Genomic DNA, 72,089 nt, shown 5'->3' on the forward strand with positions numbered 1-72,089 from the left:
GTCCTGGGCAGAGAGACGTTCCCTTTCCTTGGAACAGATATGTGCCGCTGCTTCCTGGAGTTCACAGCTGACCTTCGCCAGGCACTACAGGCTGGATTGGCGTGCGGCGGATTCCACAGCATTTGGACAGTCTGTCTTGTCATCAGCCTGCCAGGATCACCCACCCTAGGGTAATAGCGATACTTGCTAAATCCCCAGTTGTGCTGCTGGTTGGGCGTAGGGGGAATGGAAGATTATGAATGATAATCTGTTTTCCCTTAGCCCAAACAGCAGCACAAGGCTCCCTCCCAGATCCTTGTCATAGTATATTTTGTATTTGTATACTTTGATACTAACACGGGGGGGAGGAGGTCTTGCAGCCTCTTTATAGGGGGTAAAGCTGTTAGTTAATTAAAAGTTCCACCTGTCCTAACAGCTTACAGGGGCAGAAATACCCCAGTTGTGCTGCTGTTTGGGCTAAGGGAAAACAGATTATCATTCATAATCTTCCATTCTTCTTCACTTTCCCCCTCTTTCTCTCCCTTGTTCCTTCCCTTTCTCCTTCCGTTCGTCTTCCCTTCCTCTCCTACCTTTACGTCCATATTTTGGAATTTGATTTTCCCTGCTATGTATTGTCTCGTCCGTCCGGACGTGTCATACGTGTCTGTTTATGCCTGTTTGTTCGGGCCCTGCCATGTTATGGTTGTGTTCGTTGTTTGCTTTTTTGTAACCTTGTGTTTATAAATAAAGAATTTATTTTTTAAAAAAAAAGTTACAGGTGTCAGAATATGGTGACTTTAAGAAAAATGTTTTTTTGCAAAGTTTTGGATTTTGGATTTTTGTTAAGTGGTTAAACTGTTAACAAAACTATTTTGATATCCCTGGAATCTTAGCAAAACATAGAATGCAGGTAACATATCATTTTGACTGCACAGTGAATGCTGTAAAAACGATGCCCGTAAGAAAGTCGTACAAATTTACTTTCTTTCCAATTCCACCTCATTCTGATTTGTTTTCCAGTTTTCCAGTACATTATAAAGAATAATAAATGGTACCATTATGAAGAACAATTTGTCTTGCAAATATTAAGCCCTGTTATGTCTCTGTGAATGGAAAATTTAAAAGTTATAGAGTTTGGAAGGTGGGGAATCAAAAACGAAAAATGTCCCCAGCGGGAAGGGCTTTAAATTATTATTACCTGATAGGACGTGACATGCTTTAGGCCATGTCTTGTCATGCACAGTTTTTAGGGAACAAGATCTAAACATCACCTACCCTTTCCCTTGTTTGTTAGGTCCCTGTGCAGAGAAACTTACCTTAAGGTCTGCTACTGGTACCTGTCCCAATATTACTGACCTTATTCACTTTTTAACCCATTCCTCTCCTTCTTCCTTATAATCAAATAAGTTACCCTTTCCATCCATCAGGTTCACCGGCCACCAGGGATATTCTATCCATTCAGCTCTGGGCATAGAGGCCAGAGTCTCATTCCATGATTCTAGCTGTAGCTATTGATTAGGAAACTTAACCTTAGTCATATTCCAGCACTTTGGCTGGAACATTTCTTGTTCTGTAAGGCCCAGTTCACATCTGCATTCAGCAAATCCATTCAAAATCAGTATTTGAAATCACTATTTTGAACTGTCCGTATTAAAACCCATTGTTTTCAATGGGCTTTAAAAGTAATCTGCATGTATCAGTAGAAAAGTAGAACTTGAAGGACTTTATCTCTGTACTAAAAATAAGGATTCCAGATGGACAACAACCAATCTGTGTTTTGTTTTGTTTTGTTTTTTAACATTGAGGTCTATGGAAAATGGATGAAAAACGGATAGCAATCAGTTTGTGTCCATTTTGCAATCTGTTTTTCACTTTGTGCATTGCTCAGAATGAAGAAGGGGGAAGAAAAAAATGGATTGGTCAAAAATGGACACAAATGGATTATAAACAGACACAAACGGTCAGTTTCGCGGCGGAGAGCATAAAACGCTCACCGCCGCTCACGGCCGGACCCGGTCTGTGCTTTCCGTCTTCTGGCATGCAGAAGACGGAAAGCACAAAACGGAGAGTAGAACGCAGGTGTGAACCTAGCGTAATCCGTCTGAAAAAAATGGATTTTGGTATCCGCTGTGTATCCGTTTGGAATAGTCCTTGCAGCCACAAGGCTAAGAGTACATATTGACTAGTTCCTCAAATTAGAATGGAAGTTCTTAATGGGTTTTCCAGCAAAAAGTAATTTTTCAAAAATGGTCTATTAGTGATATTAATAGGTTAAAAAGTACACCTAAATACCGTTAGCAGTGTTTTGAGTGATTTCTGGGGTTCTATGTGAGCTCATGGCTTCTTCTGCATTTATTTACATGCTCAACCTCCTGTTTTTCTACCATGATGCATTGGGCTTCACTCAGAGTCTCACACCAATATATATATATATATATATATATATATATATATATATATATATTGTAAGCCGATGGCCAGCAGAATAATGGAGGGGGTGTACATCTCGCCCAGACTACTCAGGTGGGCAAGATTAGAGAAAGTCCAGGAATGACTTGTTCTCAGCAGGCAGCTTTTGTCTGCTGAGAATTTTGTTACACGCTCAGTATTGGGCTGGATTTTTTAGGAATGGCAGGTAGGATTGGCAGTGGGATTGTCATTCCAAACCCCTTCCAGTCCACACATTGTGGATGTTTCTGCAGCATGTCAGCTGCTGTGGATTGTCCTCATCAGTGAGGTTTAAAAGCTCAGCTCCAGCAGCAAGACTTTGGACAGAGCTGGGCTGCATGGCCAGCTGGAAGGTCAGACTGTGTGAGCTGTGTCTTGTACCATTCAATTTTGCTATTGAATCTGCTATTATAGGTGAGGTAACCTATTTATGTGTTTAGTTAGAGCCTAGCTAGGCAGGTATTTATTTTGTACTGGGTTTTTTTTTCTTTTTGGTTGCTGCACTGTTTCTTGTGGAATAAAAATAAAACTCTACCTTTTTGGACTAAAAATCTGGACTTATGTGTCTATGCCACCCCACCTAGCAACCTCAGACCCTGACAATTGGTGGAGGATGCGGGCATACAACGGTTGCTAGGGGCAACGACATGTCCACTCCTTGCTGCCGCTATACAAACCCGGACTATGGAGGAGATACTGAAGCATCTCGTGCAGTCCAGTGTGCAGCAACAGGAGACCAACCGTTTGCTGTTGGAGCAGATTACGCTCCTTAAAGAGACTGGTGTCACTAGCCCGCAGAGACCTGTGGAGCACAGAGATGAGAAGAGGGCTGTGCAAAGAGCTTTGCAAAAGATGACCCCAGATGACGACATAGAGGCCTTCTTGACTGTGTTCGAGAGGGTGGCCGAATGGGAGAAACTGCCAGCTGCGAACTGGGCAGACGTCATTGCTCCCTATCTGACCGGTGAACCCCAGAAGGTCTATTATGACCTCTGCCAGCAGGATGTTCAAGACTATGACAAGTTAAAAGTGGAAATCGTTGCTCGGCTGGGGGTAACCACTGCTGTCCGTTTCCGGTGGGTGCATACCTGGAGCTACCATATGGACAAGCCTGCCAGATCCCAGATGTACGACCTGATTCACCTGGTGAAAAAGTGGCTGGAACCAGACACCTGTACCCCTGCGCAGATGGTGGAGAAGGTGGTCCTAGACCGGTTCACCAGAGCTCTCCATCCTGCGTTGCAGCGCTGGGTTGGACATGGAGACCCCAAAGATGCCAACCAACTCGCCAGACTTCTAGAGAGGTACCTGATGATTGAGGCTGAACTCCATGATGAGCCTACATGCTCCAGGAACACCCGGTGGAGGGCACCTCCCGGTAAGACCATTCCGGTATTTCCGGTATTTGAGAGGTGTCTCCCAGGCCATCCAACAGCCCTAAAAGGGACTCTCTACTAGAGAAACCAGGGCTGGTACAATGTTGGAGATGCCATGAGTGGGGACATGTTGCTGCTCAGTGTCCATTGACCTCTGAGCCAATTGACTGTGACATTGGTAAGCATCAATCCTTGTTTGCAGTTCCTGCCTGTGCTGCGGCGCCAGGACTAGAGACTGAGCCTCAGGTCTGCCAAGTTGTAGTGAGTGGCCATTCTGTCCAGGCATTGTTGGACTCTGGTAGCCTGGTCACTCTGGTGCATGCCAGCTTGATAGCTGGGGACTTTATCCTGGACAAACGTATGAGTGTTTGTTGCATCCATGGGGATATCAAGGACTACCCCATTTCCTATGTCAGACTAGAGACTGTATTAGGATCTGTTTATTATGAAATGGGTGTTATAAAAAACCTTATGCATAATGTGATTTTGGGACGTGATTTCCCATTTGTTCTGGGATTTGTGGTGAAAGGTAAAACCACAAAGCCAAATGTGGAAACCCCGCCCACACCCACAGTGCATGAGGAGGGCACCGCTAATGGTATTTTAAACCTCCCCCTCCGTTTTAAAATAAAACTATAAAAGCATATATGTAAATTATACTTATCGTGCACGGTTGGCGGTGATGCACGGTCCGACATTAACTTCCGGCACGCCTTCCTCTTCTCTTTCTTCTTCTTTCAGCAACGCCCTCCAGTCCTGGCTCTTCTCCGGCTTCATCTTCTTTTCTTCCAGAGTGAAGAAGTTCGCGAGCATACTGCGCATGCGCAGTATGCTCGCATAGTTCTAAGGGTTACTTAAAACTACAACAAAAATGGCGCCGGCGTGTGCGCAGTAGCGCTCCGGAGGGAGTGCTACTGTGCACACGCGGGATTTGAACACAACCCGCCAGAAGAACAGAAGATCAAGGCGAGGAAGAGCCAGGACAGGAGGACGTCGCTGGAAGAAGAAAGAAGAGGAAGGCGTGACAGCAAGATGACGTCGGACAGTGCAGGGTCGCCCAGCGTGCACGGGTAAGTATCATTTGAATATTCGCTTTTAGGGTTTTATTTTTAAACGGGAGGGGGGGTTAAAATTACATTAGCGGTGCCTGAGTAGCCTTTTTAAAGGCTATTCAGGCATATGTGGGGCTCAATCAGCATAATTTTGCTGATAGAGGCCCTTTAATGATTTAGAGATGATCTGCAAAGAGGAGAAAACTTCCTCCTAATATGTGCACAAACCTCATCACCAACTACAAACAACTGACTGCTGTGCGCGCCAACAAGGGTTTTGCCACCAAGTATGAAGTCTTGTTTGCCAGAGGGATTTAAATACTTATTTCTCTATGCAAAATGCAAATAGATTTATAAAATTTATACAATGTTATTTTCTGGATTTTATTTTTGATATTCTATCTCTCACTGTTAAAATTAACCTACCCTTAAAACTACAGACTGTTTATGTCTTTGTCAGTGGGAAAACTTACAAAATCAGCAAGGGATCAAATACTTATTTCCTTCACTGTATATATCTATTACATGAAAAATTGTCCTAGAAAAACAAGAAACCATATTGATGAACTTGAAATAAAAATAGAAACATTTTTTAACTTAGTTCAAACATTTTTGGAGAACAATATATTTTATGGTGTTTCTTCACTGAACTCTCACAATAGGTTAACACTTTCTATTCTGTGCAGATCACTCCTCAGATTTTTGCTTCTCACTTTGTATATTTAAATTTTGCTGCAACATTGTTATATTATCAAATAATGACTTGTAAAAAGTGCAAAATGAAGTCAGACAATGTATTGGGCATAATCTTTCTAAATTCCTCTAGACTGGTAGACTTACACTACATAATGCTGTATGTGAGTGTTATTTGCTCAGACTTTCTGTGCCTCTGTAATGCTGCGCTCTGCAGAACACTTAAGCTTCTGCTGTTCATGTAACTGTTGCTTGAGTGTATTTTGATCCAGACACCTGTTTTTGTCAATAAGAATGAACAAAAAAAGAAGACGCTTCTGAGGTGCAAGACGAGGGGGTCACTTCAACTCCACGGCTGGAGGTTACAGTCCTATCTTTCTTGTGTCTTTCTTAACAGAAAATAATTATATTATGGTTTATATTGTTGTTCTTGTATGTATCTTACAAGTGGCTTTTACCCACATGATAGCATATCTGTCATTGAAAGTGTAGGAAGATACTGTACTGTAATGTTATCACTTTAAAAATCAAAGGCCATTCCTGAAGAATCGATCAGGTTATGAAAGTCATACTAGGTACATTCAAAAAGCAGGCACAGAGTTTGACCCGACATCCACCATAATAGTACAGCGGATTATTTATTTATTATTCTTAATTATATAGCACCAGTATATTCCACAGCGCTTTACAGACATTGACTGTCCCATATAGGGCTCACAATCTCCATTCCTTATCAGTATGTCTTTGGATGGGTATTAAATATGGAGGCGGCTCAGGAGTTCAGTGTCCACCATAGCCGCTGGGTCTCTGCTGTATTATACTGCAGTGACCTGCCACCAGCATGGGGGGAGGGGGGACTGGGCAATTGCTCCAGGATCTAGAGCATCAGGCTTTTAACCTGATGTGGCACATCACAGGAGCTCCATAACTGTATCGGCGTGCTGTGCTGTGCACACCGATACTGTTTAATTCTATGAAAGAGTAGAGAGCTGAAATTTCCCTGCTCTGCCATTGAGGATGCCATTAACACACAGGACGTCTCAGTGCAGGTTGCGTGTTGATGTCTCTGCATCACGCCACCTGTGCCACTACTACAGGGAGAGTCTTCCACTGCTCCGCTCATTGTGGTTAGTTGAGTAAAAGATTTATTGCTTTCTCGTATGGGGGCAAAGTATTATTTATTGGGGGTTATATTTATAATTGGGGTTTATATTTATAATGCGGTAATTATACATAAGGGGCACTATTATAGGAGAGAAATCCTATTAATATTATAAATGTGAAAGTTTGTGAGTTTGGATGTTTGTGGGTTTGTGTGTTCAGATGTTTGTTAGTCAATCACGAAAAACCCGCTCGACCGATTTGGCTGAAATTTTCCACAAACATAGTTAATACACCCCATTGCGCAATAGGCTACTTTTCGTCACAATAGCGCACATACGTTTTTCCCAGGACCCCCACAAACCCCAAACTCACATCACCATCTCTGCAATCTCACACACTTTGGACCATAGCAAGCCACATAATTCATATTACCCTCTGAAGCCTCGCCCCTAACCCACACAATCTCATATACATATACTTTACCACTTTGCCCCTCACCTTACCGATACTCCAGGAGGCTCTCTTTAACGCTCCGGAGCAGCCATGTTTGCCAACCCCCACCGCTCTGACAATCCGCGACACCGCCCACCCATGTCAATACCCCTAGGCGGTCTAATAAATGCAAAAAAAAAAGTTTTAAAAAAGTAAAAAAAATATTAAAAACAAAAAAAAAAGGATTAAAAATTCAAATCACCCCCCTTTCCCTAGAACACATATAAAAGTAGTTAAAAACTGTGAAACACATACATGTTAGGTCTCCCCGCGTCCGAAATCGCCCGCTCTATAAAGCTATACAAATATTTTTCCTGTTCGGTAAACGCCATAGCGGGAAAAATGGTCAAAAGTGCCAAACCGCCGTTTTTTCACTGTTTTGATTCTGATAAAAATTTGAATAAAAAGTGATCAAAGCAATAACATTTCCTGAAGATGGTAGAACTACAAAGTACACCTGACCCCGCAAAAAAAGACACCATATACATACCCGTACACGCACGTATAAAAAAGTTACGGCTGTCGGAATATAGCGACTTTTCAAAAAAAAATTTTTTAACAGTTTTGGATTTGTTTTTAAGGGGTCAAAATGTAAATAAAACCATATAAATTTGGTATCCCCGGAATCGTAACGAAACACAGAATACAGGGGACATGTCATTTTGGTTGCACAGTGAACGCTGTAAAACCAAAGCCCGTAAGAAAGTCGCAGAACTGCATTTTTTCTTGAAATCCACCCCATTTTGAATTTTTTCCCTGCTTCCCAGTACATTATATAGAATAATTAATGGTGGCATCATGAAGAAAAATTTGTCCTGCAAAAATTAACACCTCATATGGCTCTGAGAGCGGAGAAATAAAAAAGTTATGGGGTTTAGAAGGAGGGGAGTCAAAAACGAAAATCAAAAAATGCCATTGGCGGGAAAGGCTTAACTTCAAATACCTCTGTCCCAAAGTCACTATGTAAAGTTTCTCACAACACCGTATATATAGCAGCTCAAATACAAAGTAACTTCAACACAAAAGTCTCACGTATTCTCTGAATTAGAGCAAAAACAAGATACAAAGTTACATTTCATATCCCATACCTTATACACACACTACGAAAACCTTACCCACGCCTGTATATACCCACTTCTACAATCACCGCAGACGAAGTCGCGGGTACCAGCTAGTTATATATAAGGGGACTATTAAATATAAATGGGCTACTATAAGAGGGAACAATTATATAAGGGGGAGACATATATAAGGGGCTATTATAAGAGAGGAATTATTATACAAGGAGCACTATTATAAGGTGGGACCATTATATATAAGAGAGGCAACTATATGAGAGGAACTATTATATATAAGGCTGGCTGTTATAAAGGGAGACTGTTATATAAGGAGGTGTCTGTTATACATAAACAGGGAACAGTTATTCATAAGAGGGAGACTATCATATATAGGAGAGGAACTATTATATGTTAAGGTGGATTGTTATAAGAGGGCTGCTATGTATAAGGGGGCTACTATAAGAAGAAATTATATATAAGGTGGGCTATTATTTATAAAAGAAGAGCTATTTATAATAGGCCTATAAAAAGGGGGACATTATATGGTTGACTATTATAATGTTTGTCTCTTATTTATAAGAGGGAAACTTTGTAAGGATGATATTGTTAAAGGAGCTATTTATAAGGTAAACTGTTATATATAAGAGGGCTAATATTGATAATGTGGACTATTTTTTATAAGTGGGTATTATTGTTAAGAGGGCTTTTATTTATAAGATGGTTAATATTGATAATGTGGACTATTATTTATGAGCGGGGTTATTACTGATAAGGGGAAACTATTACAGATATGGGCCCAGTTTATAAGCAGGGACTATTATTTATAAGGAGGTGCTATAGTAACTGATGAGGGGTTGCGAAAAATTTTTAGGCAGTACAACGGTGGTAATTTGAATTGTGTGTAGGCATATAAGGGGGTGGTTGTTACTGTTTTAGTTTTTTTTAAATGTAAATTGTGAGCCCCATATAGGAATCACAATGTTGTTTTTTTTCCTATCAGTATGTCTTTGTAGAGAGGGTGGAGATCCACGCAAACACGGGGAGAACATACAAACTCCTTACAGATGTTGTGCCTGGTGGGATTCGAGCCCAGGACCCCAGCGCTGCAGGGCTGCAGTCCTAACCACTGAGCCACCGTGTTGCCCCCCTTGTTGGTACTGTTTTAGAGGAAGAAAGAGGAAGTTATTAAAAGGGCTTCTACTGAAAATATGATGTCATTGTTGATAAATCAGCATTTGGGCCCGCTTTTAATTTTCCCCAGAGCCACAGTTTGTCTAAAACCTGCCCGCCACTAATACCTGCGATCAGCATTAATCTCCAGAGGTGTCAAAAGCTTCTTCATTGTAAGAAATGTGAATCTGTGGACTAGCCTACCCCAGGAACTGGTCACAGCAGTAACAGATGACAGTTTCAATAAAAGGCCAAGATACCTTTTTAAAGCAAAATAGCATTGATGTTTATGGAATTGTATAGAAAAGTCATTTCTTTCCCTCTTCCTTTCAGTCATGCCCTTTCCTATTCCCTGGTTGAACTTGATGGACATATGTATTTTTTCAACTAACTATGTAAATATGTAATTGGCATTATTCTATTTTTTATTTTGCTACGTACAGTTTTGTTAGACTTAAGAGATCAAGAACATACATAATATAAACATATCTGAGGATGAGGAAGTCGTGCAGTGTTCTACTATTGTGTATTCACACTCCCATGCAGACAGTACAGAGGAGTGGCTTGTTGCAGTCAGCTAAATATAGCCTTCATAACGCTGGTTAATTTTAACAGTGGTGGAGGTGGGAGAGGGGATCCCACATAAACCGTCTGTCATCCCTCTATACCCCTCCTGATTGAACCTCTGTACAGTCAGTGCAGCTTGCTGTCACTATCAGCAAGGACAGCGTGGGAAGCTGAGCCACCACCATGGAGCTGCTGTCATCTCTCAGCTTGGAGGACCTTGCTGTGTCTTTTTCCAAATTACCCGTCTTCCCTCTGTTTGATGTGGCTTATTATATTATCTCCATCCTATATCTCAAGTATGAGCCAGGTGGGTCATTTCAACCTTAATGTGCAAGTACTGAGGCTATTTACTACTGAAGTCTAATGCATGTATTCTGCATACATAGCTATTACTGCAGATGTTAACTGGCTAAGTCTGTGACAACTGCACATTTGCCTTTTAAGGATACAGAAAGTATAGTAAGACATTGAAAGGATGCATTGTTGGCTGTTTTCATAGTATGGGGATAAAAATATCCATCTCTTACAGAATACAACTGCAGTGTGCGAGCCCCGAAGTAAGTTGATCATTATTAGTCATAAACAGTTGTAAAATACCAGGTCAGAATCTTGTTAATGTTTGTAGTTACAAAATTGTAACTTAATAGTTCAGTTAAATTTAACCATCAAAATGAAATGAAGATTATTTTATTCATAACAACATGCAATAATAATAATAATAATAATAATAATAATAATAATAATAATAATATTACTATACTAACATATAGCAATATGAATAATGCGTATGGACATAACATTGATATACATTTATATAAACTGAATCTCTAATGGAGAAATAACATGTCCTCCACTTATAGCCACAAGGGGCCCATAAACTCAGTCCATGCTTTGGCCACCTGTTGACTTCAGATGACACATGACAACAGCCAAAGCCATTGGGAGTGGTGAGACGACCACTTGATCATTCCAACTCTCTAATACTATTAAATAAAACCTATTGTGAGTCCTATGATCTTGTATATTCTCAAACACATTGCTATACCTGCCAAAAAATTCTAATTGTCTACAATTGTTCTATATCCAAATACATACCAAAACAAAGTAAATGCTGCACATCAAGCTGCATTATGTGATAGGCTCGACTTATCAGTAGTTTTCTGCTGATAGACCCAGAAGTAAGTAGCCGATAACAGTTTCTTAAAAAAACTGTATTCAGCCCTTAAAAACATGGCAAGCTTCATAGTCATGTAATGTGTCCTAAGTACAAAAAGAGCTGAGCCACTTGTATGTTACAGAATAATGAGCAATTCCCTACTATGTATATACAGATTCCTGAATCCCTATTACATAATTTCAAGTGTTCTCAGTAGCAAAATGTGTAGCAGGCCATTGTTCTGCCGATGGTGCCCGCACGAAACATACTGTGGTCGCGATTAGAAAAAAATACAAAAAAAAAGGAGCAATTTCTAACATATTTGAAAGGAAATAACACGCAAGGGATTCCTTCTAAGCTGTTATTCTTCCATTCACTTCCCAGTCATTTTCATATGTTTACTTTCCATCATGTCTACATGAACAAATGCAAATACACAATAGTTTACATATACTCAACATTAGCATATGACTCCAGTTGTAGTCACTGCTCATATGTCATTCAGTATAGAAATAGACATATTAATATTGGGCTGTTAAAAGATACATGAAACATGGTAAGCACTAGTGAACTGAGTAGTCTTATCTCCTGAGGACAGCCGACTGGATGCTAGTATAAGGCGTTATCCTCTCAACTGTAATTGGTATATGTGTAACATGGATCTTAAATACAGTACTGTATTAATACCTACCCAGCAAGGAAAAGAGATATTAAGATATAAGATAAGATATTCCTTTAATAGTCCCACAATGGGGAAATTTCAGGATCACCATTGTTGCTTCTTATTCACAGGTTCACAAGATTGTGACTCTCTAGGGTCAAGGAGATACACTTTATGTTTTAATACCCTGTTTAGCTACAATGCCTTTGTTATATATTTGTATATTATGGAGAACTTTTAGACCCCTGTTCTTTTGTATAAGAAGACAACCCTCCAGACAGTAGTATAGATCTCATCTTCCATTAACTAAAATATTACATCGCTGTAATGAAATACAATAGTTAGTGAAATCTAAATTTTCAGAGGAATATAAAACCTAATAAACGTTTGCAAATACAGCATAAATATCATATATTAAGCTTTAATATATTTTACTTGGGTTTGAGTGAATTATAATATAATATTATAAAATCATTACACACGTCCCCTCTACCCAAATCACTGTTCTGATGGATCAGTAATGCAACTTTAAAACCTTTATTGTTATCTTCTTCTATCATATAATGAGCAGTAAATGAAGGGCTGATGCAAATAATCTAAATAAAGTTATATGGAAAGCTGAATTACCAATGTACACTGGCAAAAAAATAACACGTAGATAGAAATGTCAGAAATGTCATTTGCTGAGAGATCGATGGCTGTTAGACACACCTCTATGATGTAGTCAAAGACATTTTACCCTGTTGACAGACTGAGATCCCTGCTTCTCATTGGACTGAGATAAGCAAGATGGTATTTTTGAGAAATTGCTTGCCACTGTTAGGAGCAGTGGTTATGTAAGAGTTTGCTTACCTAGCAAACAGGCTTTGGATGACCTAGACAGTCCACCAGTAGAGAGGATTGTTAGCTCCGTCGACAAGCACAAGCAGCTCTCACAGTTTCCTTGTTCACCATCCAGACTCAGGCAGTGCCTTTATTACACCTATCTCTGCTTGGATCACTTACAGCTGCTTATTAGAAGGAAATCCAGTCTCAATGCTCCTATTCCTGCCAGTTATAGCCAGTCACTGTCACCTTCATTTGCAGTGGTGTCATGAACAAGAAATCGGGACTGCTGGAACCATATCGCCTTCACAGTAGTGACAATTGTGGAGCAATCCACTGATCCAATTGCTGGTGTGATTATCTGGAGAGTCATCACATACAACAGCCAATCACCCACTAACGCTAACAGCTGAGCAATACGTGCAGGACATCCTGTGGCCACATGTGTTGTCCCTCATCGCAGGGCTGGAGTTTCCAGAAATTCCAACTGGAATTTTTTCAGCAGAATAATGCTCGCTCACATACACAGGGTTCCAGAGGAATGTGTCCGCCAGATTGCAACACTTCCTTTGTTTGGCAGGTTGACAGTTTTATTGGAACACCAGCTTCAACAAAATAAGAGTTTGTGGGATCTACAGATCCAACTGCAACATCTGTGGGCAAATTGACTGCAGGTTACTATACTATGCCTAACCATAACTCACCTTGTATGCAGGCTAGAGGGGTCCCAGCATGGTTCTTACAAAACAATTCAAGTTCAGTTAAATTTGATGGTCGCCGAGCATGGACAGCCCGCTTCAAATCATCCCACAGATGTTCAATGATATTCAGGTCTGGGGACTGGGATGGCCATTCCAGAACATTGTAATTGTTCCTCTGCATGAATGCCTGAGTCGATTTGGAGCGGTGTTTTGGATCATTGTCTTGCTGAAACATTCATCCCCAGCGTAACTTCAACTTCGTCACTGATTCTTGAACATTATTCTCAAGAATCTGCTGATGCTGAGTGGAATCCATGCGACCCTCAACTTTAACAAGATTCCCAGTGCGGGAAAAGATTCCCGAAGGTGGGAAAAGCCTTGTTCCCTGACTGCAATACATATTGTTTATGGAAAGGGCCCTGACTCGACCCCTTTCCATTAAATGCCAGCCCAGGGGAGGTGTATAAAAATAAAAAATAATACTTATACTCACCTGTCCTGGGGCGAGCATCTGCTCTGAGGCTCTTCCTGTAGTAGATGCTAAATCTTAGTGGGCTAAAGAACCTTTGATGACATCATGACCATGAGATCAGACTCTTGTGTGGGCGGAGCCATTCTGGATTGCCCAGGACAGTGTGATGTTACACAGGAAGGTAAGGAGGAGAGAAGAGAACATGTGTCAGCAAAAGGGGGACATGGAAGTGCTGGCTTCTTGTGAGCAAGAGGGCACAATGGGGGTGCATATCTGGAGCATATAATACTGTGTGGGGGACACTTTGAACATATAATACTGTGTGGGGGCCACTGGTGAGCACATAATACTGATTGGTGTCCACTATGGAGCAAGTGATACTGTTTGGGGGCCACTGTGGAGCATATTATTCTGTCCCAGTATTGTTTACATGCCGGGTGCTGTGCTGCTCACTCTCCGTATTCTTGATAACTGCAGTTGTGGGTACTAAAGCTTTAACCCTTTCAAGTATCTGAGATATTGCTTCAGCGCCTGTAACCACCATAATCAAGAATTCGCTTTAGGAAGGGGATTCATTGGGTAAAAATGCACCCACTAGCTTGTCTTTAAGGGCATATTCACACATTCCCATTTTTAGGATGTGCGTAGTGTGTGATAATTATGGACAGTGCTCCATCCTTATTTCACAAACCCAAAGGCATTGAAACGTACCGGAAAGGTTAAGAAAAAAAAGTTCATCTCTTTTTCATGCAGGTGAAAAAGTGATCAACTTCGGACAGCATGCATCTGCAAATAAACATGGTGGAGAACGTTCTGTTACTATCACAGGCATCACACGTCTACAAAATGCAGATGCAGATGTTTGAATGTGGCCTTATAGTTGCAAATTTCTATGCAATATATATACAATTGCCTAAAACAGTACGGTGAGGGTATGTGCAGATGTAGGAATTTGCCATGGATTGGTGGCGAATTCTGCCCCCAAATCCGCAGCAGATTTCACCCCGAAAAGCAGAGATTGCAAACTCTATGCTGATTAGGCCTATTCATAGGCATTCCGTTGCGGCTAGAATGCAAATGAACACTTCATTTTTCACAGTCTGAATTTAGTAGCCTTAGGATCAGCAGTGTAGTGATTTACTATATGCAAGAAAAATGGAATACATATCACAACTTGCAGCTCTTGGCTTATATCAGAGGTCACGCCTGTTGCTGTGTAAATATGTACCTTTATCCTAGATGAAAATATGTACATTCCTAGATGAATATTGACACTATGGGTAAAGTTGATTTACAATACTTTTCAATAGTGTAAAAATATTTTAGAAAAATACTGAAAATTACTCCTAAACTCAGCGCTGTAGAAGAGTCCTTTAGGTCAGGGCCGACGTGGCGTAAACGCAGCATTTCCTCTGCAGATTTTTTGTGCAATGTGTGGAAGGGCAGCATTTCCATTGTGTGTATTTTTCTGAAATGCGTGGATGGGATTCTCTAGCAGTTTTTGCTCGTCATTTCCGCTGTGACTAAAGCGCAGAGTTTACACCATGAGGGGACCCTAGAACCTTGTTCAAGTGGTGTCTGTGAAGAACAAAATATATTTTTCTTTTAAAGTATTTATTTATTTTTTTAATGTAGATTGTGAGCCCCATATAGGGATCACAATGCACATTTTTCGCTATCAGTATGTCTTTGTAGAATAGGAGGAAATCCAGGCAAACATGGGGTGAACATACAAACTTCTTGCAGATGTTGTTCCTGGCGGGATTCAAACTCCAGAACTCTAGTACTGCAAAGCTGCAGTGCTAACCACTGAGCCACCGTGTTGCCCCAAAGTATTTAGGCTTGTCCAAGTCTTTGAGTATTTGAAAAACTGATGACTCAAGGATCCTTCTGTGTTTTTTTTTATTCAACAAACCAATAAACACATATTTGTATGCTGTATCTTTGATGCATCCACATGAGGAAGAAAAAAATGACATGCAGCCATTTTTTTTTTTTAAATGGCCCCACAGTCCATTAAATAAAACATATGCCTGGTATGGAAAATCAGATGTGTGAATAAAGCCTAAGCACCCTTTCCCATGTAGTGGCAGCTGCAGTACACACGACTGCCAGTGATCAAAGGTAAATACAATTGTACAGTCATTGACAGCTGCATGCCCACAGGAGTTTAAGCCACATGCGGCTGCCCCTAGCTTAGAACGGATCCTATACGTATGAATGCAACCTTACTCCAATACTTACAATTGACTTTACTCACGTATCAGTCACACATAAGTCACATTTGTAGGGGTCCAGCAGCTGAGACTCCTATTAGTATCAAGGACAAATAACTACTGCTTCATTGAGCTGAATGGAAGTTCTTTGAATCCTGTTTCTGTTCCATTCATTGAGGTCTTACAAGCACTCACAGAGCACCAGGACACCTGTTGTGGCCACCCTGCACCAATCCTATCCAAACTGACTGCAAAGTAAGAGCTAGCATACTATGGCTTTATAATGGCTCAGTGACAGCTGTGTAAAATCTGTTCCCTCTTGACTTATAATGTATCTATGAATTTTAAAGTAAACCTGTCATATGGAAAATTTGGACGAAGCATGTTGTAGCGTAGGGGAAGCTGAACAGACTGATATATGGTATTGTGGGAAAAGATTCAGTATAAGGGTCCATTCACACGGAGGAAAATGGCGCTTTATTTAGTGCTGAATTTTCAGCACTGAAAAAAAGCCTCCCATTGACTTCAATGGGTTGTACTAGCTTTTTTTCCCACTAGCAGAATTTTCCACACTGAATTTTCAGGGCTGAAAAAAAGCCTCCCATTGATTTCAATGGGTTCCGCTAGCTTTTTTTGCGCTGGCAGAAAATTACGCTAGCGCAAAAAAAGCTAGCGGCACCCATTGAAGTCAATGTGAAGCTTTTTTTCAGCCCTGAAAATTTAGTGCCAAATAAAGCGCCATTTTACTCTGTGTGAATTTGTTCTTTCTATGTTGAGAAGTCAAGGAGGCGGTCGTATCAGTGACTGACAGCTATCTTTATATACAGTCATAGAGGGTATACTCTTGATCACTGATAGGACTGCCTCCTTGACTTCACAACCTAAAAAAGCAGAGATTTCAGCACTGCACTGCACTGATATCAGAAAATAATAAAACTTAACCGTTAAAAACCAAGGTAGCTTACAAATCACGGGTAAATATGTGCATAATCAATAAACAATCATCCAACACCTAATTATAGAGGACCTTTCAGGTCCTCGGACCCCTGCGGTTTTATATATCGCTAGAAAGCCAACAGTGCGCTGAACATTAAGATTTAAAATAGTTATGGGTCTTTGGGAAGGCGTGGAGTCAGAAATGAAAATGGACAAATGTCACCAACAGGAAGGGATTAAACAACTGTCTTGCATAATGAAAAAATACAGTATATCTTGTTATGATGAGTCTGTCCCAAAAATATATGAAATAATGAATCTGAACCAGGACCCAGGAGACAGTTTATATGGGTCTAAGAATTGGCACCAACTGCCAATGTAGACCCTGGTACTAGGTTTCAGATCTGCCATGCCTGGTGTTATGGGTAGTTAATAATATGTTCAGCTACCAAAAACTAGGGAATTCTAATATGCAGTGACATTATTTTCTACATTGTATAGTCACATGGAAAGACTGATAAGATTTAGCTGAATCTGTCTCCACCCAAGGTATTACCCTTGTGTAAATACACAATGTCAATATGTGCATAACATTCTGTGCAGAAATTTTAGTGCTTGTGGTTGCATATATAGCGAGCATAAAAATGCATATCTTCATATATCTTCAGTTGTCATTGGTTACATTAATGTAATGGAAAAATAAAAGGGGCATCTCAGGTAGAGGATTCGCTCCTCAAGTGAGATAACATTGTCATTCCCTGCACAGCCGCTGTTATGTAATAAAGAGACAAAGCAGTCTCTGCTGATCAGCATAGGTCATCAATAGAAATGGATGGACCCCTTATAATTTGTTTTGTATGGTTGGGGCGGCTCGGAACCAAGATTTGTTTTGGGTCGAACAAGTGTTGTATAAACCACAGCCCTTAGTAACTAGCAACTATTTTTATCTGTAAGGCCCAGTTCACATCTATGTTCGGGTTTCTGTTCAAGGAGTCTACTTGGGGGACCTCCAAAACAGAAACCTATCTGCATAAAAAAGTGGTTACCTAAGAAGACCTAGACTATAATTGGATCTGTGTGGTTTCTGCTCAGTTTCCGCACGAAACATGCGGAGAGAAAAGTGCTGCTTGCAGGACTTTTCTCTCCGTATATTTCATGCGGATAGGGGAACGGAAAGGCTCGTACGCAGATGTGAACCAAGCCTCAGTGAAAAAAAATGGATGGCATTTCATTGGTTTTCTTTCAACTCAATTATCCATTTGTAAAATCAGAAACTGACCTATAGACTCATTGTAATGGGTCCATCAGGCCAGATAAAATAGACAAAAATAGGATGCCCGTTTTTTTAACTGACGTTATTCAATGTCATTTTAAAAAATGGATATGTGTATGTACCTATTCACACCCATTAACGTTTTTTCACTGTCAAGTGCATGGGGCCTTAGTCTTGGTTACATCATGTTGTTTTATATATTGATTCATCCACTGTTTGCTTTGGCACATTCCACTTTATTTGGGATGTATTCATTAGAGTCCATTTTTTTATATGCATGGTATTATTTTAGGGTATACTCTTTTGTTGATTCTTATAAACAGCATGGGTAAACCGTCATGGCCTAGGCTGTACTTTTAAAAAAATATTTTCATATTTTTGAGTTTTCTTGTTTTAATTAATAAAAATATATTTTTAAAGTCTATTTGATATACTGTATTGAGCAGAGGCAGTTGTCAAGTGACACAACACAAAGATGGACTTGTGCTGCCTAAACCTCAACTGAACCATTCACTGTCTTTAGTCATTCCAGGCCACAAAATAGACAGGAATAGGACCTGAGTTTCACTTTGGGCTCACAGCTTCATACATGAACTCATGATAATGCACGGCCATTACAAATAGAGTAGGTTAGTGTGCTAGCCAAGAAAAACCCAGCTAGCACACTGACAATGCACATGATAGTGACCACTATAGAATGGGGCAAACCCCTAACACAGAAATACTCTTTGGCATACAAATTATACAAATCTGAGCTCCTGTTATACAACATGTGGATTTATGTAGGTATAAAATATACTACATTACCAAAGTTGACATTTACATTTTTTAGTGATCATATATTTTTACTGCTCGTTAGGGTTGAGCGATCGGGATCGGAAAAGATCAGATCCCGATTGGCGATTGAGTAAATTTCACGATCGCGATCGGGTTCCGATCCCACCTAACAAAGATCGGGAATGGAGTTCCGATCCCGACCTTCTCAACTTACCTGCACAGAAGTGCTGCCGCTGCCGCTCCCCGTTCTTCTCGCTCCTCGTTCTTCTCTCTCCTCTTCTTTCTCCTTCACATTCCTTCAGAGCACACTGCGTGCCCCCACTAGACTAGTGTAAGAAATGCTGGGAGAAGGCGGGGCTTGTGGCTTAGGAGAGTGTCGGCGGGTACTGAGAGGGGACACGTGAGTGATGCACTCACGTCTCCCCGCCCACACTCTCCTAAGCCACAACAAGCCCTGCCTACTCCCATCATCTCTAACACTAGCCTAGGGAGGTGGGGCACGCACGGCACTCTGAAGGCATGTCAATGAGAGAGGACCGGACTGAGAAGAATGGGGAGCAGCAGTGGATCTGTGCAGGTAAGCGGACACCAAGGGGGCTAAGTAGCTGGGGGATTTTTTTTAATCACCACACGGCATGGAATCCAAAAATGTAAACAATTTTTTTGGCTCCATGCTGTGTAGTGAATAGGATCGTTTTTAAAATTCGATCTTTGATAATTAAGAAAAAATCCCATTGACTTGTATTGGGATTGGGATCGGGTTCAGATGGAAAATGATCAGAAATCGGATTTTAAAAACGATCCTGAAATTTCAAGGTCAGCTCAACCCTACTCCTCTTGCTTGTACCGTTGTGAGAAGATATGAAACTTTTCCAGCAATTATACAACATGCATGTACGTATAGATAATGAAAGTGTACTTTGTATTGTCTCCATAGATGTGAACCCAACCTTAGCATGGCACAGCACCTAGATTTATTTGGGGACTGTACACTGCATACCAATAGCAATTGACACACTTAGGCAGATACACGAAAACTATTGAACTTTTAGGTCTTGGCCCACATGGTGTAAACGCTTTTGAAAAAAAAAAGTGGTATTTTACAGTCACTGCAAGGTGGATGGGATTCTAGTGAATTCAATCCACACCTTACAACAAAATACTCTTAGCAAACACACTGCAATTTCCAAAACTGTCTCGCTTTTGGACATCGCAGCATGTCAACTATATATTAAGAAATGCCGGCAGTTTTCCTAGAGATATAGCGGAAGCATGTAAATGAATAGTATTTCAGGAAAAACCGCAATGTGTTGTTGCTGTGGTTTGTCTCGCATGGTGTATTTTGCTGCATGGGACTTTAGCTTTAGGCTGAGGCCCTCCACAGCTTATAGCCATTCTTGGCTTTGGCTCAAAAAATTGCACCAAAATCTGCAAAAAAACCCTTTTGATTACACAATGAGGCGTCTCAGCCTTAGTGCAAAGGTAGTGTAATGAATGAAGAAAGAAGTTCACATCTCACCGGATCCTCTAAATACGTTCCTTTATTATATCTTCATTAAAAAAAATGGTTGACAGACAAATAGTGAAAAGTCGGAAAAAACATACAAAAAGTGCTAATAAAAAAGCTTGCTGATGCGTTTTGGGGCCATAGTGCCCTTTAATCATAGTGCAAAGGTAGTCTAGACAGTCTAACGGTAAGTTCATATGGGGTTTTTTGGATCGGAACCTGAGGAGGCCTCCACCTCAGGTTACGATCCAGTAACCGGGTAGCCACAACTGAAAGCCGGAGCACTGCACCGGCATCCAGCCGCACACTCCGTTCCAGATTAGACCCAATGAATGGGAGGAGGAGGGAGTGTCTTCAGGCCGAATCGTGAGGCGACTCGGCCTGAAGAATGAGCACCTCGCTTCTTTTTTCTCGGAGCTGTAAGAAACGGCTCCTGGAAAAAACTCCTGAGTGGCTCCCATTGATTTTAATGGGAGCTGTCTTTTTGGTCAGGGTTTTGAGGCGGATACGGCCTTCAAAACCCTGACCAAAAAACCCCGTGTGAACTTACCCTAAAAGGCTGCATTCAGATCATGTTTTATATATCCGTTTAGCACATGTTAAATATGCAAAACGCATATTCAAACAGATGCTACGTTACTGTATTATTATTATTATTTTAAATAGATTTCTATGTAAACAGATGGCCATTAGTTTGTATCTGTTTTTACATCCCTTTAACAGCTCAGAATCAAACTCTAAATTGCAAGTGTCTATTGCTGTTTGAAAATCTGCCATACTTTTAGACTGTCTAGTTTAGCTTTACACCACTTAGTAGTTGGCCTAGTTTCTAACAAAATTTTACTGCAATGGGCAAAAATTTAGTACAACAACCAAAATTTTGGATTAGTTTTAGGCTCACAGTTTAGCATATTAAGCCACAGCCCATTTTTAAAACCCCTAGAGAAAGTGTCTAAATGACACAGAAAATTAGATGTAAAGCATGTACCAGTTTTATGGGGCAACAAATGCCAGAATTCTGGTGCATATTTTTTAGTTTATCTGCTCCATTGTTCCACTGTACCATAATAAAATATTGTTAATGTAATTCCCATTATGAGGGAGTGACACAAAGTGTACTCGGATGTAGTTATAACTCCACTCAGTTCTTGGATCACAAGTGCTTTCCCTTATAAGTAAGTGACACATTCATTAATTCAAGGCTATTTCTTATTACTAAGGGGGTGACACAGTAAGTATTTGTATTATTATACTTTTTAGACCCCAGAGTATAATGATTGGAGGCGAAAGGGAGGTTTAAAACTTAAAAATCAGTGTTACTCACCTCTTCTGGGCTTCGGCATGATGCCCTGCTGTCTTTGTGCCTCTTCAATGACATCACAGGTTTAGGTTACACCAGTGTCATTATGCATTGAAACGTCATTGAAAAGGCCCAAAGACAGAAAGAAGTCGTACCAGAGCCACATACTCTCTGTGCCTCGGTCCTGCGGGCTACTTACTGGTTCTGCTCCTGCGCAAAGCTGTCTCCAGGGGGCCCCCATGTATCCCATATCATATCTCTGCCAGAAACGTCCAGACGCTGTTTAACGTCAGAGATGTAATATAGAACGTACAAGGTCCCCTGGAAGGCTGAAGAGGAAGCGAAGTCTGCCATGGACAGGATTAAGTAAGTATACCTGGGGTTAATCCAGAAGGTATTGGCCTATTTAAAAAAAAAAAAAAAAAATCAGCAGGGGCCCACTGGGTCTTCTAAGGTCGAGGGCCCCACAAGAGAAGTTCTGCCACTGTTCCAGACTATTTCTCATTACTATACGGGTGACACACTATGTACCTAGATGTAGTTATAATTGTACTCATTTCTGGGGTCACAGGAGCATTTTGCAAACGAAATTGAGTTCCATTGAGATTGCATGTAGCAGAAAGCACAACAATCCAGGTTTATGAAGACTAGTGTTCCTCACGTTATTATAATTATATTTATGAATAAATGACACACAGATTATTTCCAGGCTATGTCTCATTACAGAGGGGGTTACACACTAAGTACCTGGATGTAGATATAACTCTGCTCAGTTCTGTGGTTACAGGAGATTTCCCTTTTAAGTAAGTGACACATTGAATCTTTTCAGACTATTTCTCCTTACATTTCTCTCCATAGAGTAAACCACTATTTTAAATGGCATAGCGTAGGTAGGTGCCCCTGTACAGATTTTGCATTGGGATCCAGAAGCTTCAAGTTATACCTCTGGGTATATAATATGTCACAACCCCATCAGTGAGGTTATTGGTAATAATTTGTATCACTCCATGTTTCTCATAGGTTGAAGTGGTGCCTTATCTCCTCTATATTCCTTAATGACTTAGATAGCTCCTGACAGGTGTCCCTCAGCCTTTGCTCCGCTGCTGACCTATTGACTATATTTAGTTCTGGATAGCAGATCAGCTGTCCTTCATACAGTATCACCTCCCCACACTGACATTCCTCTATGAGGGCTATTCATTTTAACTATTCTGCTGCTGATGCTGCACTCCTTAGAGAACTTGTGTCATTGTTCTGGTTTGCCGAAGTGTTGGTTTTCACTTGTCATTCAGTAAGTGTATTTTATTTGTAGCCAGTATGTATAGGCCAATATAATTTAGTAGATAGTTTAACAGCTGTATTGTTAGTAGAGAGGATTGTGCAAAATCTCTAATCCAGACCTTTGCCCTAGTTCATATCTTGCAGTTTTGCTGCAATTTTGCACACGCTATTGAACAATGTAACATATAACGACATAAGAGATTAAATGTATAGAAGAAAGAAAGGTCATGCAGGACCCGTGAGGTCAAATGTACAGCATTAAATAAAAATAATATGGATGCACCCACAATCATCTGAACATTTTATCTGAAAACAGGGGAGGGGACCCTTGCATCTGTCCTGTTATGTGCGGAAAAGAAAAAGTAGTGCAAAATAAGTATTGAGAATCAGTGGCGGATCCAGGGTCAACTTTTATGTTGACTCCGCCCATTCTCATTCATTTTTCATGTGATTCCACACAGTATAATCCTCCTACAGTCACCCGTAAATTATATGTTCCCCCTCCATCTCTCCCCATTTTCATATACACCCTTCATCTACCCCTAGTTTCATGTCCCCCCCCTCTATCTCTGTCCCCAGTTTCATGCCATTCTCCCCCTTTATCTGCCCACAGTTTCATGTCCCCCCCCCGTCTCTGCCCCAGTGTCATGCCATTCTCCCCCCTTCATCTGCCCCAGTGTCATGCTGTTCTCCCCCCTCTATCTGCCCCAGTGTCATGCTGTTCTCCCCCCTCCATCTGCCCCAGTGTCATGCTGTTCTCCCCCCCTCTATCTGCCCCAGTGTCATGCTGTTCTCCCCCCTTCATCTGCCCCAGTGTCATGCTGTTCTCCCCCCCTCCATCTGCCCCAGTGTCATGCTGTTCTCCCCCCCTCTATCTGCCCCAGTGTCATGCTGTTCTCCCCCCTCTATCTGCCCCAGTGTCATGCTGTTCTCCCCCCCTCCATCTGCCCCAGTGTCATGCTGTTCTCTCCCCCCATCTGCCCCAGTGTCATGCTGTTCTCCCCCCCTCCATCTGCCCCAGTGTCATGCTGTTCTCCCCCCTTCATCTGCCCCAGTGTCATACTGTTCTCTCCCCCTCCATCTGCCCCAGCGTCATGCTGTTCTCCCCCCTTCATCTGCCCCAGTGTCATACTGTTCTCTCCCCCTCCATCTGCCCCAGCGTCATACTGTTCTCACACACACTAACCTTTCCTCGTTCCCCCGCAGCTCTCTCCCTCATACACATATTGTAGGCGCGATGTCATCACATTGCGACTACAAATGCCAGAGCTCAGCGTTAAAACAGGAGCTGAGCTGTGACAGCTCCTGCTTTAAACGCCTATGTATTCAGCTCATCGGCGTCCATAGGGACATGCTGACCCAGAACCGGCTCCAGGTTTTTATGGGCCCTTGGGCGACAGAGCCTTAGTAAAGGAGGCGGGGGGAGTCGAGACACTGTGCGTCGCAGATGAATCGAGTGACGTCATGCAGGAGTGTGGCGTCACTAACGCCATACCTCCCAATTTTCAAAGAGTAGAAAGAGGGGTAAAATGTGCGGCGCAGCAAATCTGGCTCCACCCACTTTTATGTTGATTCCACCCATTCTCATTCATTTATCATGTGCTCCCACACAGTATAATCCTCCTACAGTCACCCGTAAATTATATGCCCCCCTCCATCTATCCCCAGTTTCATATACACCCTTCCTCTGCCCCCAGTTTCATTTCCCCCCTCCATCTCTGTCCCCAGTTTCATCACGTTCTCCCCCTTCATCTGCCCACATGTCTGTTTAATGTCCCCCGTCTCTGCCCCAGTGTCATGCTGTTCCCCCCTCCCCTTCATTTGCCCCCCAGTTTCTTTGGGCCCCCTCCATCTCTGTCCCCAGTTTCATGCCGTTCTCTCCCCACCCCCTTCATCTTCCCCAGTGTCATGCCGTTCCCCCCTCCCCTTCATTTGCCCCCCAGTTTCATGGGCCCCCTTCATTATGTTCCACCTTAATATTTAATACAAAACAAACACTTACACTCACCTTCTATCACTCACCTTCCATCGTTCCCCCGGCGCTCCTCTCTCCAGTCACATACGCGATGCAGGAGCTGTGACCTCAGCTCCTGCTTAGCTGCGGCCTGGCTTGCGTGTGTAAGTGTGATGTGATGACGTCATCGCGCCTACACACGCAAGCCGGGCCGGAGCTTTAAAGCAGGAGCTGAGCTCACAGCTCCTGCTTTAATCGCGATTCAGCTCATCGGCGGACGGACGCCGATGAGCTGAAATCGTGATAGGCATGTGCCGGGGGGCCCCCAGAGGCTCTGTGGGCCCCGGCACTTGCCCGACTATGCCAAGCTGACCGGGACCATTTTGTTAGGGCCGGGCCGCGGGGCCCCGCTAAGCACGGGGCCCCGGGCGGTTGCCCGGCTCGCCCGGCCCTGGATCCGCCCCTGTTAAGAATGAAAGGTCTCGCTGTGGCCACATGAAGAGGAGGGTAGATAAAACTAACGGGGTAACAGGTAAGGTAAGGATTAGAGATGAGCGAACACCGTTCGATCAAATAGGTATTCGATCGAATATCAGGCCGTTTGAGGTATTCATTCCCAATCGAATACCACGCGGCATACGCAGTAAAAATTCGTATCTCCTCCCACTTTCCCTGGCGCGTTTTTTGCACCATAAACTGTGCAGGAGAGGTGGGATAGGAACTACGACAACAGAGGCAGTGAAAAAAATTGAAAAACCCATTGGCTGCTGAAAACATGTGACCTCCCATTCATAAGAACGGCCACCGCCATATTCGTGTCATTTCGCGGCTGCCATCTGGTGACGGAAGGCCTGGGTATCCAGAAGCATAAACGCCAACATCTCCAGGGCCAGCAGTTTTTAGATGAGGCCGTTAAAGGCTTGGGCATGTGGGTGGCTTGCACTGTACTTCTGCCTGCAATGAAACGCTTGGGAGATGGCTGGGAGTGGCTGGGAAGAGGCGCATGATGGTGCAGGCCAAAAAGGCGGATGAGGGTGTACTCCCCAATGTGTCAGAGACAGATGTGTAGGTGTCCAGGCTGGTGTAAACAGTGGAAGAGGCAGTGTCGGCAACGCCGGGCGACGATTGTCCTGCGTTTGCTCTCTCCCACTGAGCCCAGGGCTTGCCTTCCAAATGACAACGCACGCAAAAGGTGGTAAGGTTTCTCTTTTCAGAGCCCCTACTCAGTTTAGACTTGCAAAGTGTGCAAACCGCACTAAATTTGTCATGTAACTGGTGACACTAGGCACCTCAGTGGCTGGTAGTTTGGCCAGGGGGTGCCGCTAGCCTCCTGTGTGACAATGAAATCATCTGTCACTTCTTCATCCTCCTCTTCCTCCATCAATATACGCTGTGAAGCGGACAGGAGTGTGCACTGACTATCCTGCTGCAATGGTTCTGCTCCTATGCCCGACTCCTCAGCGTACAATGCGTTATCCCTGATGGTGATGAGGGATTCTTGCATCACACACAGGAGCGGGATTGTTAAAATCAGTAATGCGTCATCAAAGCTGACCCTCTTGATGGACTCCTAAAAGACATGGAGAGATCTCGCATAAGTCTGGCAACATGGGCAAGTTTTGCATGAGTGGCTAGTACACGGAAAATCTTTGGCCTTGCTGCCTCTGGACATGCCTCTGCCTCTAGCCACCTTTTTTGCTGCTGTGCTTGCATCCACATCTACACTGCTTTCCCCGCTATACATCATCCCTGCCCATTTAGGGTCAGTGGCCTCGTCATCCACCAACTCCTCTTCCAATTGCTCACTCTCCTCTTACTGCAAACTGCACATGACAACAGCATGCCCTGGCAACTGTGTCTCATCATCATCAATGAGTACGGAAAATGCTGGTTGCGGGTCCACAACCACAAAATTGCCAGGTGATGGCGGATGCTCCACTGTTTGGGCATCAGTACACACAAAGTCGTCTGGTAGCTCCTTGGATTCGGGAAGTGGTTCAACAGAGGGAGAGACAGTAAAAGGACCCGAAAAGAGATCCTGGGAGGGAGCAAGGGTGGGATGAGTCTGTTGGGAAGATTGGGCATGTTGGGAGGAAGGAAGGGCAGACTCTTGGGTATGAACACGACTGCCGGTACTAACTGACCGGCTGCTGGAAAAGCAGCGGGAAGCATTATCCGCTAGTCATTGTAACGCCTTTTCCTGGTCCTTGGGCCTGGTCTACGTTGTACCCTGCACCCTGCTTAAAGCAGCTGTCATATCAGCAATTGTGATGAGCGCATGCTAATGTTTCTTGTCCAGTGGAAAGGATGGGATAGGATTTCACATAAGTCTGCCACCCATGGAAACTCATGGTGCAGAAACTGAGGGAGCTGACATTGATGAACCCTTGGGTTCTGGAACCACCATTTTAGGGGCTAAGGATTTTAAAGGGGCTAACACTCTGCTGGTGCAAGGCTTAACTCACTGTTATGGTTCTGTGTAGAGATGAGCGATAATGGGAACTGTCTGAAAAAGATATAAGAAGCGGGCAAGAATATCCATTTTTACGACATTTATCTACTGAACCAGGATAGAACTTTCAATGTACATTCTAAAAAAGGGATGGTAGTTTAGATGATATAGTTCAGATAAATCAGTGGGCAGCTGAATGATTTTGGCAAAATTTATATTAAAGGGATACATTTCAGAGTGTCAAAAAGTGCGACAATACTGCCATTTTCTGTATAGGTATAAAAGAGGCAGTAAGTCCAAAGAGGAAAATTCTGTGATGGAAAACAATCCAAAAAAACCATGATGTGTTTCTAACACATTTTTTTTCCAAAGCATTTTTTTTTCTGTGCTTCGCTATGTGAATCTTAGCCTTAAATGCACCAAGATTATGTTGTAACAGTCTGGCTCAAAATACGAAAGTAACTAAAAGGTGGTATAAACTTAGACTAGACAGTCTATTGATACATCATACTTTTTATCCAGCATCAGCCACTGTGATAAATCTGAAGAATTTTCAGACTACTTGTCTAAGTTTATACTGTCTGAAACAGAATATGGCAGAAAACAGAAAATGGCATTTTATTCATGTGAACTCGGCTATTACTTTAGTAGAGATTAATCCGGTAAACATTTTTTTTGTTTATTTGTTAAGTAGACATGATAAGTGATATTTGTGGTATTTGTATTCAATGAAAATCAATTGTTGAATATTTGATGTAAATGAAATATGATTTATATTATGATATATGATTTATATTTTAATTACTGCTTTCTTCTTCTTCTCACATAAAGGTGCTGTGGCCCTTTCTAGACGCAGTCCTGTAGCCTCTTGGCTATGTGCCATGCTGTACTGCTTTGGTAGCTATATACTTGCAGATATTTTGCTTGGAGACTCTCCCATCCATTATTTCAGCAACAATGCCAATATACTGCTAGCATCTGCGGTGTGGTGAGTATTTCTGTGTTGCAGGCAATGCTTCCATGCCTCCATGAAGAGACAAAATCAGATAAACAGAAAACCAATTCAATTAGTATGCATGAGTATCGGTATGTCTTCCTTAGTAAATTGTCAGGTGTCAAAGTGGGATGCTGGATACCTCCTGTAATGCTGTCATACCTACTCATTGACACTGCATGCAGCATATACACCAAACCATATTATGGAGGTATTACAATAAATCTGAAATATGAATTTGATAGGCTGACGTTCTTTTTGATAGAGGTCTGATTCAGAGGGAGCTCTCCACTCTCTATGATTCCAAACCAATGACTCATTAATTAATTAAAGGAAACCTGTCCGGTCGATTTGGGACACTAAACCTCCCAGAGGACCTTATAGATCTGCGGTTTAGTGTTCTAAATCTCCTAGTTATAATGAAATCTACAGCTGCATTCAAACTAAAAAAGCCTCATACTTACCTAGAGATGAGTCCGATGAGTATCATCAGACTTAGGCCCAGTTCACACGGGGGCGGGGGGAGCAGAAGGGCAGATTTTGGCACCGAGAGTGACCGGGTAGCCACGTCACTCTCAGGCCAAAATCCGCCTGCCACGACTGTCGCGGCTTCTCCCTCCGGAGCAGGCTCAAATAAATGGGCTGACTCTTTCACGAGGCGGACGCCGCTGCTCAATGAGCCACGAAATCCATCTGAAGAAAGGGCAGCTCGCTTCTTTTTTCTGCTAGTGGCAACATGCCGCTAGCAGAAAAAAGAACGCTAGTGGTCTCCATAGACCGCAATTGTGAGGGGGTGGACTATGACGTGGATTCTGCGCCATAATCTGCCCCCTCTGTGCCCGTGTGAACGGGCCCTTACAGTATCTCTGGTGCCACTGCTGCCTGCACTATTCTTCAGTGAAGCTGGAGATATACAACCCGGCTTCACTGTCAAGTGCTGGAGGTACAGGGCATGCGCACTGAAGCTGGATGTACTCAGTTCTGGGCACACAGGAGCTTTCCTTTCTAACTAATTAATTTCAGGCTATTTCTCATTAGGTGGAAAAGGCATAATAAATATGCCCTAATGATTTCTGCAAACACCATTTAGATGAATTTGACAGTCTGAAAATCTGATGCATTTGATTATGAATTTAAGGCCCCACAGCTGTTTAATGGGATTGTTATTGGGAATTACTATTAGGGTAAGTTCACACGTAGGTTTTTGATCCGAACCTGAGGCAGAGGCTGCTTCAGGTTCCAGACCAAAAGCCAATGAATGGGCCTAGTCGGAGGAGGAAGTGTCTTCAGGCCAAATCGCGAGGCAACTCGGCCTGAAGAATGAGAACCTCGCTTCTTTTTTCTGGGAACTCCTGAGCGGCTCCCATTGATTTCAATGGGAGCCGTCTTTTTGGTCAGGATTTTGAGGCCATATACACCAAAAAACTACGTGTGAATTTACCCTTACTAATGCAGCGTCTCACTGGGATCAGTAAGAAAAGGTTTACATTTTGTCTGTGCCTTTGAGAAACATGTTCCGTATATATGATATGTATATCTACCTTTAACAGACTAAATCACTTCAGAATGGTGGTACAACCCAGACAAAAAGAATTCTGAAGAATTCTGATACTGAGTCTTCTTTTCCTCTCTGAGTGAGAAGGAAGAATTGTTGGGAATGTATGAGTAGAAGTTGAGAGACTGAGTCAGAACAGAAGAGATTCTGCTAGAACAGTTCTTTGTCATTCAGGAGTCAGGAGATGGGAATTATCCCTGCTCGAATTGTGGAAAAGAGCAAAGTGTGCCAAATAAGGATATGAGGATAAGTGTTATGTAGGCCTCACAACTACTACTCTGTTTACAGCCTCAGGTCAGGCAAAACAACCTTGAGTTGGGAATTTGTAGCAAGTCCTCGACTTTACAAGAGAGTATAGCACAATAGTTAAATTGGAAAATTGCTGCTCTGACATAACTGCATAGCACTTATTTAATAGGAAAGCCAAAAAAAAAATGCCAAGAGTTTTGAACCCCTTTCAATGGTCATGTTTATTGCAATAGTACAAGTGATTTCTCCAATTATCATGACAGATAATACCTTATATTATGCCATTCTAATCAGTAGTTGAGAACCTCTTTATACTCTTAGAATTATTGCTACAGCTCAAGTTCCTCCTATAATGATTTCAGTTATTATGACACATATTCATGGCTAATGTTATACCATTTACATCTTTACAGGTACCTCATGTTTTTCTGCCCCCTGAACCTCTTCTATAAGTGTGTAAGCTTTCTTCCAGTGAAACTTGTATTTGTGGGTATGAAAGAGGTAGTCCGTGTACGGAAAATTGCCATTGGAATCCACCACGCCCATCATCACTATCATCATGGTTGGGTCATCATGGTACTTATTGGATGGGTAAAAGGTATGCATTATGAGGGCTTAAGGAGGTCAGCAGTATTTTTCCACATCTTTGTGCTGGATTTGTTGCATAATGGACAAGAGTGACGTAATGTTCCGCCAAGAATCCTATTATTTTGATTGATTTTTTTTTTTTTGTCAAAAAATGTCGCAATCTGGTTTAAAGGTTACTAAAGGAGCATCCAAAGTACAGAAGAATGAACAGAGCATTAAGTTTTGTTTACACTACAATCTATGTATTTTCTATTACATAACATCTCATATAAACATTCAAAAAAAATAGAGTTCACTGACAGAAACATATTAAAAAAGACTATGTGTTGGCACAGTAGCAGAATGCAGTACCTTTTTTAGTTCCTGTATCATCTTTCCTGAAAAATGTGCACAGGACCGTCGACAGAGCAGAAGATATACAGAATTATTTCTTTCTGCCAAAGACTGACTTCACATGGGCATATTTGGTTTGTAAAATATGAACCATAAGCTGGCCATATTTCCCAGACCGAACACTTGGCATGGACCTAGACATCAACCATAATGCCTCCTGCAGGACTACTGTCAGAATAGAATAGAACAGAAGGGTAGCCCTGTCAGGGAGGCAGGGACTCCTACCATAATAGGTCCCTGCACACTGTTTCATCTGGGAAAGTCAGACAGCAAATGCTGAAATTATTTGTGGGTTGAGCAAATGTCAACACTGATACTTAAAGGAGTTGTCCAGTCCAAATCAAGTTTTCATATTGATGACTTATCTTTAAAGTAAATTCCTTTTACCACTAGATGTCACCATTTTGATATATTTTATCTTGAAGTCAGGTCAGACTGCCGATTACATTTGTGTTGTGGTCTCTGTAATAAAAACACTTGGCTTGATCATCATATAGCAGATACTAATAGGGTCTAGTGGACCCCACTGATATATAATGGGGGTCTGTCTGCATTTTGTATAGTCTCTGTTGTTTTGACGTGATAATTCTGAATGGCGTAACTAGGAATGGCGGGGCCCCGTGGCAAACGTTTGACATGGCCCCCCCCCCCGACTGACACCGAAGACCTCGACCACCCACCTCCTCCGCATTCCTGCACGCTCTATTATGCTCCATAGTGGCCCCTGCACACAGTATTATACCCCATAGTGGCCCCTGCACACAGTATTATATCCCATAGTGGCCCCTGCACACAGTATTATGTCCATTAGTGGCCCCTGCACACAGTATTATGTCCCTCAGTGGCCCCTCCACACAGTATTATGTTACTTAGTGGCCCCTACACACAGTATTATCCCCCATAGTGGCCCCTGCACACAGTATTATGTCCCTTAGAGGCCCCTGCACAGAGTATTATGCCCCACTGTGGACACCCATAAACAATTATTATACTCTGGGGTCTTTTCAGACCCCAGAGTATAATAATCGGAGACCCAGGGGGGATAAAAAAAATAAAAAAAAAACACTGTTACTCACCTATCTCCTGGCTCCGCTGTAGTCAACTTTCTATGACGTCAGATGACCCGGGGTGCATGCCGGGGTCATGTGACGTCAGAGACGTCAGAGGACTAAGCCTGAAGCCTGCCCGGATCGTGGAGAGGTAAGTAACAGTGTTTTTTATGTTTCTTACCCATCACTGGCTTCCGATCATTATACTCGGGGGTCTTTGATATAATGATAGTGTTTGTGGGGCCCGCGGTGTCACTTACCAATCCTGGCCCTGCCAGGATCAGTAAGTAAATAGGGCCCGTTATGGTAACAGCCTATTAAAAAAAAAACAAAAAAACGCAGCAGCGGCTGTCACCGGGTCCCCTAATGTCCCGGGCCCCCTAATGTCCCGGGCCCTGTGGCAGCTGCCTCTGCTGCTACAGCGGTAGTTACGCCACTGGCGCCACATGTGATGGAGTTACAGATGGAGCGTATGATGGCAGTGTGAACATTATTTGTTTTCACATATACAGTTCAGGATGTATGACCCCGTTTTTTTTGTTTTTTTTTTACTGATTCGTTCACCTTAATTGGGGAATTGGGTCAATGAAAACAGTCTTTATAGTCTGATCCATTTAAAAATGGAATAAGTTCTACTTCTTCATGAATCTCAGGTGCCACGACTGAAGACAGGGAAGTTAAGCAAACAGAGTGCTTTGTTGCATAGATCTGAACAGCAAAATTTTTGTTGCAATTTTTAAACTGGATTGAATTATAATGGAATGTATTAAAAGCAGCCAATTTTTATATTTTCATTATTATTATTATGTTGTTATTATTGTAAAAGTTGTTTTAATAATACATTACTGTACTTTACTCTCTGTTTTCCTATAGGTTCTGGGGTAGCACTGATGTCTAATGTGGAACAACTTTTGCGTGGTGTTTGGAAGCCAGAGACCAATGAAATTCTTCACATGTCCTTGTGAGTGTATAGCTATGCATAGTTGTATTCATTTTGCTGTTCTCTTACCGTTGGCTATCGGTACATGGTAATACAAAGCAGACTGTTCATTGACTATAAGGGGTGTGTATTGGTGTCAATAAATACCTGTGGTATACTATACCTAAGAGCCGTTTTAGATTTTTCCATCCTATGATGGATGAGAGCAATGGATATTAATAATGATACTATGAACCTACCCTAAAAGAGAGAGAATACTACATGGTGGTGTCCCTAATATTCAAACCTTTAGACACAAACAAATAACCAATTTTCTAAGTCATTTATATGTCACCCAGTAGTATTTTTAGCTATGTATGAATATTTTATTTACTTGATCTCTAATATGCATTTTTTGTTCCCTACAGCCCAACCAAAGCGAGTCTGTATGGTGCTATCTTGTTCACTCTACAGCAATCCCACTGGTTACCTATTTCAAAAGCGTACCTCATCTTTTTCTTTACTCTCTTTATGGCTACTTGCAAGGTATGAACCTAGTTTTCAAATCAAAATGTAAAGTGTAAAATTAAAATGTAATCTCATAAAATTTCATTTTTCCATAGAATTACTCCCGTTCATTAATGAGTTATTCCATCAGGACATCATCTTTTCATATGTTCTGGTAGACTTTATGAATGTTGTAGAGGTGGCTTCTCCACTCTTAAAGTCTTTTAAGGAAGGGTTGTTCTGATGGAACTTCTCTTTCAAAGTTGTTAGTAGACAACTATATATTTAATTTTCTCTTATGTGTGCAGTCTATGCAGTCCTAAGATATATTTACTCTCTATGTGAGTTATTAGACATTATCTGTCAACAGGGGGAAGCTAGAAGGTCCTATAAACTAAAATGTCATTAAGTTTTCAGACAACATAGTCTCACTTATTAGAACATGTGATGCTCAACCAAACAGTAACAGTTTAGTTTAAAAACTACTAATAAACAGAATTTGTAAACGTCAATGGATGTGACCAAATGTGATTTTATGCACTGGTCGTAAATACAAACGTAGAGTTAAAGAGTAACGTTTCGCATCCATTGATGTTTACGAAGTCTGTTTACTAGAGGATATTAAGGGTTGGGACAAAACTTTGTAACTTGTACAAGCAGTGCCCTCCACATCAGGGGTGAACCTGCCCCTTTTGCCGCCCGAGGCGAAGTACAGAAAGCCGCCCCCCCCGGGGGCGGAACGGGGGTGTGGCTTAGCGGAGGGGGCATGGCGACTCGAAGGGGGCGGGCTTAGTGCCGTTCGCCGGCAGAGAGCAGGCCCGGAGACTGCCTGCGCTCTGCCTGAGCGTGAGGGGAGGCTGCTGGAGCAGCGCTGCTCCAGTGGCCTCCCCAAACCACCGCTCCGTGCTAAGCCAGTCCAGGACAGCTAGTCCTGGACTGGCTTAGGTTAGCAAAAATGCCGCCCTCCCTGAGGCCCTGGCATAGCGCCGCCTGAAGCGCTCGCTTCAGGTTGCCTCATGGGAGGTGCGGCGCTGCCCCACATCATTTAGAAGTTTATTTTAAAAGTTTTCTGTTCTATTTAAAACAGTTCTATAGTGTTGCTACCACTATGTGTCTCCCTTCTAGCTAATTAGCTGTTCACTGCCGGTGACAGGGGAAGTTCCATCCATAGATACTTCAAACTTAAAACGGGTTCACAGTGGATGGAGGGGGAAGGTGTGTTCTCTTTTCAGAAAATGAATGGAGAGGGGAAGGGGCTGATCTCTCCTCTCAGCCTGTACATGCCTTCAGTGCATGCTGTACAGAGCACAAACTGAGATAATTCTTCAGCTTCTACAATCTAATGGGAGTTTACTATGTCCTTCTATATACTTGTGACTAGCCATGCTATTGCTTATGGGATGTTAGTTATAGACAGCAAGCAGTTTTCCTTGTTGTGCTCAGATTTCTATTTTCCTGTGTCAGGGATCTATTTAGCTGTTGGTGAATTGGATCAGTAAAAAACAGCCCTTATAGACGGATCTGTGAAAAATAGAGCATGTTCTATCATTTCATGGATTTCAGGTGCCACGTCTCTGTCTCTGGATTTAATTATAATGGAATGTATTAAAAGACAGCCACAGTTTTTATGTTCATTATTATTATGTTGTTAATATTGTAAAAGTTGATATGATAATACATGGGATAAAATTTAAAACTGTATGGAGTTACTGTTCAGGGGAACAGGCTTCTTATTGTGCTCTATATTTGACTGCAGCCATAACTGGGCTGATAGGACATCACATATGTAAGCTTATGCAGCCATATTACAGACTGAAGAAGCTTTTATAAACGCAGAGGGCCAGGAAGAGTATAACTCTATTCTGTGTTATAAGACTTTCATGATGTGTTGGCATTAACGCCAGTAAAAACTAAAGGGTTTTGTATCATCAGACCTCTGTTGAGATGTCTTTGGTGACTGGGAAAAAAACTCTATTTATAGTTGTTATTTTAAAGTATTAACTACAATTGGATGTTTTCTATTTCTTCCTTGCAGATCTACATGACAGCAACTCATTCTCATGGTTCACCTTTTGCTCTCCTGGAAAACTGCATCTGTCCTATCCTGTTTGGCAGTGCAAATGGTGATCATAATGGTCATGAAGACCACCACCATCATCACCATCATGATGACCATGAGGTGTCTCATTCAAGTGCAAAATCCAAAGAAGAGCTAAATGAGGGTACTCGCAAGAGAAAAGTGAAAAAGGCAGAATGAGAGTAAAGAGAATTTTGTTTGGGTCACTAAGACTAACAAGCAATGTGTTGTAAGCAGTCATAATGCAAAACCTCAGCCTTTTTATTCAGGATCTTTCTTGTTTGCCTTTAATGGGCACCTGCCAAGATGGAATCTATTTTTTTGCCTGAGATGAAAATAACCCTCATTTATTTGGATGCACCGGTAGCAGATACAAGAACATTTTATGTGCAAATCATTGTTTATGTATCAGCCTAGCAACCCTACAGTGTAAAACCAGACACTGAGTACAACACATAAGAAACCCATTCTTCTCAATAGTATCCTTTACATGTTTTGTGGTCAGTCATTCTGGGGTTTAGCAATTTCTACCAAACCACAAATATACACATGTACTTATGTTATTTATATGCAGATCATTGAAAAATGAAATATTTTTAAAGATCTATTAAAGAATTTAATTATTCATGTGTAGACTGAATATTCCTTTCACACCCTATTTATATTGTAGCTTTCAATAATTCTATTCTGTGAATTAAATGAAAGAAGAATTTGTTATAAAAGGATCACACTAACATGGCTTGTCTTGTTCTGGTTTGTCAAAGAACCAGAACAACGGACAGGCGGACCTCTAAAATAACAGTTATATACAGATCCCAGCGGATCCCTTAGACATATTAAACTACAGTAAATAGATTATTATTTGTAAATGTGGGGGGTTATGCACTTTATATACTTTTTGAAGTATTTTAATATATAATATGAAATCAAGCAGTATATATATATATAGTGGAGAACCGCTCAGGTAGATTCTTGTAGCAGGGCAGGAAACAGGGACACAGACACTGGATTGCACACAGGTTCAGGCTTTATTCACTTGTAGTGTATACACTGCTTTTGCAAAGCCACAGGATAAACAAAACAAAATCCTTCTCGGCTGAAAAAACTAAACTTAAACGTAAGGAAACTTTTCCCTGACTATACAGGAGACTGACTACCAGTCTCCCACCTTGGCAACAACAACGGGTGGCACAGTACCTGCTTTGGAGGTCCGGTCTGGACAGTTCAACTCTGTCAGTGTGGAGCCACCCTGCTAGTCTTCACACTCAAACTGTTATTAGGGCCTGATTAGTCAGCTGACCTCCCTAGTGTGAGTCTTTACCAAACACCCTTTAGGTGCCTGGCTGGGACATACCTGTCTTCCCAGACCACACCCTTCACTCTCTCACAATATATATATATTTAAAATTTAGCTCACATACCTGTAGTGTACCACATGGTAAACCCAACTGTAGAATACTGTAGACCATTCAGTACTGTAATACACCAATGCACTAAGTGAATAGTACTAAATAGAGATATATAGTTCTGGCTGCCCCCCCCCCCCCATCCCCACACACTCCTCTTCCTCATATGATGCTTATCCTTCACTGTTACATGAAATCTATCAACTCTGGATGAGGATACTGGGAGAAAAATATGGTAGCTGCTTCTCACAGACAGACAGAAGATGCTCTAGTAATGCTGTATATGTTATATACTCCACAACTAACTACTATCCACCTGTGTGATACTGTAACATCTCTGCCTGTTCGGGTCACTGCACCACCCTCTGCTCGCATGCTGCGGCGCAGGAGGCGTGTGCAGTTTGAGAATCTGCTTAAAGTTTTTAGTTGCACTGTGTGAACACGGCTCTAGTCCTTAATTGGATTTGCACCACACCCGTCTTCTGCCAAGGTTGCCTCTGTCCATTAAGTGGTTAATCTGGCCTTGCCCTGTGATTGACAGCTGCCTTTCTGTGAACTCCATGGGCGGGTTCTTCCTCCCTATTTAGCCTTGGTTCCCATTCACACCAGTGCTTGTTATTGCCGTGCGCATACCTGCTCTTACTGTCCCTGTTTGCTTATACTATTATACTTGACCTTTGGCTTTTCTCATTGACTATTCTCTTGACTCCGATTTGGCACTGCATCGCTCTCTTGTTACCGAACCCTGGCTAGCTGACCTCCCTTTGTTGTTGTTCGTCTTGTCTTGTGTTTCACATATTCAGGGAGGGATTGTCCTCGTGGTTGTCGCCTATTACCTAGGATAGGGCCTGGCAATAGGAAGGGAAAGCGGGGGGCTTCAGCTTAGGGCTCACTGTCTCTTGTGCCCCTCCCAGGGTTTAACAGTTCTGGGAATTGCTGTCTTAGCAATTCCCTTACAGATACCCTGACAGTGGTGACTGACAAGCTTTAGTCCATTCCATGGCATGCATTTCTATGGAATAATCTGTTGGCTATTCATTTTTTGAGTAAACAATAAATGTAGCTCATCACTCCCTCCAAGAGTACCATTAAATGCAATGAGCTCCTCCAGTACTGATGGAAGAACTAAAGTTACTAAAGTAAGCATGGCCATGTGTGACCATGCATCCTGGACAGGGGAGACTTGCATGTAGTGGAGTATGTAATGTACACCAGTTGTTCTTACTGTAGTTCTGTTACATACACCGTGGGAGTTTAGGGTAGAAATCCTGGGGTACACGTACTGCAAGTTGACAACCACGGGTAAAAGATCAGAATGTCAACAAAATGCACATATACAGTCCTATGAAAAAGTTTGGGCACCCCTATTAATCTTAATCATTTTTAGTTCTAAATATTTTGGTGTTTGCAACAGCCATTTCAGTTTGATATATCTAATAACTGATGGACACAGTCATATTTCAGGATTGAAATGAGGTTTATTGTACTAACAGAAAATGCGCAATATGCATTAAACCAAAATTTGACCGGTGCAAAAATATGGGCACCTCAACAGAAAAGTGACATTAATATTTAGTACATCCTCCTTTTGCAAATATAACAGCCTCTAGTCGCTTCCTGTAGCTTTTAATCAGTTCCTGGATCCTGGATGAAGGTATTTTGGACCATTTATTTCTACAAAACAATTCAAGTTCAGTTAAGTTAGATGGTCGCTGAACATGGACAGCCCGCTCTCAAGTGATCTGAAAACAAAGATTGTTCAACATAGTTGTTCAGGGGAAGGATACAAAAAGTTGTCTCAGAGATTTAACCTTTCAGTTTCCACTGTGAGGAACATAGTAAGGAAATGGAAGACCACAGGGACAGTTCTTGTTAAGCCCAGAAGTGGCAGGCCAAGAAAAATATCAGAAAGGCAGAGAAGAAGAATGGTGAGAACAGTCAAGGACAATCCACAGACCACCTCCAAAGAGCTGCAGCATCATCTTGCTGCAGCTGGTGTCACTGTGCATCGGTCAACAATACAGCGCACTTTGCACAAGGAGAAGCTGTATGGGAGAGTGATGAGAAAGAAGCCGTTTCTGCACGTACGCCACAAATAGAGTTGCCTGAGGTATGCAAAAGCACATTTGGACAAGCCAGCTTCATTTTGGAAACAAAGATTGAGTTGTTTGGTTATAAAAAAAAGGCGTTATGCATGGCGTCCAAAAAAAAACAGCATTCCAAGAAAAACACTTGCTACCCACTGTAAAATTTGGTGGAGGTTCCATCATGCTTTGGGGCTGTGTGGCCAATGCCGGCACCGGGAATCTTGTTACAGTTGAGGATCGCATGAATTCCACTCAGTATCAGCAGATTCTTGAGAATAATGTTCAAGAATCAGTGACGAAGTTGAAGTTACGCCGGGGATAGATATTTCAGCAAGACAATGATCCAAAACACCGCTCCAAATCCTCAGGCATTCATGCAGAGGAACAAGTACAATGTTCTGGAATGGCCATCCCAGTCCCCAGACCTGAATATCATTGAACATCTGTGGGATGATTTGAAGTGGGCTGTCCATGCTCGGCGACCATCTAACTTAACTGAACTTGAATTGTTTGTCCAAAATACCTTTATCCAGGATCCAGGAACTGATTAAAAGCTACAGGAAGCGACTAGAGGCTGTTATCTTTGCAAAAGGAGGATCTACTAAATATTAATGTCACTTTTCTGTTGAGGTGCCCATACTTTTGCATCGGTCAAATTTTGGTTTAATGCCTATTGCACATTTTCTGTTAGTACAATAAACCTCATTTCAATCCTGAAATATTACTGTGTCCATCAGTTATTAGATATATCAAACTGAAATGGCTGCTGCAAATACCAAAATATTTAGAACTAAAAATGATTAAGATTAATAGGGGTGCCCAAACTTTTTCATAGGACTGTATATATTACAGAGCTGAATGACTTCCTATTCTCTAAATAAATATAAAAATATTAAGTGGACCCTGTTAACAGTTTTTCTTATATCATCAAACCTTTATCATGAAGATATTTTTTCATTCCTTTTGGTATTTCAAGTTAAAGGGGTTTTCCCATCTCACTGTTTCAGCAGCTTTGTCTGCTGTCTTTTCTTCTCATTTCCTGTATTCCTTATCACACAGTCAAAGCCACCTCCCCCCAGCATGCTGAACAGGACACTATGAAGTATCACAATATTATAATTACTAAAAATCTAATATAAATGCAGATCAAATAATAAGCATATACATCTAGAGAAGGACTCTGTTATCTGTGTGTTTCCATAGAGAGATAACAAACAGGGCTTTATCAGCAAACTGTAATTAGCTGAGTGGCATAGCTGTAGATAACAGTGAGAGCAGAGAGAAAAGAAAGCAGCAATGGAAAAGCAATATATTTAGGAAAACTCTTTAATTTACATAGAAGTATATATAGGATCATTGAGATGGGAATACCCCTTTAATACTACAAATTTTATCCCTTTCACAATATCTGCGGCGACATTGGGTGGTTAAATATGGCGACCGATCAGGATTTATATTATTTTACAGCAGGGACACAGCAGCAATGCCTATGATCAGGGCATTAACCCTTCATACCAGGCCCCCTGGATTTTAAGATCCCTAGGGTGTCTAAAAAGATAAGTAAAAAAATATATACATCTACAAAAATAAATCAATAAGTAATACATACACACATTAGGTATCCCTGTGTCCAGCAATGCTTTATCTACAGATATATATTTTTTATATATGGTGCAAGATGTAGTAGGAAAAATAATCAAAATAGTTGAACCTTTGTATTTTCACTGTTTCACCTCACAAATAAATTTTAAATAGATCAGAACATGAAGCTCTATGCAGCCTGCAATGCATTGCTTTACTGATAACACCTATCTGGTGTTCAAGACCCCAAGGGGGTATCATAATTGCAAGAAAAAAAAAATCTAAATATTAAAAATTCTAATCACTCCCTTTCCGTAAAACATATATAAAAGTACTTAAATACTGTGAAAACATACATATTAAGTATCCCTGTGTCCAAAAACACCCAGTCTGCAGTCTGTTTTTCCCATACAATGAATGCCCATAGTGGGGAAAAAAAAATAAAAAAAATCACAAGTGCCAAGCTGCAGTTTTTTTTTGCCGTTTTGCCTCTGATAAAAAGTTGAATAAAAAGTGATCAAAGCAATAGACATTCACCAAAATGGTATACGGTAATTAAAAAGTACACCCAGCCCCGCAAAAAAGACACTGTATGCATCCCTGTACACGGATGTATAAAAAAGTTATGAGGTCAGAATATGGTGACTAAAAAAAAATATTTTTTTTTGCAGAGTTTTAGTATTAGTCTTTGTTAATGAGGTAAAATGTAAATAAAAGTATATAAATTTGGTATCTCCGGAATTCTACCAACATATAGAATACAGATCATATTTCATTTTGGCTGAAGAGTGAAGGCCGTAAAAATAAAGCCTGTAAGAAAGTTGGACAAATGCACTTTTTCTCCAATCCCAGCCAATTCTGAATTTTTTTTCCAGCTTCGCAGTACATTGTACAGAATAATAAATGGTACCATTATGAAGAACTATTTGTCCCACAAACATTAAGCCCTAATATGGCTCTTTGACTGGAAAAATAAAAAAGTTATGGAATTTGGGAGGTGAGGAGTAAAAAAATGAAAATCAAAAAATGGCAATGGTGGGAAGAGGTTAAAGGTGTTAAAACATAACAAAAACTATTGTGGGGAAGTTAGCTCGGCAGAAGCAGTGGTGCGGACCCAAACAGTCAAGACAGGGACACAAAATGTGCAGCAAACTGGTTTATTTAGAAAAAAAACCCCACTAAAATAAATAAACCTTCACTTCAGGCACAAAATAAATAAAACAAAATACAGCCTTAACTTCAGGCTAAGACAAAATAAATACCTGCTCGTCTGAGCCACTAGCTAAACCAGGGGTGGGCAATTAATTTTCCCATGGGGCCGTATAAGACATTGAAACTGTGCTAGAGGGCCGCGCCACGGCAAATTTAGCTCCACCCACTTCTACATTGACTCCGCCCATTCCCAATCATCTTTCCATGTGCCCCCACAAAGTATAATCCTCCTACTGTCACGCATACATTATATGCCCCCACATTATAATGTCCCCTTCCAACTGCCCCACAGTATTAAATCCCTCTCCTGGTGCCCCAGTATAAACTGGGGGTAACTAGAGTGGAAACAAAACTGGAGCAGCTGGAGGGGGACATTAAACAGTGGGGGTAGTTGGAGGGGGGCAATAAATTGACAGCTGAAGCGGGACATGAAACTGGGGGCAACTAGAGGGGGACATTAAAATCGGGAAGCAGACATTAAACCGTAGGGGTAGCTGGAGGGTGACATTAAACTGGGGGCAACTAGAGGCAGACAGGTCCCCCTACAGCTTCCTCCATGGTTTAATGTCCCCCCAGTCTAAGTGCCCTCTTCATCTACCCCCAGTTTCATGTCCCCCCTCCATTTCTCCCTCAGTTTCATATCCCCCTTTATTTTCCCCATTTCATGTCCCCCCTCCATCTCTCCCCCAGTTTCATGTCCCCCCTTCCATCTTCCATCTCTGACCCTAGTATAACATTCCCTTTCCATCTCTGCCCCTAGGTTACTGAGACACACACAGACAGACACATAGACAGACAGACATAGACAGACACACACACATACAGACACACATATAGACAGACAGACACATATAGACAGACACACTCTCCACCCTGCAGCTCACCTTACATCTTTCAGTACCTTATGACACACTCACAAGTCTCTATCTTCGGTCGGCACTAAGACACGCCCCCCTAGACACGCCTCCCTAGTCAAAGCTGTGCGGGCCGGACTAAATCAGTCAGAGGGCCGGATATGGCCCGGGGGCCGGGCTTTGCCCAGGTCTGAGCTAAACAGAACGGATAACCTAACTATACATGTGGCTTACTTCCAGCGACACAAACAAAACAGGCACAATAGTGTCTCACCAGACTGAGGGTTACAGGACAGAACCACACACCTCCTTTCACCTCATGGAACTCTACAGCCTTTTATGGGTCAGTAATGAGCCTGGGATCTACACTTGAGCTGAGGCCTACTCCAGATCCACCCTGGATCACACATATGTCAGAAACCTGGGGCTGATATATCTGGATTCCAGCACTCTGCCTGTCACCTTCTCACACTATATAGATTTGGTATCAGCGTAATTGTGCCAACCCACAGTATACAGGTAGTATGTCACTGGCTGTACAGTGAATGCCATAAAAACGTAGCTTGTAAGTCGCTCAAATGCAGTTTTTCTCTCTCTCCATTCTGATTGTTTTTCCATCTTCCCAGCACATCATGTGGAGTATTAAAGGGTCTCTATCAGCAATCTTATGCTGATAGAGCCCCACATATGCGTGAATAGCCTTTAAAAAGGCCATTCAGGCATTGCTAATGTTATATTAAACTACCCCCCCGTTTTAAAATAATACCCTAAAATAGAATATGATAATCATACTGTATCAAGCACGCTAGGCGGGCATGCACGGTCCGACGTCATCTTTAGCCACGCCTACATCTTCTTTCTTCTTGCAGAGATGTCCTCGGGTCCCGTCTTCCTCGTCTTCTTCTTCCGGCGTCATTGCTTGTAAGCCGGCGCGAGATTGAAGACGAGGAAGTCGGGACCCGAGGAGTAGCAAGGGAACCGTAGCAGGGGAACTGAGCATGCTCAGTATGTTCAGTTCCCCTGCAACTAAGCAACGAACAAAGAACAGGTCAATGAAAAATTCAAAAAGTCAATGCGTTTGGAAGACAGGGAGTAAAACATGAAATTCAAAAAATGACACAGCAGGAAGGGGTTAAAGACCAAATATGGATTCTTTGAAGTCTTATTAAAAAATGCAATACATATATCTATACATTTAAAAGATATCCTTATATAAGCGAAAGGAAGAAAACCCGAAGATGAGTCATTTTACCATCAGAGAACAATGATCCACTCATCTAGAACTATTATACAGGTATACTGTTTTTTCATTTTTGACTACTTCCAAAACTAAGCATGGAATATGTTTGGTTAAGCTTTATGTAGTGTTTGGGTGAGTATATCTACGTACATACAATCTTTAATCGAGCATGTCACAGTTTTATTTTCAGTCATATTTTTTTACATATTAATTTATACAAAGATACAAAAGATGCTCTGTGCACATCTGTGGGATCTGTGTACAAAACAGAGCTATAATATAGCCATGTGCATAAGGCTTTTGGTTTTCATTCCTTAAAGTGTACCTCCAGTTATAAACAACTTTTCATACATGAATAGTACAGGTTAATATATGTAATTTTGTAATACATCTTAATAACAAAATAAATTTTCTCCGATTTTCAGGCAGTTAGGCCCCGTTCACACGGGGCAAGAGGAGGCGAATTTTGGCAATGGATCCTCCTCAAAATCCGCCCCCTCACAATAGAGGTCTATGTAGACCACTAGGAGTCTTTTTTCCGCTAGCAGTTTGTTTCCACTAGTGGAAAACAGAAGCGAGCTGCCCTTTCTTGAGGTGGATTCCACCTCGGGAAATCAATACAAGCGAATAGGAGGCGAAAAACCACGTTGTGGTCTTTTGCCAAAAACCGCGACACGGTTTGTGGCGCGTTTTTTGGCAAAAACCACGCCCAAAAACCACCTGGCGGTTTTATCAGGTCCATTCACTGCTGGAGGGAAAAACCGACTGGTGGCTTTTGAGGCGCATTTGAGGCAGCTTTTGAAACCGCTCTAAATACCGCCTCAATGTCAAAAACCGCTTCCTAATTCCTGAAGCGTTTTTTTTCCGGACCAAATTCCACAACACCCTATTCGCGGTGACCTAGCCCTTACTCTGTCCATATTAGTCTATGAAGAGAATCAGGGGATTAGAAAATACACTCAGATAATTGTTGCTGTTACACTCTCATGTTCCTTGCTTTTAACACTGCTAAATTATAGATAAGAAGCTGATAATACACAGAATGGGGCAATAAATCATTTAACCATCCTGCTGGAGAATTCTATTTAGCCCTTCCCTTCTCAATAGAGTTGTACTGTATGTGTGAGGCTTAATATAGAGATGGATATCATGTAAACAAAACAGTCAGACTGAAGATAAGGAGCAGGAGAACAGCTTAAAAAGTGGAAAAGGAAATAGATCTCCTTAATAAGATATATTATGAAGTTTCCTATGTTTAAATGCGCACTCTTTATGAAAAGTTGTTTAAAACCTGAAAGCCTGTGCCCGAGGACATGAAAGGTCCTCTTCAAGGAATGCTATTATTAAAAATCACGATATAAACGAAAAGCATGTAGGAATGGCCTTTGTAAAGGCTATTCATCTCTTATCTTTATCTCAAAGGTTCGAGCTGCTGTTTTTGAATTTCTCTTTTTTGTTTCTTTATGTTAATTTGTGCTCAGAAAGCACAGGGGGCTCTGAGCACAGAGTTGTCATTCATCCAGCACTGCCTTCCTTCTGCTGAGTCAGCCATTCTCATCCTATTCTCACAGAAACCACCGCAAATTGGCCATTGCACATTTCTGTCAGCCATTTTCTGGTCTCGTGTAGGAGACCACCGTAAAACGGGGATGGAACATGCACAGTCAACTGTTCATTCAGCCATTTTGCGGTGGTCTACTGTAAGAAGCGAAGGAACTTGGCTGAAAGAGCAGAAGAAAGGCGGCGCTGGATGAATGACAACGCTGTGCTCAGAGCCCAGGGGGAATGGCTCCTGTGCTTTCTGAACAGAATTAGCATAAAGAAGAAAAGAAGAGAAATTCAAAAAACAGCAGCTCGGACCTTCAAGATAAAGGTAAGAGGTTAATAATCTTTACAAAGGCCATTACTGCGTGCTTTTAGTTTAAAACATGTTTTAAATAATAGAATCCCTTTAAGGGTATGTTCACACGGAGGAAAAGATGTCGGAAACCTTTTCCGGCATGTGAAATTTCTGTGCGGCTAACCGCAACGGGATGCCGATGCAGCACTGGCATTCCGTCGCGGTATCCCGCTCCTGATTAGGCCCGAGTGAATGGGCCAAAACAGGAGTGTGTCTTGAGCCGCAAGAAAGGGCATCTCTCTTCTTTTTTCCGCTGCTAGCTAGCGGAAAAAAAAAGCAAGTGGCTCCCATTGAAGTCAATGGGAGCTGCTTTTGCAAGCAGATTTTGAGGCACATTCCGCGTCAAAATCCGCCTGCAAAAAACTCCGTATGAACTAGCCCTAAATCTGTCATATTATATCAACAAGATTGATGTAGAAAAACATGTCCTATTACAATTGCTAACTTGGATTTGACTCAGATCATGTTATGAATGGCATTGGATTGCTGCCTACCCAAACTTATATTTGTATGGCCACAATTCTGTTTATCAGTTCTGGTATTATTTCTCAGAAATACCATCTGTAAACTGTGAGCAGTTGTTATTTGAGGCTGCTTTTGGAATCGGATTCTGGAGACCCCATGAGAAGCATTTTAAGGTGAAACTCGACAAATCCCTTAGACGCCACCTCCAAACACAGCCCTACACCCAATGTAATAGTGATTGCCCAGAGGCTTGAAAGTGATAAAAGGAATTTAAAGAACACCTATGAAAGAATACCTGAGTGATGCAGCACCCCTTCAGGCCCTGCACTATGCATGACACAGTGTATCAGCTTTATCTATGGGAATGCCTTAAAGGGAGTCTGTCAAGACTGAAATGTCCCCCAAACCAATAATTGTGCTATGTAGGGGCCTTTAGTAGGAGCAGAAACATACCTTTGTGGCGTGAAACCTATGAAGTAATGCATAGACAATAATCTCTTTAAATGCATGTAGGATGGGCCTGATTTTCCAGATAGATGCAAACGCTCTGCATCATATTTGTCTAGAAGGAAATCTGGAACATCAGGCCACACCCCGCTGCCCTTTTGGGCTGATTTGCATATCCACAAATAGATGATTCTCTTTGGATTGCTTCCTCTCTTTGTGACTACAGGGGTAGGTATCTGTTCCTATTAGAAGCCCCTACACCAGGGGTGCCCAATACGTCGATCGCGATCTACTGGTAGATCGCAAAGGACGTATGGGTCGATCGCGGGATGCAGGGATCCCCGGTGTCTGCTTGTTCACAGTGCAGGCTGAGAGTCATCTTCAGACACTGGCAGGCGGGGCTGCTGCAGCCCCAGCCTGCCAGTGTCCAGAGATAACTCTCAGCCTGTGCTGTGAAGAGACAGACAGCAGGGATCCCTGGGCGGCCACAGAACGCCGCTGTCTCCTGCTCTCACGATCTGCCCGCCCCCGCCCACATGTCTGGCCCCGCCCACAGACACACCCATCCCGCCCACAATCCCGCCCGGCCCCACTCACAGGCCCGCCCCGGCCCCGCTCACAGGCCCGCCCCGGCCCCGCCCACAGGCCCGCCCGGTCCTGCCCACAGCCAGGCTCGCCTCGGCCCCGCCGGGAGAGTAGATCTTTTGCCTTGGTCAGCTAATAAAGTAGCTCACACGCTGAAAAAGTGTGAGCACCCCTGCCCTACACTGTATTATTATTGAGTCGGAAGGCATTTTGAACTTGACAGTTTCCCTTTAATAAATTCTCCACTAGATAATGAAGGCATAATGTGATATCTTCTAAAATATTAATTAGATTCCAATAAAAATAATACTTCCATGTGTGATGTGCGTCATATCAACAAGTATGGTAAACCTGGTATTCACTCTGAATGAAGAGGACTATGCTTCCGGAGCACTAATGTGTATCTAGGTTTTTGCTTTCGTATAATCTCTTTATGTTCTGCTTGTGTTTGGATTATAGTACTTTTTATAAAGTGGGTTTATATAGTTTATACAACCCACCGAAAGAAATATCATATGGCGTAATAATTTTGACAATGTCGACATTGAAATGTAGGCCGGTCTTGTTAAGACACGTCTTATTTTCCTGATATCACATACAAAGCATTTGGTAGTTACATCAATATTTTAGGCATGACAGAGATAGCCTATGGCAATGGAAAAAAAATAAGCCTTTATTAATAAGCATGATCATTGGACTGTGGCTGTTTAGAAAGAAGACAAATAAAGATTTGTAATAGAATTTAAACGTTATGGACAATTTTTGACATGAATAATATATTTTTTACATGTGTTAGTGGTTACTTTGAGTGAATAAAAAAAACTTTGTGTGGACATGTTCACCCCCAGTAGTACATGCCGAATATGTGGCTTGTCGGTTCAGGATGCTGCTGACCTCACCGGCTCTTTTGTTTCAGTACCTCTTCATTCTCCTACTGCCTTACACTTTTACAGCCCATAAGGAAACAAAGGGGCATTAAGGAGTAAGAAAAATAGAAGTAAAAAAAAATACATTAGGTATCACCATAAGTGTTCGGACTTAATCATGTTATAGGAATAAAAGGCACAAAATTAAAAAAAAATCCTGAATTGTGTCAAGAAGTTGTAGGCACCTCAAAGTAATAGTTAGAAATATACATTGTCTCGCAAAAAACAAGCTGCCAGGCAGCCAAAGAAAACGAATAAAGTTCTGGTGTTTGAAAAAATAAAAAAAATCACAGGGTTCTTAAGGAGTTAAAGCACACACTTACTAGAAAAGTGCCTTCCGGTTCTACAACCATAGAAACATGAGACGCGAGGTGAATTCCTCATCCTACAAATTGTTTGTAAGACATGAATACGCAAGTACATGACCCCTTGGTAAGAAATTGTCGTTGTCAATGTGTCATTCACCCGAAACTGTTATTTATATTTTTGTGGACTGTGATTCATTATATAAGTTTCTAAAATTTCTAATTTATTATGTCACTGGACATCATAGTAAAAAATAAGCTTTCATTTTCTTTTGCTATATTGGTTTTTATGAGCTTTCGCTTTCCGAGGGCTTCATGGCCAGTCCTCAGCTATATGCCACCTGTGTGGTCGCAGAAGGCTCTGTCAACCAGGTTGTAAGGAGGTGACCAACCAATGGCACAATACAGTTCCCCTTTTTTTTTTTTTTATGTAGATTGTGAGCCCCACATGAGGCTCACAATGTACATTTTTCCCTATCAGTATGTTTTTGGAGTATGGGATGGCATAGGGGAAAAGGACTTGGGCATAATAGCATAGGGGAAAAGGACTTGGGCATAATAGTAGATCACAAATTCAACATGAGCCAACAGTGCGGTGCTGCTGCAAAAAAGGCTAATAAAATTCTGGGATGTATTAAGACAAGCATTGAATCTAGATCAAGAGAGGTCATTATTCCGCTGTACTCTTCCCTGGTCAGACCACACCTGGAATACTGTGTACAGTTCTGGGCGCCTCAATTCAAGAAAGACATCGATATATTGGAGCAAGTCCAGAGAAGAGCAACCAAAATGGTGGAAGGTCTGCAAACCATGTCCTATGAGGAGCGGCTAAAAGAACTGGGATTGTTTAGTTTGCAGAAGAGAAGGCTGAGGGGAGATTTAATAGCAGTCTACAAATATCTGAAAGGTAGTCACAGTGCAGAGGGATCTACCCTATCCTCATTAGCACAAGGAAGTACAAGAAGCAATGGGATGAAACTAAAGGGAAAGAGATACAGATTAGACATTAGGAAAAACTTTCTGACAGTGAGGGTAGTGAGAGAGTGGAATAGGCTGCCACGGGAGGTGGTGGGCGCTCCATCAATGGAAATCTTCAAGCGGAATCTGGATAAACATATAGCTGGGATGATTTAGGAAAACCTGCACTCGCAGGGGGTTGGACCCGATGGCCCTTGAGGTCCCTTCCAACTCTACCATAAAAATAAAAATAAACAAACATGGGGAGAACATACAAACTCCTTGCAGATGGTTTTTATGCCCTTGGCGGGATTCGAACCCAGGACTCCAGCACTGCAAGGCTGCAGTGCTAACCACTGAGCCACCGTGTGGCCCCTTGTTGGAGGCATTCTTGAGAAACACTTGTTGCATGTTAGCAAGCATTATCCTGCCAAAAATATGCCAGTTGGACTCCCTGCCATGAGAGGCAACACATGTATGTCCTGCATATATCACTGAGCTTTTAGTGTCCCTCTAGGGGTGACCAACTGTTGTAATATTATGTTACAATGACCTAAATAAATCAGTGGGAGTTCATTTATCTTAAAGTATCAATTGAGTGTGTAATAGGTCTCAAGGACATATAGAAAAAGTAATAAAACTTAACTTTTGTTAACAACTAATATAAAATATTCATTGAGGTTAGGTGCAATTAAAAAGGGACATCTGAATGTGTATTGATTTGATTAATAGACAAATTTCATGACTACCACCTCAACAGATATATATGAGGGGAGACTAAGAAGAAATCCCTATATGTTCAATGTATATGCTGCAATGTGCAACCACTAGGGAATCTTTAGTATGAACGCACATAGATAAATGTTTTAGTTTATTAGTGTGAATACATCATAGCAATAATGTCCATGCAACAAACAAAATCCATGTTACACCAAACACACATACTATCATAAGCTGTAACCTATGGCTAGTCAGAGATGCATGCGTAGTCTTAAGGGGATGACACCTTCACTTATGCATATTAAACAAAATCTGACTTTCAGGTACATATAGGCTCAAGGATCAGATAGCAAGCTAGTGAATGAGACAGGGAGATGTTCACCCAGCAAAGGGTGCACACTAAAAAGAGCCTTCTCCTTTCGCAGAGATCCCTTACATTGCAAATGAATAGCTAAATAATGAGATATGTTCTAAATACTATGCTCAGTACAGAAAGGCATGTGTCTCCTAGCTAAAAACAATAGAACCCGATCAGTGGCGTAACTAGGAATGGCGGGGCCCCGTGGCGAACTTTTGACATGGGGCCCCCCCCGACCGACACCGACGCCGAAGACCTCGACCGACCCCCTCCTACGCATTCCTGCGCACTCTATTATGCCCCATAGTGGTCCCAGCACACAGTATTATACCCCATAGTGGCCCCTGCACACACTATTATGTCACTCAGTGGCTCCTGCACACAGTATTATGTACCTTAGTGGCCCCTGCACACAGTATTATGTCCCACTGTGGACACCCATAAAGAATTATTATACTCTGGGGTCTTTTCAGACCCCAGAGTATAATATTCGGAGACCCAGAGGGATAAAAACATTAAAAAAACTCTGTTACTCACCTATCTCCTGTCTCCTACACTGTCGGCCTCCGAAGTAGTCCATCTTCAATGACATGTCGTGATGCGCTTTGTTGTTGCTGAGGCTCCCCATTATACTCGGGGGTCTGAAAAGACCCTGGAGTATAATGATAGCAGCGGTATTGGCTGTCACCAGGCCCCTAATGTCCCGGGCCCTGTGGCAGCTGCGTCTGCGGCTACGGCGGTAGTTACACCACTGAGCCCAATGCATTTCCCCAGGCTCAATACAATTGGGCCGCAGAGCAAGATCCCAGCCAGTCGGCGGGCCGCACCGCGGCAAATTTAGCTCCACCCACTTTTATGTTGACTCCGCCCATTCATTTTTCATGTGCCCCCACACTGTATAATCCTCCTACAGTCACCCGTAAACTATATGTCCCCCCTCCATCTTTCCCCCAGTTACATATACACCCTTCATCTGCCCCCAGATTCATGTCCCCCCATCTCTGCCCTCAGATTCATGTCCCCCCATCTCTGCCCCAGATTCATGTCCCCCCATCTCTGCCCCCAGATTCATGTCCCCCCATCTCTGCCCCCAGATTCATGTCCCCCCATTTCTGCCCCCAGTTTCATGTCCCCCCCATCTCTGCCCCCAGATTCATGTCCCTCCATTTCTGCCCCAGTGTCATGCCGTTCTCCCCCCTCCCTTCGTCTGCCCCCAGTGTCATGAGCCCCTTCATTCCACCTCAATGTTTAAAGAGGACCTTCCACCATTTTGCCCACAGGCAGTTCTATATACTGCCGGAAAACCCGATGTAGACCCAGTGTGAAGAGCTTACGGTCCGGTACCGTAGCTCTTCTATGGTCAGAAGAGCGTCTCTGACACTCAGTCAGAGACGTCCTTCTTCACAGCACAGCCAATCGCGCTGTGCTGTGAGAGCCGGGAGGAACGCCCCCCTCCCTCCCTGATAATGCTCGTCTATGGACGAGTACTGCGAGCAGAGGGAGGGGGCGTACTCAGCGCACTGTCAGCTTTCCGGCAGTATATAAAACTGCCTGTGGGCAAAATGGTGAAACGTCCGGATTCAACTTGGATCCGGCGTCCCTAGGCTTGTGCGGGCCACACAAAATTGTTCGGGGGGCCGCATGCGGCCCGCGGGCCGCGAGTTTGAGACCCCTGCTGTAGGCCCACCAGGAGAGGGACCTTATACTGTGGTGGTACTGTGAAGGGCAACTGGAGAGGACATTATAATATATGAGGGACCACGGGGTGGGACAGGTTAATGTGTGATGCCACTTCAGTGGCATTATACTGTGTGAGGGTCACTAAGAGGAATGACACTATGCGGAGGTCACTGATGGGGCATTATAAATGTGTGGGTCAGCTGGTGGTGATGAAGGAGGCCCAATTATTAAACCTGGACCCACCAATGTGTTAAAATGACCCTGAGTACAGATAGGCTGATGATTAATGCAAAACAAACACACACAAATATCCTGTTTTCCTTTGACAGGTGGAGGCGCCAAAAACAGAATCTACATAGGACATCATCCAACTTAGGGTGCATGCACACTACAGAACGCCGGGCGTGTATGAGAGCCGTACACGCCGGCGTTACAGCAGGGCTGCCGAACACTTCCCATTCACTTCAATGGGAGCGCTCATAAACGCCGCTGTTACGAGCGCTCCCATTGAAGTGAATGGGAAGTGTTCGGCAGTCTGCTGTAATGCCGGCGTGTACGGCTCTCATACACGCCCGGCGTTACTCAGTGTGCATGCACCCTTAAATGGTTTTTTCGGGTGTTTCCTTTTTAATGGCCTATCGTCAGGATAGGCTATAAGTATATGAGTAATAAGGGGCAGACACCTGGCTCCCTGACCCATCCTCTGTTTGAGCCACTTCCAGCACCTGTAAATAATACCGGGGTGGAAGCCAAAAGCTCCGTCCACCGTATAGCGGCCCAGCTACCATTGAAGTCAGTATCCTGAGGTTATGGCATAAACAAAAATGTCTGGACAATCTCTTTGAGGCTGACCCTGTGATATGCTGCAATAGTTTGGCTAACACTATATTTCACTATTACTTTTCTTACAGTGGCAGGCTACGTCTTCCCCAGGAAGTGATAGGTTAGTCATCTAAGTGTTGCTGTGTTTATGAAACTTTTTTTTTTTCATTCTTAGATTGCCTACAATTTCTTATATTACACATATAAATATACATATTTCCATATATTTTTGTCAGTAGTATTAATATTTTTAATATAAAGCATACAAACAGGAACTGTTAAGCTACTAAGCTGACGTAACAAAATGAGGAAGAATATTGCATACATGACAAGATCATACAAGTCTGGAGGTTCCCTCACTCCTCCCTTTCGTACACACTAATACAATGTCTCTCCATACCACCGCACTACATTTCACAGAAAGGCTACAATTACTAGGACAAGGGATCATTGACTTCTCAAAAAATGAGGACCAGCCAGGTGATCAAGTATTCTCTATTTGTTTCCTGCTATATTTTTTGGGTGAGTAAATAGATTTAATATTGGAATATTAAACATTTGCTTACATTTGCTTTGAACCTGGATAGAAAAGGGCATATGCCTGAGATTGGCCAAGGAACTAAAAGAGACAGATATAGAAAAGCTAAATTTGCCATGTATAGTGCACTATAATACTGTAATACCACTGCTATTGTGACGGTACTGTTGGCTATGCTAGATAATGAATCCAGCTTTGTTATATTAGCATATCAGTTAGATATGTATCCCCATTACCCACAGACAATATCAAAGGACTTGTACACATGGTTGTATTACGGCTGCCTGTACAGAGCTGTAATAGAGCTTCTACATGGAAGTATTCTTTCTCCTGTAGAAGCAATGCTATTAGAGGTGAAAATCACTGTACACACAAGTCCACCATACTAAAGGAGCCATACAAGTTCTATACACTGCTGCACTGGTTGCGTGCCCAGCTCTGCTGCGTGCATAAGTCCTAAATCACCCCAGCATGCATATTCAGCATGGGTACTGTTAGTAGTTGTACTGTATCTTTGTTATTATTCATGTCCATATCTGCTGAATTGTACATGACTCTGTATGAGTAGGATTTCATTCCTACGAGTACATGGGGATGGTCAAGTGAGATACTATGTGTAGTATTGTATGAAATATCAGGAATACTTACAAAACCAAAATATTTAGGTGTACATGACTCCTGTTTCCTTTTCCTGGCTGCTCCTTATACAAGCCATTGATATGAGACAAGGCCAAGACATCATTATGACTCCTCCATAAACATGCACCCTCGAATCAGCCAATAGATTGATGTTAATAAACTTGGATATAAAAGACTGGGCATACTGAGATCATATATCCCAACTTCCAAACCTATAAGAAACCTCTGTGCGTTATCTGGTTTACATTTGCTGCAAACAACTACCTTATATTCACTGTACTGTATTTATTTTTTTAAATGTAGATAGTGAGCCCCATATAGGGATCACAATGTACATTTTTTTTTCTATCAGTATGTCTTTGTAGAATGGGAGGAAATCCACACAACCACAGGGGGAACATACAAACTCCTTGCAGATGTTGTTCCTGGCAGGATTAAAACCCAGGACTCCAATGCTGCAAGGTTAACCACTGAGCCACCATGTTGCGCCTGCATTTATTATTTATGGAATCTAAGGCTCATTTATGTGTCTTTTAATTTACCATGAGAAAAATAACTTTTCCTTCAGAATAAAAATATTTTTTAATGACTTTGGTTGCTAGTGTACTCCTAGTGTAGTATATTCCTCCATAACATGTAGTGTAAATAAGGTCTAGGTTTCTTTTTCCTTTCTCTTTGTGCTTCTGGTATGTCTCCACGAGGCCTGATGGGCTGCCAAGGTCAATAGAGCAGGGTTACTCATACTACTTTTAGTAAAGCTCTGTTGACCAAATGCCACCATCAAGTGGCATTATACTGTGTTCAGGGGGTGACTAAAGTGGCACTATACTGTGCAGGGGGCACTAAAGAGAATTATACTATGAGAAAGGCATTAAGTAGCATTATATGGTGGGGGCAGAAATGGGACATTATGGGACAACTGATCCAGGGTCTGGGCATCCAGGCCCAGAATATGGATCAACTTGTCTTTGCCAAAAATCTAAAACTCATCACCTGTGATATTTTTTCTGTTCAAGAAAGGCATCCAGACGCTTTTGAAACTTGCACAATAAATTCACCATCACAACGGCCTATAGCAGTGAGTTCCTTACTGCCCTAACAGTAAAGAATCCCTGCCTACAGGAGCCACACGGTGGCTCAGTGGTTAGCGCTGCAGCCTTGCAGCGCTGGAGTCCTGGTGTTCAAGTCCTGCCAAGGGCAAAAAAAAATCATCTGCAAGGAGTTTGTATGTTCTCCCTGTGTTTGCTTGGATTTCCATCCCATATTCCAAAGACATACTGATAGGGAAAATGTACATTGTGAGCTCTATGTGGGGCTTACAATCTACATTAAAAAAAAAAAAATAGAATCCCTGTCTATGATGCTGGTATTAGTTCTTCCCTCTAGGCAGAGAGGATGTCCTCTTGTCACTGGACTAGGAGTGAAAAGATCATTATAAAGTTCTTTGTGCTGTCCATTCATATATTTGTACATTGTTATTAGATTTCCCCGTACCCATAATTTATCCACACTGAACAACCCTAAATTTGTTATTCTGCCTCTGTACTCTAATGCACCTATCCCCTTAATTCTCTTGTTTGCCTTGTTTAGTTATGTTCTTCTTGTATACTGGGGCCCAAAATTGCATACAATTGTCTATGTGTGGCTGTACCAGTATTTTGTATAGAGGCATAACTATGTTCTCATCATAAGCATCCCATAATTTTATTAGTCTCTGGCAGTTGCCTGGCACTGTCTCTAGAGGTAGATTTACTGTCTTTTTTAGCGTCAGTCTTGCCCTGTAATTTAGTATACACATATCATAATATACAAAAGATAAATGCTACATCCAACTCAACTGTAGATCCGATATGGTTGCATCGGACAAAACCCCGACTGCAAGGGGTCAACAATGTTCAAACATTCACAAAAAAAGTATGTCCAGCAACCATTGAATAAAATATAACTTACTTTATCAAAAAATAAAAAGGAAACATCTTACATGCTCCAGGAACAAGACAGAAGAAAAAATATCAACTTACGCGTTTCGGGACATGTTGTTGCGTCCCTTAGTCATAGCGACATAGCGTGCTATGACTAAGGGACGCAACAACATGTCCCGAAACGCGCAAGCTGATATTTTTTCTTCTGTCTTGTTCCTGGAGCATGTAAGATGTTTCCTTTTTATTTTTTGGTAAAGTAAAAGTTATATTTTATTCAATGGTTGCTGGACATACTTTTTTTGTGAATGTTTATACACATATCATACCCAGCTCTGTCCTGGGGAGCCCCTTGGACCCAGTACAGGTGGTGGGTGACAGAAGGATACTGACCGTGGTGACCTCCATGCGGGAGACCAAATCCCACCCCATGTATGGGACCTTGATGGGACTTGGCAGCACTGTAAGTGACCGTCTGCTTCACCCCAAGTGTGAGAAGGAGCGCTATCGCAGGTCCTTCCTTCCAACCGCGACCAGGCTGTATAATCTACATCAGACCAAGCGAAGATCACTCCGCACAGAAAACTAATGATTATGACTATGAAGTCTTCCTTCTCTCTTCTTCAGTTCCTTAGCTGCTATGGACTCCTAGTATATCTTCTCTTCTCAGCATATGTGTGTCTACGTCTGTAATATATTACTGTGTATTATCCTGTACCTGTATTACTATGCTGCTGTAACATGCTGAAATTTCCCCACTGTGGGACTATTAAAGGATTATCTTATCTTATCATACATTTTATTTCTTTAACAAAAATTCATTGCAGATACCCGAGGTCTTCCTTCAGGTCTGCACTGCTGCCGGCGGCCGGGGATTCCCCTTCAGGTCCGGCAGCTGGGGATCTCCCTCAGCGCTTCAGGGCCGCATTTGAGAGAACGGTCGCGCCCGCTCCCTCCTCTCTCCAGGGGCATGACGGTGCCTGCCGCTTCCCAGCAGCGGAGGGCATCTCCACTGTAACTCCAGTGCTCAGGAACTCCGGCATTACCACTGTAAGAGTTACAGTGGAGGTGCCAATTGCAATGGCAACCGCTCTGGAGCAGAGCGGCGCCATTATAGCTACAGACCACTACAGACTACAGCTACCGTAATTACAGACCTGGCATACAGACACCAGGGCGGGTGCTGGGCCGCAGCATCGCCATGGCAATCCTGTTCATTTGAAACTACAGAAGTACTTACGGTACTTCTGCTAGAAGGCCCCGTGTCTGTATGCCGGGTCTGTAACTACGATATTACCGTAATGACTCAAATATAAGCAGAGGCGGACTTTTCAGCACAAAAACTGTGCTGAAAAACTTGGCTTATACTTGAGTATATACGGTAGCTTGTTATTGGCTAAGGGCTCGATCACATCTGCGTTCGGGTCTCCGTAGTTCAGGTTTCCGTTTCCTGCCTAAAACAGAGGCAGGAGACGGAAACCTGCAGGAGTCTCTCTCACCCATTCATTTGAATGGGTGAGAGAGATGTCCGGCCATGAGCGGCAGTGAGCGTTTTAGGCTCTCCGCCGCAAAACCGGGTTTTATAATCCGGACACAGAGTCGGACATGCAGTACTCTGTGTCCGGATAAAAAAATCCGGTTTCGCGGCGGAGAGTCTAAAACGCTCACCGCTGCTCACGGCCGGACCCGGTCTGAGCTTTCCGACTTCTGGCATGCAGAAGACAGAAAGCTCAGAACGGACAGGAGAACGCAGGTGTGAACCTAGCGTAAGTGGTATGTCACTAATATGCTGTTTTTCATTAGATGGCAGCAGCAATTTCTCCGCTAAGGGAGCGTTCACACTACCGTTATTGTCCGACAGGTAGTGTCCGCTGCTAGTGTCCGTTCAAAATCTCGCACGGACATTAGCAGCGGACACTAGCTGTGTCCGTGACACTTTTCATTCATTTAAATGGCGATTGGGTGCGTTCTTTTGCACTCCGTGCCTGTCCTTAATAGAGATGAGCGAACTCTGTTCGGATCAGCCGATCCGAACAGCACGCTCCCATAGAAATGAATGGAAGCCAGCCGGCCGCCGGCAAAGTCAGCGTCGCAGGTGCTTCCATTCATTTCTATGGGAGCGTGCTGTTCGGATCGGCTGATCCGAACAGTGTTCGCTCATCTCTAGTCCTTAACTGTCCGTTTGTAAAGATGTCCGACTTTTCAAGCGGACAGAAAAAAACCTACATGTCGGGTTTTGCTGTCCGCTTGAAAAGTCGGACATCTTTACAAATGGACACTTAAGGACAGGCACGGAGTGCAAAAGAACGCACCCAATCGCCATTTAAATGAATGAAAAGTGTCACGGACACAGCTAGTGTCCGCTCCTAATGTCCGTACGAGAATTTGAACTGACATTAGCAGCGGACACTACCTGTCGGACAATGACAGTAGTGTGAACGCCCCCTAAGTGTGGCGCCACTCTAACATGAGTGTAACTTTTTTCCAGGTTGCCAGTGGACTACTGATTGCAGTTGGACTTTATGCTAAACTCTGTAAAGAGACAGGTGAGTGTCTTTGGTTTATGGTTGTACATGTGTTTGATGATGTGACTACTAGGAAAATGGGTCCACTAATATGAGCTAAAGTGCAAACTTAGCAAAGTTTCATTACGGCAAATCACCATCAAGATCTTGAGATCTTGACTAGACTGTTATTCCTATTGGTAATTCAGAGTTTTCTGATGTCATTTTTCATCCTTATTGTTTGACTCTATTAGTGGAGGAGGAGTGTGTTGTCTTGTGTTGTAGAAGATGTTCATAAAATTGATCATGACTGAAACTTTAATGCAATTGACTAATAATGATTATTTTTCAGGTGTTGTGGATTCCCTTACAACAGACCCTGCTATCTTATTAATTGTGGTGGGAATGCTTATGTTTATTATAACTTTCTTTGGATGCATGGGAGCCCTGAGAGATGTGCACTTACTGCTTAAAATCGTAAGTAGATGTTATAAACCGACATACCTTATATCATAACCAATGTCATATTATGTGGTTCATATTCTGCCATCCTGTATGCTCATATATATGATTTCTATTCAAAATACTGAAATTAACAAATAAAGCCCCACACCATGAAATTGTCGAAATTGAATAAAACTTTTCATGTGTGACATTAATAATAATATATGTAAGTGATTACAATAAAAGAGTGAATGGATGAGTTTATTCATCTATTTCCCTTACTTATATGGCACCAACACATGTTACTGTTAGGTCTGTAGCTTCTGTACAGTTGTCGTTTGCTGAAGCTGGAACATAAGCTGGTCCCATAAATGCTCAATTGGCGATAAATCTGGCGACTTGGCAGGCCAAGGAGGTGTTGCAGTCTGTTGGAGGCATTCTTTTTTTTTTTTTAATGTAGATTGTGAGCCCCACATAGAGCTCACAATATACATTTTTCCCTATCAGTATGTCTTTTTTGGAATATGGGATGGAAATCCATGCGGGGAGAACATACGAACTCCTTGCAGATGGTTTTTTGCCCTTGGTGGGATTTGAACACCAGGACTCCAAAGCTGCAATACTAACCACTGAGCCACCGTGTGGCCCCTTGTTGGAGGCATTCTTGAGAAACACTTGTTGCATGTTAGCAAGCATTATCCTGCCAAAAATATGCCAGTTGGACTCCCTGCCATGAGAGGCAACAAATGTATGTCCTGCATATATCACTGAGCTTTTAGTGTCCCTCTAGGGGTGACCAACTGTTGTAATATTATGTTACAATGACCTAAATAAATCAGTGGGAGTTCATTTATCTTAAAGTATCAATTGAGTGTGTAATAGGTCTCAAGGACATATAGAAAAAGTAATAAAACTTAACTTTTGTTAACAACTAATATAAAATATTCATTGAGGTTAGGTGAAATTAAAAAGGGACATCTGAATGTGTATTGATTTGATTAATAGACAGATTTCATGACTACCACCTCAACAGATATATATGAGGGGAGACTAAGAAGAAATCCCTATATGTTCAATGTATATGCTGCAATGTGCAACCACTAGGGAATCTTTAGTATGAACGCACATAGATAAATGTTTTAGTTTATTAGTGTGAATACATCATAGCAATAATGTCCATGCAACAAACAAAATCCATGTTACACCAAACACACATACTATCATAAGCTGTAACCTATGGCTAGTCAGAGATGCATGCGTAGTCTTAAGGGGATGACACCTTCACTTATGCATATTAAACAAAATCTGACTTTCAGGTACATATAGGCTCAAGGATCAGATAGCAAGCTAGTGAATGAGACAGGGAGATGTTCACCCAGCAAAGGGTGCACACTAAAAAGAGCCTTCTCCTTTCGCAGAGTTCCCTTACATTGCAAATGAATAGCTAAATAATGAGATATGTTCTAAATACTATGCTCAGTACAGAAAGGCATGTGTCTCCTAGCTAAAAACAATAGAACCCGATCAGTGGCGTAACTAGGAATGGCGGGGCCCCGTGGCGAACTTTTGACATGGGGCCCCCCCCGACCGACACCGACGCCGAAGACCTCGACCGACCCCCTCCTACGCATTCCTGCGCACTCTATTATGCCCCATAGTGGTCCCAGCACACAGTATTATACCCCATAGTGGCCCCTGCACACACTATTATGTCACTCAGTGGCTCCTGCACACAGTATTATGTACCTTAGTGGCCCCTGCACACAGTATTATGTCCCACTGTGGACACCCATAAAGAATTATTATACTCTGGGGTCTTTTCAGACCCCAGAGTATAATATTCGGAGACCCAGAGGGATAAAAACATTAAAAAAACTCTGTTACTCACCTATCTCCTGTCTCCTACACTGTCGGCCTCCGAAGTAGTCCATCTTCAATGACATGTCGTGATGCGCTTTGTTGTTGCTGAGCCTCCCCATTATACTCGGGGGTCTGAAAAGACCCTGGAGTATAATGATAGCAGCGGTATTGGCTGTCACCAGGCCCCTAATGTCCCGGGCCCTGTGGCAGCTGCGTCTGCGGCTACGGCGGTAGTTACGCCACTGAGCCCAATGCATTTCCCCAGGCTCAATACAATTGGTTCTCAGGGAAATAGAGCATAACCTTTAGCTTGAGAGTGACTCCTCATCTTCTGTAGCTGAACTCTTGGAAAGTGAAAGGGAACAGCTGTTTCATGACAGGGGCCTGCCTCGATCTAGGGGTCACAAGGGTAGGGGCAAATAACCAAGACTGGAAAAGGCCCCCATCTTTCCTCATTATGCAGCAACACAAATCCTGTTTTTTTATCCCAGGGACCAGTACATAGTACAAATAAGCACACCCTGAGGAGTCAAGGCCGGGAGAGAAACACATAAGTAAGATTTGGATCATAAACTTATGCAACAAACAGTTAACAATTACAGAGTAGAGTGCTCTATTCATGGGATTATTCTTTGTCCGTACGGTACCAACGGCATAAACATTTTTTGGTACAAAAAAAAAGGGGTGTGCGGAGCAGAACATTGAATTGAGTGATTGGGGTGCTGTACAAACTCTGATGGAAGACAATGAATTGGGTCATCTGAGGGCTCCTGACACCAATCTGAAAGTAAAAAGTACAAGTATGTCATCCCCAGGTGACAATTTATACACTGATTTTTTTTTTTGTCAATGGTGCAATCGGACCTTGAATGACTGAATTCAAGTGCCTTATGTGAGTGTAAGAATAGTCTGAATTTTCAGGAACTTCAGGCCCTCAGATCCTTTGAACACGATATGACAATCACAATAAAGCCCTCACACAAGGGCAGCAATATTATGGTGATGAATTTTCCTAAATATAAAGATCTATGTATGTCAATACTTTCCAATAGAATGTTCTGTTGTACTGTTGACACAAATCCCACCACTTCATGTCATGAAAATTTCCAATCTCTATTACAATTAGCATTAGAGGAGGCCCTTAAAGGGGTTCTCCCATCTCAGCCTTTCAGCGAAGATGTATGCAGTGTCTGCTTCTCACTTCCTGTATTTTTCTCCCTCCCCCCCTCCTGCTGAACGGGACAAACAACACTTCTGCAGGTCAGATAATCTGCAGATTCTTGTACAGAATGGACTCCATGTTATCTGTGTGTTTACTTTGAGAGATAACAGACTCGGCTTTATCAGCAAAGTGCAATTTTCTGAACGGATTGTCCTGCCAACACTGAGTAAGTGACATCACTTGTCCTATCTCCCAGGTCTGTGGTTATAGCAACACAGTGTAAACAATGGGAGGAATAAATTCACATTGCAGGCAAACAAAGCAGAATTTCTAAAGCAATATATTTAGAAAAAGGCTTAAATCTATATAAACTACCACTATAGATAGGATCCTTGAGATGGGACAACCTCTTTAAAGATAAAAAATGTGTTTTCTTCTTCTCAGATTTCCCGCGATGGCTACCTTTTATTCACTTTCAAATGTCCAAAAGGGTGTGTTTCCTTTGAAGGGGAGACCCATAATATAAGGGGTCGGTAGCTTCACCTAGAACCTAGAGATATACACCGATCAAATATTTTGACCATTCGTGGAGTCCCTTTCCTCTTACACAACACAAGGGAGACATCTGACTTGTTATCAAAATTGTATGGCATTGACATTGATGAAGATATACTACGGGAACAAAAAAAAATTACAGTAGTTGTGGGGTTTTATGTGCCAGTTAAGAAGTGAAATATTAGGAACAGGGGAGCAATTCTATCCAATTGGACGTATTAAAAAATTAATCTTTATTAGTTTCTCATTAAATGATTTTGCAAAAAACAAAAAAGGCCACACCAGGGTGATAACCCTAAAAACGCCTGACTAAATAGGGTGTCCTGTGTGTGCAATTAGTTATGCATCTGCACACCCCATACAAGACCGAAAAAAAATCCCTATAGTCAGGATAAATAAAGGACCAGTAATATATATATAAATCTGGTCCTAAAAGTTTTCAGCCATTACAGAGTGCACAATATTTAAAGCCTGCTGATTGTCCAAATATTGTCAAAATCAACCAGTATTATAGTAATGTGCATTTAGGCTGACACTTACTGATTGCCCAAATATTACGGCAAACCAGTAAAACTATAATATTACCATAATAGTTGTTTGTAACTCACTTAAACACATAACAAATAGATAGGGAATAGGAGGGAGCCACTTCACTCAGCAGAAAATGACCAGATGTGGCCAAAACTGCTATTGCCAGTAGCTTCCGATATGTTCTAAATCCCTATACAGATATTGGCTAATACTATAGATAAAATTGACTGCCTACATAAGCCTGACGCGTTTCTAACGCTAGCACTCTACGGTCTAGCGATTTCATCAGAGGCATATAGAAGAAGAGCGGTTTAAACACCTTGGTTTCTCATTTTAGCAGTAAGTAGTAATTAATTCCATCCTCCCGCAGCCCAGTCGACACTGATGTATGGCCATACGGGGCCGTGAAAAGCGCAGCTATTTAAAGCGAAAATACCGCTATTTAAAGCGAGGGCGGGGTGGATCACGCACCATACAGGTAGGAGTCTAAAAGATAGACTCTATAAAGCCACTTCGAGAAGCAGAAAGCTATCGGTATTTGGTTAGATCATAGACCGATGGGGAATTCCCTGCATGGCGGTTGTTTGGCCTGCAGTCCACATTTGAAAAAAAAACAAAAACTTGCCAAATGCTTGGTTATAGGAGAAACCTTTGAGATAAGGGATTTTATAAATTGTAGGAGTCAGGGTTTGGTATACTTTGCACAGTGTACATATTCATTGAACTATATAGGCAAGATAAGACATGAATTCAGGAAACACATGAGGGAATGCTTTAATGGTATCGCCAACAAATGTGACACTCCCCTGGCAACGTAAGCTCTCCTGCATCATGATAGAAGACATGAATATTTTAAATTCACAGGCCTACAACTTATCCTGTCTCCTAAGAAGGATTAAAATTGTGATATTGTAACATCTCTGCCTGTTCGAGTCTCTGCGCCACCCTCTGCTCGCGTGCTGCGGTGCAGGAGGCGTGTGCAGTTTGGTTCATGGCTTAAAGTTTTTGGTCACACTGTGTGAACACGGCTCTAGTGCTATGATTGTATTTGCACCACACCCGTCTTCTGCCCTTGTTTGTCTCTGCTCCTCTAATAGTTAATCTGGCCTTGCCCTGTGATTGACAGCCTGCCTTCCTGTCAACTCCATGGGCGGGTTCTTCCTCCCTATTTAACCTTGGCTCTCATTCACACCTATGCTTGCTATTTCCTTGAGTATACTCGCTCCGTACTGTCACTATTTTGCTTGCTTTCTTATCCTTGACCTTTGGCTTTCCTCTCTGACTATTCTCTGGACTCCGATTTGTACTGCATCGCTCGACTGTTACTGACCCTTGGCTAACTGACCTCTCTTTTTTGTTGTCCGTCTTGTCTGTGTTTTGTGTCTCACCTATACAGGAAGGGGCTGTCTTCGTGGTTGCCGCCTATTACGTAGGATAGGGCCTGGCAATAGGAAGGGAAAGTTGGTGGCTTCAGCTTAGGCCTCACTGTCTCTTGTGTCCCGTCCCATGGTTGAAACCGTTACTGGGGAATTGCTGTTCTAGCAACTCCCTTACAGATATGTTCATATTACAAAAAGAATGCAGGTGAATACACAAAATTAAATCTTTACATCCAGGGGAATTAATGAAAATCTTCCCTTATAGATCCCTTAATCTATATTACATGAGGTCCATTTCTCCTATTAACAAACATTTGTGTCCAGCTCAGGCAGAGCTTTGTATTGACAGAATTGAGCTGATACAGTTGAAGTTTATGTGTGTGCTTGTGGCAGCCCCAGAGTGGGTCCCTCACGCAAACCACCTCCCCAACCCCTGACAGTAACTGTATCTCTAAAATCTACCTTAGTTTATTTTTTATATTTTACTTTTATGTTACAACTATGATGTCAAGACAATTATTCTAACAGTCAATACAATTATGACAAATCCTAAGGGTAAGTTCACACTACCGTTAATGGCGGGTTCACAGCTGTGCCCGATCTCCGCTTTGTGGGTTTCCGTCTTCTGCCGACAGTGTCTGCCCGTGAGCGCCCATGAGCGTTTTGTGGTCTCTGCGGCAAAACTGTTTTTTTTTTTAACCGGACACAAAATCCTGCATGTCCGACTTTGTGTTCGGTTAAAAAAAACAAAAAAAAAAACGGTTTCACTGCGGAGATCACAAAGCGCTCACAGGCGGACACTTTGCAGACCCATTCAAAAGAATCTCGTGCATGCAGGATTTTTCTTCCATCAGAAAAGTGAAAAACATGATGGAAGAAAAATTTTGTGATGTTTTAACATGGGGTGACAGCAGACAGGCACCAGAGGGAGGTGGCTCTGTCTGCAGCATGTCTTTTAATGGCTGTTGCTCTTATCCTATGACAGTTGAGATTAATGCACATTAAATAACAGTAGTGTGAACCCACCATAAATATGTATAGATTTTTTTTAAAAAAAAAAAATTTCTACTACAAATGCACTACTCTGATCTCAGCCATTGCGGCAAGATAGAGAGGGCAAACTTAATGTATAGAAGGATGGAGGAAGAGGTAACAAATTGAACCTTTTCCCGAGGTGAAGTAAAACCGAGCTACATCACTGTCCTAACATATATTTTCTATGTCAGTAGAGGAATTTTTCCGCATAAGCAGGCAATAGCATTTCACTAAGATTTGTTTTCACGTGCTGGGTCCAACCACCGGGACTCCTTAACCATTGATAGAATGGAAAGGCTGTCAAGCACCACAGCTCCTTCTGGATTTTCCCAAACATAGGACCTCCAGCCCATCAGGCACTGTGCAGAAACCCAGGTTATAGTTTTGCAGTGAGATATACTTCTCTGCACTGTGCTTGGTGGGAGTGAGAAAACACCAAAGGGGATTTGTCCTTATACCATCTCTTTTTAAAGTAAAAAATAATGTGAAACTATCCTCATATTGCTAATGCTTTTGGATCCCTAACCAACCAGGTATATAACTATTCCGGTAAAAAAATAAGGTCAGGGAACAAAGGTAGCGATTACTAAGCAACATCCAAGGATGTTAGTGCATACTAACTTAAAATTTCCACCAAAACATAAAGACGGTCATACATTTGTAATTCCAAAATAGTAGTCAAAGTTTAGTAGTTTGTTTACACAGCCATATTGGTTGTCATTCCAATATGACTCTAGATACTGATATTAAATAATAATTAATGAAATATATAGCTATCACTTTGTCTTTTGCTCTAACATCTGATGTACTAATATGTTTTGGGTGGAAGGGGTTTTTAACCATTCATGGGCTTCTTGTAGAAGTGCATACATTTTATCTAAGATGAACTTTGAACTGCTTCCTTCAGTTATATACACTCACCGGCCACTTTATTAGGTACACCATGCTAGTAACGGGTTGGACCCCCTTTTGCCTTCAGAACTGCCTCAATTCTTCATGGCATAGATTCAACAAGGTGCTGGAAGCATTCCTCAGAGATTTTGGTCCATATTGACATGATGGCATCACACAGTTGCCGCAGATTTGTCGGCTGCACATCCATGATGCGAATCTCCCGTTCCACCACATCCCAAAGATGCTCTATTGGATTGAGATCTGGTGACTGTGGAGGCCATTGGAGTACAGTGAACTCATTGTCATGTTCAAGAAACCAGTCTGAGATGATTCCAGCTTTATGACATGGCGCATTATCCTGCTGAAAGTAGCCATCAGATGTTGGGTACATTGTGGTCATAAAGGGATGGACATGGTCAGCAACAATACTCAGGTAGGCTTTGGCGTTGCAACGATGCTCAATTGGTACCAAGGTGCCCAAAGAGTGCCAAGAAGATATTCCCCACACCATGACACCACCACCACCAGCCTGAACCGTTGATACAAGGCAGGATGGATCCATGCTTTCATGTTGTTGACGCCAAATTCTGACCCTACCATCCGAATGTCGCAGCAGAAATCGAGACTCATCAGACCAGGCAACGTTTTTCCAATCTTCAATTGTCCAATTTCGAATTCAAATTGTAGCCTCAGTTTCCTGTTCTTAGCTGAAAGGAGTGGCACCCGGTGTGGTCTTCTGTTGCTGTAGCCCATCTGCCTCAAAGTTCGACGTACTGTGCGTTCAGAGATGCTCTTCTGGCTACCTTGGTTGTAACGGGTGGCTATTTGAGTCACTGTTGCCTTTCTATCAGCTCGAACCAGTCTGGCCATTCTCCTCTGACCTCTGGCATCAACAACGCATTTCCGCCCACAGAACTGCCGCTCACTGGATGTTTTTTTTCTTCTTCGGACCATTCTCTGTAAACCCTAGAGATGGTTGTGCGTGAAAATCCCAGTAGATCAGCAGTTTCTGAAATACTCAGACCAGCCCTTCTGGCACCAACAACCATGCCACGTTCAAAGGCACTCAAATCACCTTTCTTCCCCATACTGATGCTCGGTTTGAACTGCAGGAGATTGTCTTGACCATGTCTACATGCCTAAATGCACTGAGTTGCCGCCATGTGATTGGCTGATTAGAAATTAAGTGTTAACGAGCAGTTGGACAGGTGTACCTAATAAAGTGGCCGGTGAGTGTATATATGCTCTCATTCTAGTTGGCATATACGTGGACATTTTTATGTCTTTGACATTACATTGATCAATCTTTTCCTTTTGCAGTTTGCTGGAATGCTCATTGTTGTCTTAATTCTTCAGCTTGTGGCAGCAATTCTAGGCTTTATGTTCTCAGGAATGGTACGTTCAATTGACTTCTTTTATTAACATGTTTTTTTTTTTTTTAATCTAATACCCTGCTGAACACAGTATATGTAAGAAGATTTTCAATACTTTTTATTTACAGGTACTGGAAAAAGCCTCTTCTGTAATGGCAAGATCAATTATTTATTACAGAGAAGATCTAGATTTGCAAAACTTCATTGATTATGTTCAGAAAAAGGTAACATTGGTGTAAATATTTAAAAAGCTACATCCCTTAGATTCCTCTAACCCCTCCCCCCTCCCAGTTTTTCTGTTTGCCTGGAAAAGCCCTTTAAGTTTTATCCTACAAAACCTATCCCACACCTATTTACTGTTATGTACTGTATGAAATCTTTGTGTCTTGCAAAATGTGCTTCCATTGCTTATAGTTTCTGCATTCAGTACTAGGGATCCTTATAGTAGACACATTAAATTCTTTCGATAAGGTGTAGGCAACCTTCAGCACTCCAGCTGTTGTAAAACTACAACTCCCAGCATGCATACTTGCTTTGCTGTTCTTGGACCTCCCATGGAAGTGAATGAAGCATGCTGGGAGTTGTAGTTTCACAGAAGCTGGAGTGTCGAAGGTTGCTGATCCCTAGAATATGAATACAGGAGCTAGGTAGGAAAAGAGAATCTCCTGTAAGGGCGGGTTCACATCTGCGCCCAGTCTCCGCTTTGAGGGTTTCCATCTTCTGCCCGAGAAACTGGACAGGAAACGGAAACCTGGCAGTCAGTGTCTGCCCGTCAGCGTCTTATTGTCTCCGCGGCGAAACCGTTTTTTTTTTTTTTTCTTTTAACCAGACACAAAATCCGAATTTGTGTACAGTTAAAAAAAACTGTTTTGCTCACGAGCGGACACTTTGCAAACCCAGTCAAATGAATGGGTTTGAAAACTGACTGCCAGTTTCTGTCTCCTGTCCAGTTTCTCAGGCAGAAGACAGAAAGCAGAGACCGGGCGCAGGTGTGAACCTGCCCTAAAGGTTTCCACAGGAGGATCTACTACTAATCACAGAAAGATAGAGGTCTTTTACACAGGCCTATAATCTGGACCAACATTTGTAAGAAGGTTCCTGTTTCCGATCATTTTCCTGTTTAAACATGTTTCAGATCAGCCAAATGAGCACTTTTTTGTTGGCTGTCATACCATTTATGTGACCGTAAAAGTTCTTTGATGGCAGCAGATCTCTCTTGTATTAACGGGATGAATTGCCAACAATAATAGAAATGAACAACTGCACAAACAAAGCCATGAAATATTGTTTGCACAGCCTTTTCCCCACAATAGTTGTCTTGTGTTAAAGCTCCTTTTATTGAGAGCTGATCAACTTGCCATACTTTTGATTGGCACTCAAGGAAAATGGTCAACCCATGGAAAATGACCCTAAAAAACTAATTAAAATGAAAGAATTTTGGCTATGTTTTTATCTGTCTGATTGATCTTTATCTTTTCATGGCCTTACCCAAGTTTGAATGCTGTGGAGTGAAAAGCTACAAAGATTGGTCCACAAACATTTACTTCTATTGCACAGACACCAACCCAAGTTTGGAGAGATGTGGAGTGCCATTCTCCTGCTGCATCAAGGAAAAGGGACAGGTACTCTCTAAATGGAATACATACTTACTAGTTCTACATGGATCTACAGGAGAAATTCACTTAATATAAAATTAATGTAGTGGTAGAATACAACCTTTCTAATCTTTATTTCAGTGAGATGCTTTCCAGTCTAAAAATGAATCCTATATTATTCAGTGTAAGATGTCTATGTATAATGCAACTGAATAGGGTTTTATTAAACCCCACTCATTTGTAGTGTATAGATTTCAAGGGTTTCCCAAATGTTGCAATTTCTTCTATATGCAGACCTTACCCTTTCAATGCAGAGGTTCAACTCTTCTGAAAAATACACATGGGAATCCATTTTGAAGCATTAGGTGTGAATTGAAGATCATGTCCACTGCAGAAATGATCAGTCTCTGAATGTTTTCCCTTCTGCTTTAACAAAGACATCTGGGATCTCCCTTATTGATCTTTATTTATCCCATTATATAGTATGTGTGCCAAATACCTGACAATCTTATGTTTCTCACTAGAGATGGGCGAATCGCTTTGTCACGAACTGTATTCGACCCGAATATTCCAAATTGTTTGGTTTTTAACTAAACTGAACAAATGGCATGTATGTATGAGTCACTGACTCACTGTGTGAAGTTCTAGCACCACCTGACAACCTCTCAGCCAATAGACAATGGTAGGTGGACACCTTACAGTTCTGATGTCATATACAATATATAAGATGCTGTAAGTGTAACCGCATGCTAGTTGTAGTAATGGTGGAGATTGTGAGGGGTCTGTGATTCATCTCACTGCATCATACAGAATACTCAGTTCTGGAAAGCATGCAAGCAATAAGATTAATGTTAGAAATCAGAGAAGTGATAGAAATCAATAGATAAGAGCGTTAGCATAGCTGTGCTGCTGTTTGAGCTTGAGACTGCAGCATTCCTGCTCTAATACAGAATTACAGACAGGACGTTTAACTCTTTCATTGCCAATAATCAAATTTTTTTTTCCTGTTTGTTGTGCAATACAGCAGTTTCATCTGCATACACATACTTTTTACTGACAACAAACAATTAGTTTAGTGAAAAATTCTTTGTTAGTTACTTTTTTTGGGAAACTGTTCAATCAATTTTTTTCTTTAAATACATAGCAACTGGTATTCTAACAGCTAAAAGCTGAATCCTCCTGTGAAAATGATCATTGCAATTTTATCATTTTAACTAAGCCTATGCTCAAGTATCCTTTACAAAGGCTATTGTAGGCATACCTTTTATTTGCAGATTGTTGCAACCATTTGCCAAAAAAATCTGGACTATTGCTATGCAAATTAGCTTTCTCAGAGCACAAGGCTGAATCTCCACCGGGTCTTTAATTCACCATTGAGCTGGGAGGGGACTGAGTTATTGCTAAGACCCTAAGTTGCTAAAGAGTATGGTTTTTCATAGAAGACAAGCCAGATACAGCTTTTATGGCCTTCAGTGTAATGTGTAGATTCACATTAGCTTACACAAGATTTGAATAGTGAATGAACCAAAAGGCAATCACAGATTGTTTTCACTATTGTTTCTGGAGAGACCTGTGTCCAATAGTAGCAATGAAGAAACACTTCAGAGGCCGAGCCAGAGATGTCCAGAATTCATGCCCCAAATTGAGGCAGCCAGATAAAGACACTGCAATCAATGGCACTTAACCTTCTATGATTTTTGTCCTTCTGCTGAGCAGGGAGTTAATAACAACCTACTTGCAAACGGCTTTGCAAATCGCAGCATGTCCGCGCTGCTATCTTTTCCGCAAAGTGGGGATGGGATTTGCGTGAAACCCATCCACTTTGCCTGCACTGTACAACACCACGATTTTTCCCGCAGCATCTCTGCTGCGGGCAAATCGCAGCGTTTACGTCCAATGGGGCCCCTGACTTAAGGTTCTTTGTCTGGATTTCATTCTGAAAGTGTATGTTAACCCCCCCCCCCCCACACACACACACAAAAAAAAAAATAAAAAAAAAAATAAATAAATGGACACCTACAATAACAGACACAAATGGACAGTAATGGATGCTTAGGTGTCTATTTTTTTAACAATTTTTTTTAACATGAAAAACACAAAACCATCAGTTAAGGTCCGTTTTTGTCCATTAAGTTTTAGTACTTTTTTGTGTTTATTTGGTTGCTATAATACCGAATGATGACAGAGAAAATACAAAAGCAGGAAGAAGAGCTGACAATTCAGTCTGGAGCCAACTATGGAGAGGAGAGTATTGTTTCTGTGTCCAAGTTCTACTTGTGTTGCTGTTGTCATTTTTGAAAAGGATTCCTCCATCTTTGCTTTTTGACCTAGAGAT

The 72,089-nt window shown here is 42.1% G+C and overlaps 2 protein-coding genes across 3 annotated transcripts in view; both read left to right on the plus strand.

The window, feature by feature from the left end:
• Positions 1 to 9,984: 9,984 nt before the first annotated feature.
• On the plus strand, positions 9,985 to 36,406 carry TMEM38A (transmembrane protein 38A). 2 transcript variants are annotated; one of them, XM_075280841.1, is made up of 7 exons: positions 10,223 to 10,246; positions 10,469 to 10,496; positions 28,282 to 28,438; positions 30,662 to 30,846; positions 33,152 to 33,239; positions 33,626 to 33,743; positions 35,740 to 36,406. In XM_075280841.1, the coding sequence occupies exons 1-7, from the start codon at positions 10,238 to 10,240 to the stop codon at positions 35,959 to 35,961; spliced, it is 807 nt and encodes a 268-aa protein (XP_075136942.1). In that variant the 5' UTR covers positions 10,223 to 10,237; the 3' UTR covers positions 35,962 to 36,406. The 2 variants fall into 2 exon arrangements, with proteins under 2 accessions (XP_075136933.1, XP_075136942.1); XM_075280832.1 differs by lacking the exon at positions 10,469 to 10,496 and having other exon boundaries at positions 9,985 to 10,246.
• Positions 36,407 to 53,791: 17,385 nt separating this feature from the next.
• LOC142194783 (tetraspanin-33-like) overlaps positions 53,792 to 72,089 on the plus strand; it is a 24,290-nt gene continuing 5,992 nt past the window's right edge. The window contains exons 1-6 of the mRNA XM_075264139.1: positions 53,792 to 53,848; positions 58,911 to 58,968; positions 59,279 to 59,403; positions 68,107 to 68,181; positions 68,288 to 68,383; positions 69,653 to 69,781. Of these exons, the coding sequence (XP_075120240.1) occupies positions 53,792 to 53,848; positions 58,911 to 58,968; positions 59,279 to 59,403; positions 68,107 to 68,181; positions 68,288 to 68,383; positions 69,653 to 69,781 (540 nt within the window). The remainder of the gene's footprint in view (positions 53,849 to 58,910; positions 58,969 to 59,278; positions 59,404 to 68,106; positions 68,182 to 68,287; positions 68,384 to 69,652; positions 69,782 to 72,089) is intronic.

The sequence above is a fragment of the Leptodactylus fuscus genome, chromosome 1, assembly GCF_031893055.1.
Source record: "Leptodactylus fuscus isolate aLepFus1 chromosome 1, aLepFus1.hap2, whole genome shotgun sequence".
Taxonomy (NCBI): Eukaryota; Metazoa; Chordata; class Amphibia; order Anura; family Leptodactylidae; genus Leptodactylus; species Leptodactylus fuscus.

Bases quoted from the DNA above. Each gene is read 5' to 3' on its own strand.
- TMEM38A (XM_075280832.1), top strand. From the start codon at position 10,123: ATGGAGCTGCTGTCATCTCTCAGCTTGGAGGACCTTGCTGTGTCTTTT. The intron at 30,847-33,151 runs GTATGCATTATG...GTTTTCCTATAG, and splicing joins ACTTATTGGATGGGTAAAAG to GTTCTGGGGTAGCACTGATG. The intron at 33,240-33,625 runs GTGAGTGTATAG...TGTTCCCTACAG, and splicing joins GAAATTCTTCACATGTCCTT to CCCAACCAAAGCGAGTCTGT.